Source organism: Candoia aspera, chromosome 1, assembly GCF_035149785.1.
Source record: "Candoia aspera isolate rCanAsp1 chromosome 1, rCanAsp1.hap2, whole genome shotgun sequence".
Classification (NCBI taxonomy): Eukaryota; Metazoa; Chordata; class Lepidosauria; order Squamata; family Boidae; genus Candoia; species Candoia aspera.
The window spans coordinates 276,462,004-276,522,951 of NC_086153.1; the positions used below are offsets into that span (position 1 = coordinate 276,462,004).

The 60,948-nt window shown below is 40.2% G+C and overlaps 4 protein-coding genes across 5 annotated transcripts; all 4 read right to left on the reverse strand.

Annotated features, from left to right (window-relative positions):
• Nucleotides 1-2,550: 2,550 nt before the first annotated feature.
• LOC134490378 (disintegrin and metalloproteinase domain-containing protein 20-like) lies at nt 2,551-6,084 on the reverse strand. The gene is made up of 2 exons (XM_063293377.1): nt 4,017-6,084; nt 2,551-2,573 (listed from the first exon to the last, which is right to left on the reverse strand). Exons 1-2 carry the CDS (start codon nt 6,073-6,075, stop codon nt 2,551-2,553), a joined length of 2,082 nt encoding a protein of 693 aa, XP_063149447.1. The 5' UTR covers nt 6,076-6,084.
• Nucleotides 6,085-15,208: 9,124 nt separating this feature from the next.
• On the reverse strand, nt 15,209-17,487 carry LOC134490384 (disintegrin and metalloproteinase domain-containing protein 20-like). Its single transcript, XM_063293390.1, has one exon. The coding sequence runs from the start codon at nt 17,458-17,460 to the stop codon at nt 15,277-15,279; it is 2,184 nt and encodes a 727-aa protein (XP_063149460.1). The 5' UTR covers nt 17,461-17,487; the 3' UTR covers nt 15,209-15,276.
• Nucleotides 17,488-19,481: 1,994 nt separating this feature from the next.
• On the reverse strand, nt 19,482-23,710 carry LOC134487782 (disintegrin and metalloproteinase domain-containing protein 20-like). The gene has a single exon (XM_063289834.1). It carries the CDS (start codon nt 23,681-23,683, stop codon nt 21,377-21,379), a length of 2,307 nt encoding a protein of 768 aa, XP_063145904.1. The 5' UTR covers nt 23,684-23,710; the 3' UTR covers nt 19,482-21,376.
• A 5,970-nt stretch (nt 23,711-29,680) lies between these two features.
• On the reverse strand, nt 29,681-45,443 carry MED6 (mediator complex subunit 6). 2 transcript variants are annotated; one of them, XM_063289835.1, is made up of 8 exons: nt 45,363-45,443; nt 39,192-39,351; nt 36,647-36,738; nt 35,441-35,523; nt 33,155-33,263; nt 32,268-32,383; nt 31,112-31,139; nt 29,681-30,560 (listed from the first exon to the last, which is right to left on the reverse strand). In XM_063289835.1, the coding sequence occupies exons 1-8, from the start codon at nt 45,382-45,384 to the stop codon at nt 30,430-30,432; spliced, it is 741 nt and encodes a 246-aa protein (XP_063145905.1). In that variant the 5' UTR covers nt 45,385-45,443; the 3' UTR covers nt 29,681-30,429. The 2 variants fall into 2 exon arrangements, with proteins under 2 accessions (XP_063145905.1, XP_063145907.1); XM_063289837.1 differs by lacking the exon at nt 29,681-30,560 and having other exon boundaries at nt 31,112-31,234.
• Between the last annotated feature and the right edge of the window lie 15,505 nt (nt 45,444-60,948).

The window sequence follows — 60,948 nt, forward strand, 5'->3', positions numbered from 1 at the left end:
ATCCACTCCGAGTGAACCCAACATGATAGATGAGTGAGTTCCTCCAGGCTTTCAACATGTTTTTTAAACGTGCAGAAGATCACGTTAATCTTTCTCATCCATCTGAATAATCTTCATGGATAGGATCATTTTGTATTACTAGTGCCCTAGAATAAATAAGGGGTAAAATGGGAGTGGGAAGTAGCATAGGACATCTTTTTCCTCTGGGAAAGCTCCACAACTGTCAGGGTTGCAGCCCCATCAAATTCTAGATAGTACCAATTTAAGAAAAGCAGCCATAGGATAAAACATTAAAAAAAGAAATCATCTTCTGAGTCCCTTATTGCCATTTCATTTACTTAGTGTGACATGTTTGGATGTGCCACCGTTTCTCCACAATTTTAAAATGCATCTGCAGAGCACCAGGTGGCTAAGGACTGGCAATTAAACCTAGTGGTATTGGGATCTTAATCACCAGAGAGTCATGACACGATTTTTTTAAAAAAAGAAACACCACAAGCTGAGTTACATAGCAAATGGATCAGGGATAGGAAGAGATCTTTGTGTGAGAGCATCTGCTGCATTCAGAGCTGACTCACTGATGGACTTTCTTCTTTGTTGGCAGTCCAGCTCTTTGATGAATATAAGGATGATCGGCCAGTCTTTGAAGCCAAAGGGAGGATTACCCCAAAGTCTTCCAATTCCAACTAAGCGCATGTGTGCATGCACGTGCAACAACCTCTGAAGGTCTCTGAAAAACTGCTAGTTCTTCCACTGCTGCCACCACCTCCCCTAATCTGAATTGTCTTCAGAATCAAAGCAAACCAAGAGAAATACTTTTTATATTCATATAATGTAATGATTTATCTTTTAAAAAGGCAAGGAACCCAGGAGGTTAGGCTTTTAATTTTTTGCAGTCTAAAATTTATTTCAACAGGGAACCGGGGCATTTACTTGAACAAAGTGTCATGGTTGAATCAGTTCAGAAATTATATTGGGTATTGCTGTAGATGCACACAAAAGTCAGACAAAGTTGTTCTTACCAAACATTGCACGCTGAAGGACCATGCTGATATTTGGGGTTGTGATTCTCTTTTCTTCTTCCTCCTACTCTCCATGGACCTAGAAAGTCTCTCAATACTCTCAGGAAATCCAAGAGCTGAATTCATGAATCTTTATATTGCTCAGGTGATTTCCTCACTTGCTTGGCAACTCTAGTGCATCAGTGGGCTACTTGCCTTGCTTGTTGATTAGCTCTTGAATAACCCCAGAACAAATTCCATTATCAGAGAAATTGCCATGGCACACAATGTGGACCAAACATGCTGCTTCCTATAACGGTTCGTGAGAAACTGCTGTCATCTTCCCTTTCCCTCTCAATCAGTTCTCTTGCCAAACATTGACCTTGGCAGTGTCCACTGTGATGATAGCCAAGCAATCTCAGCCATACTGAACCACTGCACAGAGGGAGTTTTGTCACTGCAGTCCCCATTGATGCACTTGTGGGAGGATACATTGTCCCATGGCTTGGGTATGGGTGTGGGAAGCAGAGGACATAGGTCAGTTGACTTGACATTGTTTGGCATGCCAGTGAACACCTTTTATCCATCATACAAGTATGTTATACTCCTGCCCCGCTCCCATTTTGTCAATGCCACATGTCTTCAAGATGCTCTTATATTTAGGACATGGACTATTTAGGACTTGTTCTTAGTATAAGATGCCACACAAACCCAATATGGAAAAAATGATGACTTAATAGTCCTGTATTTATCAGTGAATACTAAGAAGGGGTATTGTAGGATGTCACCAAGGTGGCATCAGTCTGTGGCAGACTGGCAAGCATGGTGGCAAATAGCCTGGACAATCTTGAAGATATCCCCAGTTCTCACTGCCATATGAAGTTCCCAGACTCAGATAGCAGGTCAGTCAGGCAATGTTACTGTTCACTGAAACTGTCTGCCACTGGGCAGCATCACAATATGGGTAGCATTTGGCACAGCAGCCCTACCAGGGCAGAGCCAAATATCTAGGGCTGCTTCCTAGAATGTGCGAAGCAGTGCATCTGAAACCACAATGGTCCATGCTGAATAATGCCTGATGTTATACTTTGATCTCCAGTGTTAGCCTGACTGATGACAGATATCTGTGGCCACAGGTACTTCATTGTTAACACTGGCCTACAGAGATCTCTTCACAGCCATTTTGATGCTGGTTGCCAGTCCAGGAGCAGTTACCACTGTGAAACTGTTTCTTCTATGCATCTTACATGGTAGAGGAATGCATCAAAACATTCCTTGAAAAAAAATGTCTTTTGGAAGAATACATATCATTTGTGTAGCAATTATTTCTATTGATAATTCTCTATTCTCCATGTGTTACTGGTTCCGTGGTCATCTTCCCAAGAAAAAGTCTTCAAGACTGTCAGCTGGATTTTCTTCGAACAGCAGCCTTGTGGATTTCTGTGGTAAATGTAGCAGGTGAAGATGGGGAGTGGGGGTAAGCATGTGTGCAGCTTCGTAAGACATGGCTGAGTTTTATCCATAGATGCCCTGATGAAAAGTAAACAGCTCATCCCAGTCCAGAAGCAATAACTATTATGAAATATGACAGCAGTTTCTCCTAAGTATTCTACCTTATGGAGGAAAAAATCAAAAGATACTTTGAAGGATTTATTTATGAATGTATGGGGATTTTTGGAAAGTAACTCGACGGATTAATAGGACATAAGTGCACTGGTGACATATAAGTAATGCAATCCTTTTGACTGTCAAGGAAAAAGCAGAAATGAATAGCGTTGCAGTAGGTGGGATAACTGAGGAAGTATGACATTCCAGAACAGGAACTGTGGCAACAAACATAGCTGATTTTTAGCACTGGATGTTCAACAAAAATGTAGGAATGCATGGAAGTTCACAGAGCAGAGCAGGAACACAAATAAGAAACAATCTTGGAGAGATCCACAAAGAGCTAGAAAAAGCGCAACAATGGATACAAACATCTCAAGAACACAACTTCACATATTCTTCCAACCAAGATCAGGTACTCACTGAGAGTTGATAAAAATATCTTCCTAACCCATGCGGTAGCCTTGTGTGATTTAAAGAGGCATTCATTGTCTCTGATAACACTGGAGGATGGGATGGTACTTGGCTTTACTGCAGTTCAAGAATCACATGTGCAGATTTTATGGGAAGGAGGGCATCAGTGTCCCTCATGCCATGGAGGACAGACTGACTTGAACAGTTCTGCAGCACGAGGGTTTCTTATATAAAGAAGACTCCCACCGAGGCAAATTCTCTCTTCAAAACCGGTTCTTCCATGGAGTCTCCCAGCACATGGGGCAGATTTCAGTCCTGAACTCATAGCAGTCTGCTCTGTGCATGCTTGGGCTTTTCCACTGCAGGCAGCATGCTGATTGTACAGGTGGTCCTTAATGTGCAGAAGGTGATCCTACCAAATGAGGACAAAAACGTGAAGAGGTCACAGTGCTACTAGTAATAGATGAGAGAGAGAGATCCATCATCGTGTTATGAGGAAATGTCAATGATAATTTCCTACTGAATTCCTCTAATATTGTAACTGTCAAATTGGGGAAGGCTGCCATAGGACTTGATTTCTCTCCCTAGTTTCTACTGAAAGTTTACGGATTAATTTTAGAACTTTTTACCTCTTTAGTGATACAGAAATCCAGGTAAAAGGGATACCACTTAAATACAATTGATATATATTAGAAGCCTTTTCTGTTTCGAAGAAGGGTTTTTCATAAACCAACCTGAAAGCAAAATCCCATTCAAATGGAATTTAAAAATTAAGACCCCTAACCTGGTTAGCTCATTTAGCCTTTTGTTTCATAATATCCATTACTTCAAGGCTTCGTATCGGATACATTGTGTATTATTAGTGGTTTATGATTTACTGTTGATTTTCTCCTTCTTTTGATTCTGCTGGATGAATTCTTCCCCCCAATCTTTTAAACCTGTATATTAATCTATTTCTGAAATGCACAATCAGGCCAACACAAATAGAAGCAGCACAAAGGGCATATATTAATCCTCCTACCACTCTAGTTTTTGCAAAACTTCTACCATCATAAAGTTGTGCAGGTGGTCCGCTGTCTGTGCTGCCCCCATAGCCTTGATTTTGACAGTTGGGAGGTTTCCAGCCATAATTACAGTGGCAATGTTGACGACTGTTGCACACTCCCCGATTATGGCACTTTGTGACATTACAATCATACATTAAGCTGGCTACACTGACACACTGCTGATTGATACACATCATGCCATTACCACAAGTAGTGCTGTCCTTCACTGCACCAATATCCATGATCTCCATTCCAAAGTGGTAGTCAGTACCCCAGCATTGTTTATTGCCAATGGAAGTTTGAACTATGGTACTGTGTTCCTCCAAAGAAGGCAAGTTTTCCACATTTTCACACTGGATACGGCCACATAGGATATTCTCAGCTTTACATTTCTTATAATTCTTATATTTAAGGCCGCAGTTTCCAAAACGATCACCTTTACCATTCATTTCCCTGAAGCAAACATCAGAAGCAACTGTTGCTGTGCTGCCAAAAATGGTTTTGCACTGTTTATCATGAGTATTGCAATTCCCATGATAACAGTATGCACCATCACTGCACGGGGCACCATCTTGCACATAAACGTCTTCAGGACACCTCTCGGAAAGCCCATCGCAGTATTCAGGAAGATCACAACTGCTAGTCTTCTTTCTGCAAACAGTTCCAGCTTCTTGATACTGACACTGGTCACAACATAGTCCAAACGCACAAGCGGCACCAGGACGCAACATACAATTAGATTGGCAGCACAGATCTGACCTGCACTGAGCTGCTGAACCACAATCACATTGCTCTCCATCATCCACTATCTTGTTTCCACAATATTTGATGTTGTATGTTTTATCTGGATTTGGTGGAACTAATAAACACTCTGCATTTCTCTGCTTGGAATAATCCATATAGCTGCAATTGCTGAACTTATCATAGCTTGAAAGGATTGGAGCCATAATACACTGAACTGTATCACATGTACAATATTTTGTATCATGGCTTATTCCAAGATTATGTCCTAACTCATGAACAAATATCAAAGATATAGTGAACAAGCTTGTGGTTATATATTGTTCAACAGCAGATCCATAGTCATTTCTACAAATTCCTCCTGTGTATGCTAATCCCAGCTCAGTAAAATACTTGTATGCAAATAAGTGAGCAGCATCATTCCTTAGACGTTTTTGCAGTGATAGTCTTCTCCATTCCGTGAAAGCTCTAAGAGTCCTATGTATGTTCTTAGTAAGCTTTATGAGATTCTTTTGTGACCAGATTTCCAGTCCAGCTAACGACAATTTAACAGACAGTGGTTCATATAATGAATTTGCCACATGAAGAATATTTATAACACTCATAGCAGTTAGCGTTTTATTTCTGTTAAATTTCAAATATCGTTCATAATCTATCACAAAAGCAATCTCTGCATATCTAGTTTGTGGCCACCAGTTAGAAGCACTTCTATCATGTAGGTTTTCGGTTTTTGGTATGATAGCCTTTTGATACCATTCCTCTTCTTCTGTTAGCCCACATCTCATGGAGATAGCACCTTCCTCTTCTTCCAGAGAATACACAACATGCTGAAAGATAGCAGATGCTTCAACTGGCTCAATTTCATATATCTTATTTTCTAATTGCAATATACCTCTGAGTCCTCCTGAGCAAAAGCTGAGGGTGACCAGAGAAGATGGTTTATCCTGAACAGAGCCATGGTAAAAACAGTCATCCCTGATGAAAGGTTGGTCCACCTGGAGATCCCCTTCTTCATTATAGGTGAACACAGGGAAGTGTTTAGGGACCAAACCCCACTTCTGTCTGAGATGCACCACTCGGCTACTCCCTCCAATCTGCAGTAAATAGCTTACATACTCTGGTTCATGTCCAGACTTGGGAAGCAGTTTCCTTGGAATGATTACTTCATAAGAAGTACGCCTGAAGCCTGGAAGCCATCTCTCTTCAACAGTCTCAGCCAAGCTGTTCCTCAGCAACATCACCAATAGCCATGAAATATAGTTATTCATTTCCACAAAGAAGAAGAAACCCATCAAAATAGAACTTCTGACACCTTATTCATGAAAAGGAAGACCACTATAACTTTGTTGGACTAGAGAAAAATGAGGAAGGATGTGTATGAATTAGAAGATGAAAGGATTCTGTACATAGCAACAATACATGGAATTCTTTGGAATATGGGTGGAGCTTAATAGAGTAAGAACAAAACCTGACAGGAAAGGAATGGTTTGTACAATGATAAGTTGTAAGTTTGAGGCCCCCTTATATATGAAACAATCCATAAATGGACCAATATGGCCAGACACTTTGGCCGCTTCAGCGGTACCTGAGATGGTCTCTTATTTGAAGGATCATGACAGAAGTAAAACCCATAGCATATCTCTATCGAAAGCTCAAAAATATTTTTAAAGAGGACATTTTGGGGATATTCCAAACGTTGACCAAAGGACTAGAATCTTTGATAATGCCCCATCAATAGCTTCATGTGCTTAAACATGTTTAAATGGTACCAACAGATTTGAAATTAAAGTTAATTAATCAAAAAATTCTATTTAGAGTGTATTGGACTCCCCAAAGGCTGGAAATCAAATTTTCTTTGTTGGAGGTGTAAAAAAATTGAGCCATATGATACAGTCATGTAATCATCTGGTATCTTTCTGGAATATATTTTACTGTATATAAGCAGATTTATAGGGAAATCTTTAAATGTTAAAGAAGTTTACATTATGTTGAATATAGCACCAAAGCTTTGGAATTTGACTATCAGGAATTATGGTTGCATTGAGCGGGGCGGGGGGAGGTAGCTAAAAGAATCATATTGAGAAATTGGAAAAGTGGTATTATTCCAGATGCTAAGGAATGGCTGTTGGAACCTATCTGTTTTGGAAAAGGCAATACAGGTAGTCCTTGTTTAGTGACTACAATTGGGACTGGCAACTTGGTCATTAACCGAAGAGGTCACTAAGTGAAACTGCGACTGTGCTTATGATCTTACTTCAGCTTTCCTTTGATTTACAGTCCTGCAAAGGTTGTAAATGCGAGGATTGGTTGTAAAGTTACTTTTTCATCACTGTTAAAACTGTGGTCACTAAATGAGGCAGTTGCTAAACAAGGACTACCTGTATTTTTTACTAATTAAAGGATGAAGCAATGTGTACTGCTTTGGCAGATATTTTATGATAATTTGCAATGATATTTTGAATTTATTATATTATAGTAGTCTATGGTATGTATTAGTAAACCAGTGACAATTGGTAAGTTTAGTATATAAGGCAGATTTTTTTCTTTCTCTTAGTTTTGGTTTTTTTATTCTTTACTCCTTTTGGGGGGGGTTCTATTATTTTTTCTTTAAATTCAAAAATTGATTTGTTTAATTTTTTTTAGTGTATTTAGGTGAGTTGTCAATATTTTGTATTTTGAAAAATAAAAAAAGGAAATAATCAAAATGGCTGTAAGCACTGGCAATTCAAGCATTCATTCAATGACAGTTGTGAGGCTGAGCTCTTTCTACTGTTTTAGTGAAGCGAAATGACCAGTACAAGAAGAAAGCTGCCAGTGGAGAATTCCTGCTCAAACCTACATTTAAAACTACATTCGCTTAATTACCTTTTACCCCTCTTCCCACTAGAGTATGTCACCCCCCTTCCCAATCCAGGTGGCTTCTCTGATGTATCTCCCTTCCATGGCCTTGGGGTACTAATGCCATAAATCCCTAGCCATAACAATGCAGTTCACACTCCAACCCGGCACCCCCTCACATCTGGCCACAGGAAGTCTGTTACCACTGATAAGAGACTGGTGGAAGATGCTCCGATAAGGGATTCTGTGAATCTTTTGATCGGAGGGTCTGACAATGGCATTTTTCCAACTAAAGTATTATCTATTGTTACAGTGCAAACTTATGCATATATTTCTAATATACAGCAATCTTATCTCTTCTTTATTTATTCATATCTTAGTTACAATGTAACTTAGCTATCTAATAATGCCAGTATTTAGAGCTTCCTTAAAGTTTCTTGATTTAACCACTCCTTTATCCACATAGCTGGCAAACTTAATTTCTAGTTTTGTTACGTTAATCCCTTCTCTACAGAGCTTTGCTTTCCTGCTCCTAGCCTTTTCAAAGGGAAAAAGGAGGGAGGAGCAGGGAAAAACAATTCTTTTTTCAAGCCCTCTTGGGAAGCCAGCATCTGGATCACTCTTTGCCACTCTGTAACAGCTCCTGGGCTGACATTTCCAATGTAGAGTGAAGTGGCATGAAGGCACAAGCAAGCATACAAAATTGGTCTGGAACGTCAGTTCTGTGGTCAAGCAAGGACGCAGTGGCTTGTCCCAATCCCATCCTCAGCTCTAATTTGTGAATCTCAGATTTGTAATTTCTAAAAAAGGAATTAAAGCTACAACTTGGGAGAAGCACTGTAAAAGGCTGAATAGACGAGTCTGTCTTAGTTTTTATCTTTGTGTGCTTTGTCTTTAGAAACTACAAAAAGACAAAAAACAAGCTAATTGCAATGTATGGAAGTAGTCTGTTGTTAAACAGGATCAGCAGTAATCATAATTATAATCACTAAATAAGAAAGGAAGTGTATTTAACTGTATACTGTGTTGGCTTGGTTTTCTATTTCAGGACTTAAATATACCTGTGCCATCTGCTGACATAAGATGCCCCTCCTTTGTCTGCATTGCTAGATGTGTTTCTGGAAAGTTTACAGAGGAGTTGACAGAGGTGTTCTTATGTCTATCTGTGAGTGTGTGTTGGGGGTGCTAGGATAAAAGGGAGTATTTCACACACTTGCTCCTATATGTTCTGTAGAAAAAAGGAAACAGTACTGTTGTCAGCGCAACTCCGTATTTTCCCTTTCCTCCTAGTTAGCTTGAAAGAAGGGAAAGCACTACCTTCTAGTACAAAGACAGGGACTGGCTTCCCTCTTGCCTGCCCACATGCTCACTCACCAGCCTGACATAGGAAACACTGACTAGTAAGTAGCAGGATTAATATCTGGTAGGAGAGCATATAGAAAAAGGAAGGCATACCAATGTAACTTCTAAGGTTAAATGCATTGTAAAGTCAACAAGTACAAGGCCTACGGGTTCAAATCCTGTTAAAGGTTGAACATGGATCATCTGTATGGAGCATACCTACCCCTGAACAGTCCCAAGTAGGAAGAAACTGGTTATGTAGTGCCTCCTAGTGGTCAGTAGATAATATAACATCTAAAGCTATAAAAGTAAGGGGGTAAGGGGAGGCAGCTCATGAGGCCCAGACCAGTAAATTCACAAAACTCTCCAGTGTGAGAGCATGTAGAAAAAAAGGAAGGCATACCCACATAACTTCTATAGCACTGAAAGCATAAATCCAGATTTACTAACCATATCCTCATGACTGAGGACAACTGGTCTGGGACTGGCAAAGCTGGATACCAGATGGATCCAAGATGGGGACAGTTCTGCTTTTAGTAGAAAAAACTAAAGCACAACTAACATTTGAATTAATAGTATGTTAAGAAGACTGACAAAACTCCACCCAACAAATACAGCTCTTACTTGTTTTTCTATATGAAGAAACTTCATTTCCAATTTAGTGAGCCTGCAGAACTGCCAAAATTCTTAACTACATCCATTAATTTTAGAATGGACTCCTTAGTATTTGAAGTAACTAGAGCTACATCATCATAAATTAATTTTCGTATAATTGTTTTAACCTGTATACTTTATATTTCAGGATGTTCTCATCTCTCAGCCAAGGGCTCTATAGCAAAAGCAAAAGGGAGAAAGGAGACCTTTGTTTTGGCCCCTGCTTAGTGCTAAATAAGGGAGAATCCATTTAATCTTAAATTAGCTTTTTAAATCAAAGTATAAAGAGTTTGTATAAAATTATCTCCAAAATTGCTTTATTAATAAAAATTGGTAAGACCAATTGATTTTATCAAAGGCTTTTGCAAAGTCTAAAATTATTGCAAAATGTTTTTGGAATTCTTTTCTCTAATAAATTGACTTAAAGAGTTTCCATATTATATGTGTTCTCTGCAGTGGTGTGCTGGAACCAGCTTGTACCAGCTTGCAAGAGTCAATTGTTAAATTTTTAGGAATTTTGCAAGCCAGCTGAGAGCAGAGCTGAGCTGCAATGCCTAGCACACCAGTCAGCTGCTTGGCGGCTAGTGGCATGGTGCGGCAGTGGCAACAGAGCCGGCTGTTACCTATTTATTAGCACTCCACTGATGATAGTATTGCCATATTGTATTTCCATTATTTGTCTACTTCTACTGAAAGCTGCTTAATCTTTAATATATTCAGGAGCCAGTTTTGTCAACTGATTTGCTAAAATTCTTACAAAGATTTTAAAGTCCTGATTAATTAGAGAAACAGGCCATATGAGTGCATTGCTTCTGGATTTTTGATTTGAGTAACAAAACTATTTGTGTTTCTTTCTATAATTATTATAATAATTACATTATTATGATGCAAATCCAAAGCCACAGAATTCCTTTGCGTATTAAGTGATGAAGTGCCTAGTAAGTGATGAAGTGACTTTGAAGTTGTCTTCATTATAAAAATTGAAGAACCCTGGAGAAAGCTTGAAGTCCCTGTTTTATTTTTGGAGTAGGTGCATCAAGCATTGCTCATATTTTGTCTTGATTGGATGACTACCCCAAAGCATCAATAAGGGCACCTAAGAAGGTGATACAGGAAGTTCCATTTTCATGATTCTTTTTTAATGAATACCAAATTGATGAAGTTCCTCCACTGTTGATCCCCAAACCAAGACATCATCACAATATGACACAATATTGAATTTCCCAGAAAGTAGAATCTTCATTAATTGTTGGAATTTCCAGGGGCCTCAGAGATTCCAAACAGGTTATGCTTAACTCTGAATACTCTGTGATGGGTAGTAATAGTTTGGACATTTGCTATCAGATCATTAATAACCAGTTACTGGTATGCTTCAGATCAAATTTTGCAGAAACTCTCCATGTAGCAAGAACAGCAAGCAAGGATATATTTAACTGCCTTATTTATGATGTTTCTATAGTTTCCTTACTTTCCCATTGGATTTTAATATTGGCACAGTGGGCATAGCTTGCTGCATCTCTGCTCCATACCTCCTTGTATGATATGATTTTCAAGTTCTTATTCAGTTTTTCCACATAAGGCAAAATGCACATTTCTGGATTTCATGTCAATTGGTGAAACAGATGTATTGAAATGGAATGACAGTAGTTTCCTTTTATAGTCACCCAGATCCTCAGAGAAACTAATAGATTTTCAAAATCTATTAATTGCTTTGTGTGGGTGACCTATACTGATGATATGCACCTCTTGGGTTGATTCCTTGTGATAAGAACCAGTTCCTTCCTAAAATGTTTTGTAGTTCCTATTCCGTAACCATTATTGGAAGTTCTTGGAAAGAGAAACCGCACATCTACATTGCAGCTTCCAACAACTTTCTTTTCAATGTAATCACTGATAAAACATGACGACCTCTATGTGATGACCTCAGCCATCAGCTAAGAGTATCAGCTGGCAGGAGGAGGAGAGTATTTTATGCCATGGTGCCTGCCCTTTGAAACATCATTCCCTCTGAGATTAGATTAGCCTGACCTGCTGGCCTTCCACAAGACCCTGAAAACTTGGTTTTTTGCCAGGCCTGGGGCCCCAGGTATGATAGAGCCCATCTCTTGGCTTTGTTGATAGTCATTTTATGATATGCTTGGCTGCTATGTATTTTTGTTTTTATGTATTTTATCTGTTTTATTTATTTTATTGTAAGCCACCTAGAGTCATGTATGTGAGGTAGGCAGCTATATAAATTGAATAAATTAAAAAATAAAATAAAAACTACCACAATGTGGTAAATCACTCTTTCTAGGAGGGGTAGTTCCACCTGCCTTCAAGATGGTGGTGATTCAGCTGTACTGGACAATTTTCATCCAGTCTCTGACCTTCCCTTTTTGGGGAATGTTACTGAGAATGCAGTAGGCAAGTAGGTCCAAAAGGCTCTGGAAGAAGTGGATTATCTGGACCTGTGGCAGTTGGGTTTCAGTCTAGGATATAGCACTGAGACAGCACTGATCACACTGGTGGAGATCTCTGGTGGGCCTGGGAAGGGGGTAGTGTATCCATCCTGGCCTTCCTTGATCTCTCGTCAGCTTTCAACACCATTAGTCATGGTATCCTTCTGGACTCGTTCAGAGGGTTGGGAGTGGGAGGCATGGTTCTTCAGTGGTTTTCCTCTTTCCTGCAAGGCTGGTTCCAGTCAGTGTTGGTAGGGGAGGAATGGTCCAGCCCTAGTGGGCTGCCGCAGAGCATGACTGTCTCCTCCCTCCTATTTAACATCTACATGAAACTGCAGGGTGAGGTCATCTATCAGCATGGGATTAAGTATCATCAGTATGAAGATACTCAGTTGTATATCTTAGCCTGGGCCAGCCAAGTGCTGCTGTCAAGGTGCTTTCCCTGTGCCTGGAGGCTGTGCAAATCTGGATGGGGAAGGCTTCAGTTCTACCTTGGTAAGATTGAGTGGCTGTGAGTTTTAGCCCCCTCCCCCGGATCTAGTGATTTTCCATAATTAACCCTGAATGGGGTTATATTCCTCCAGCCAGGGTGCATCATCTGGGGGTTCTCCTGGACTCACAGCTCCTGCTCAAGAAGCACGTGGCAGCCTTGGCCAGGGGAGCTTTTGCAGCGATACATCTTGTGTGACAGTTGTGCTCATTTCTAGACTGGGAGGCACTGCTCACAATCATTCATGCCTTAGTTACTTGATTGGACTATTGCCAACATGGTCTACATGGGGCTGCCCTTGAACTGCATTCAGCTGGTCCAGAATGCAGCAGCATATGCACACTAGAGCCAGTTTGGTCTAGTGGTTAAGGCAACAGGCTAGAAACCAGGAGTCTGTGAGTTCTAGTCCTGCCTTAAGCATGAAAGCCAGCTGGGTGACCTTGGGCCAGTCACTGTGTCTCAGCCCAACTCACCTCACAGTGTTGTTGTTGTGGGGAAAATCGGAGGAGGAAGGAGTAATAGGCATGTTCCCCACCTTGAGTTATTTATAAAAATAATAAAGGTGGGATAGAAAATACATACATACATACATACATACCCATGTAACAATGATGCTGTGTAAGCAGTACCAGCTCCCAGTAGGCTTTTGGGTACAGTTCAATATGGTTGTCACCTTTAAAGCCTAGGACGAGATTACTTGCAGGACTGCCTCTCCCTGGTAGTTTCTGCCCACCCTACCAGATCTGGCAAAGTAAGTATGCTCTGGGTACTACTGATAAAACAATGTCACCTGATGGGTCCCCACAAGCATGCCTTCTCTGTTATGGCACCTGGCCTATGGAACAGCATCTCCCCCAAAATATGGACAGCTCCTACTCTACTGGCCTTTCAAAAGGCCGTGAATATGTGGCTTTCCCCCCAGGCATTGGGGTCAAGCTGTTAGTAGGGGGCTGGTTGTGTGATTAGTGGTTCTGCAGTTTTAATGATTTTCTGTGTAGTTTTGTTCCTTTTGTGGGTCTTTTTTTTTTTTGGTGGGGTTTAATGGAATCTTTTGTTTTATCTTGTTTGCTGTCCAGAGTTTCTTGGATAGATGGACAGCCATATAAACTAGATTACTAAATTAATAAACAAACTTGGGAGGAGGCTCTTTTGAAAATATGCAATAGAAAGTAACCTTGTTGATTATGTTTACTGTAGTCCAGTACCAGAGTCATCTCAACTCTACTAAGCCTCAATTAATATTGTTACATCATTTTGAGGCTTCTTCTTAAACACATTCTGAACATAAAGCAGATGCTGATCTTCATTATCCTGTGAAAAGTCAAGTTCATGTGAAACTTGGTGATGTGACTTCTTAGTACAGTCTTTGGGCTCATACTAAAGAACCTTATACAGCATACTCACTCAGTATGGACCATCTTATTGAAAAACCCCTACATTCTACATCCTTGAATCTGCACATAGAATATTGATATAACCCTCTGCAGTGTGAGCTGGTATTGATATGTCTGGATCTATGTTCAGTCATTGTGCAGAAGGCATTTCTTACATTAGCTGAGCTTGTTGCCTTGCATTTCAATCTACTCAGTGTGATACCATGTACCTTAGTTTCTCTTTTTGATTTCTGTCACTTATGCAGTGCAGTTTCACTGGCTAATGTCTTTTCTTGAGCCATTGCAAATGTCAATTTCAGTTTAGGAAAAAACCTTCTATTGGGCTTCTTTATGGTGAACCCCATGTACTAGGCAATCTCTCAGTATCTCTTCTAAGAATGCCCCAGAATTGCAGGTACTCACTGAGAGTTTATAAAAACATCTTCCTGACCAATTAGGTAGTCTTGTATGATTTAAAGAGGCAGTGCCAGATTCCCCATTCATTGTCTCTGATAACACTGGAGGATGGGATGGTACTTGGCTTTATTGCAGTTCAAGAATCACATGTGCAGATTTTGAGGAAAGGAGGGCATCAGTGTCCCTCATGCCATGGAGGACAGACTGACTTGAACAATTCTGCAGCATGAGGGTTTCTTATATAAAGAAGATTCCCACCGAGGCAAATTCTCTCCTCAAAACTGGTTCTTCCATGGAGTCTCCCAGCACACGGGGCAGATTTCAGTCCTGAACTCATAGCAGTCTGCTCTGTGCATGCTTGGGCTTTTCCCACTGCAGGCAGCATGCCGATTGTACAGGTGGTCCTTAATGTGCAGATGATCCTACCAAATGAGAAGGATGATGAGAAGAGTACTAGTAGTAGTAAATGAGATATAAGTTTATACCTGTGCTATGAAAGACCATGAGTCATTTTTTTGTTGCAACATCTTCCTCCTCTTTGAGTAGTAACTGCTATGAAGTTGACTGCTAGGCTGGAAGAACCTGCTTCAGGAGGATTGTCTTCTCCTAGACACATATACTATGTTTCATTCAGAATTTTTTAAAGGCAATTTTAAATTATTTTCTTCTTCTTCTTCTGCAATTAACTAATGTAGTAAAAACCAATTCCCAGTAAAATGTTTTCAGCATTTATCGGAGAGTGGATTCCCAGTCAATAAAACAAAACTTTCACAAATGACACTGCCTGAGAGTTAAATTCAATTCTAAAAATCAGCATTATAAAGTAATACTCAAATTTGGAGGCTCAAATGCATCTTTATATAATAATATCCATTACCTCTTCTGCACATATTTGACATACTTCATTTCTGTGATTTACAGTGCATTCACTTCTGTGGTTGTTGGCTCAGGCCTTCCCCTAAATCTTCTAAATAAGTGTATAAACCCATATTTGAAATACACCCCTAGGCTAAACAGAACAAAAGCAGAAGAAAGGATATATATAATCCCTCCAATAATTCCAGCTTTTGCCATAGTGCTTAAACGTTTGCCTGGTCGAGGAGGTCCACTATCAATGCTACCACCATGGCCTTTCTTCAGGCAGTCTGGGGGCGCCCAGCCATAATCACAGTGACAATGCTTGCGATTGTTGCACATCCCCCGATTATGGCACTTGGTGGTATTACAGTCATACTTCAAGAGAGACACGCTCACACATTTTCTGTCAATGCACATCCTATCTTTGCCACAAGGACTGCCATCTGTCACTGCTCCAATATCAGCTATCTTCATTCCTCTGTGGTAGTGTGTACCCCAGCACTGCTTATTGCCAAGGGTGATCTGAATTATGGTGTTGTGTTCCTCTAAGGAAGGTAAGATTTGCACATTTTCACACTGGATACGGCCACACAGGATATTCTTGGTTTGACATTTGTGGTAAATTCCATGTTTAAGGCCACAATTGCCAAAGCGATCGCCTTTAGCATTCATTTCTCTGAAGCAATTATCTGTAGCAGTTTTTGCATTGAAGCCAAAAATTGTTTTGCACTGTGTATTTTCAGACATGCAGTTTCCATGATAACAGTATGCACCATCACTGCATGGGGCACCATCCTGCACATAAACATCTTCTGGACACCACTCAGATGTCCCATTGCAGTATTCAGGAAGATCACAATAGCTAGTCTTCTTTCTGCAAAGAGTTCCAGACTTAAGATATTGACACTTAGCACAGCATTGCCCAAAAGCACAACTGACACCAGAACGGAATGTACAATTAGACTGACAACATGGATCCAACTTGCATTGAGCTTCTGAACCACAGTCACACTGCTCTTCCTTATCTACCACTTCATTGCCACATAATTTGATTTTAAAGATTCTATCAGGGTCCGGAGGACTTAACAAGCATGGAGCGTTCATTGTGAGAAAATAGTCATTATAACTACAATTGCTAAATTTATCAGTCACTTCATGAACTGGAGCCATAATGCAGTCAACTTTACCACAACTACAGTATTGTTCATCATGCTGCATGCCAAGATTATGTCCTAATTCATGGGCAAATATGCTACTGATAATGGACAAACTGTTAGTCTTAGATGAGATAACAGCAGATCCCATCCTTTCATCACAAACCGTTCCTACATAAGCTGACCCAAGTGAAAGTTCAAAACTCTTATATGCAAATAAGTGACCAACATCACTTTTTAAATGATTAACCAAGGAGTCTCTTCTCCAGTTAGTGAAATCCTGAAGAGTGCTATCTATGAGAGGAGAAATCATTATGAAGTTCTTTTGTGACCAGATTTCCAGTCCAGCTACAGACAATTGAACAGAAAGAGGTTCATAAAAAGAATTGGCAATATGGATAATGTCGAGAACTTGTAGAGCAGTAAGAGTTTCATTTTTGGCAAACTTTAAATAACGCTCATGTTCAATCACAACAGCAATCTCTACATATCGAGTGCGTAGCCACCAGTCTCCTTTGGATGCAATTTTGAAAACTACATTCTCTATGTTTTGGAACATGGCCTCCTGATGTTTTTGCTCTTCTTGTGTTAGGCCACACCTCATTTGGATAGCACTATCTTTTTGTTCTAAATGATATATCACATGTTGAAAGGTAGTAGATCCCTGTACTGGTTCAATTTCATATGTCTTATTTTCTAATTGCAATATGCCTTTGAGTCCTCCTGAGCAAATACTGAGGGTGACCAGAGAAGACTGTTTGTCCTGCACAAAACCATGATAGTAGCAATCATCCCTGAAGAATGGATAGTCCAGCTGCAGATCCCCATCCTGACTGTAGGTGAAGATGGGCAAATGCTTAGGAACCAAGTCCCTCTTTTGTGTGAGATGCATAATGATATTCTTTCCCTCAAACTGAAGGAGATAAGTGACATTCTGCGGTTCCTGTTGTCCAAGTTTTGGAGTTAATAACCATGGGGTGGTCACCTCATAAGAAGCATAAATAAAGCCGTGAGGAAGTATCTGACTGGCAGTCACAGTTAGGACATTCATGGGGAACATCAAGAGCCATAGAAGATGGATAGTCATTTTCCATGGCAGAAGAAATCCTTTAAAGTACACGTTCTCACATTTCATTTCCAAAAGGAAGCTCTCTTAAAATAGATGACAGGGTAGAAACAAACTGGAAAGAATCCCAGATGTAAATAAGATGATGAAAAGGAAGATTCTGTATATAGCAACAGTTATGTGGCTTCCTTTGGAATGTGGGTGGAGCTTGGATGATGAAGAATGGAACAGACTGGCAGGAAGAGGGTGTTCCCCCCCTCCCATGGTTTGCTGAACAGACAAATCACATCACCTTATTTATGGTATACACTTTAACGTTTTAATTGAAGACATTTCATTGTGACACAGTAATGTAGACATGAGTACAGAAAGCACCAAAAATAAAAAAGAAATAGGTGGCCTTACTTTGGCACAGATTCTGTGGATTAATGAATCAAAAAGTGATCAGAGGAATATTCTATTAAACCAATCATGAAGCAGCAAGCCTGAACAAATTTTCTTGTTCATTTTGTTCTCCTCCATAAAAGAGACTTTGCATTTCCCAGAGAAAGCCATTTTAATTTTTATAGCTGCTGGCAGTTTCCTATTGGCATGTATGCTGAATGTAACAGCATTATGGTCACTGTTTTCAATGGCTTTATAGCAGCAATGGGAAGCAAAAAGATTATAAAGTATAAGTAAATTGCTAAATTATATGCTAAGGATTAACATTCCAGTTGTTTAACGACAGCACCATCCTTCTGTCTCTAAATTAGAATTCCTATTTGTAACGTGAATGGAAATTTGTCTTTGTACTTGTATATACTGTCATTTGATGTAGTAGTTATACATAGCTTGGCCACTGTTTGGGATTCCTTGGCCACTGTTTGGGATTTTGTTCCATTAGCAAATTCCTTTTCAACATGTCCTCCATTAATGGACAACAGATTATTTATATAAATAAATAAATATATTTATATATAAAATATATTTAATGAATAAAAAATATAAATACACACACACACACACAAATACACACGCATATGTGCACACATCTGTCCATGCCTTGGCAAAGGACCCTCAAAATTTGCCACCCATGCCTACCAAGTGCCGAACATTAAAGTTTGGAAGACAGTTTCACAATATGGGGTCATTCCTCAAAAATACGGCAACATATTGGGTGAGAAGAAAAGTAAAGCTTTCCCCCTCCCATCCCAGGACATAGCTTTCTTACTTATTTCCACTTTCTCCCAAGAGAAGTACTACTGTGCATTCTGATCTGATGAGATTAAGCAGTCTTGTGACAAGAAAATAATTATATTCATTGATTCCATGGAACCAAGGGAATCAGTTACATTGCAAGAACTGGTTTAGCACAGTGACTAAGAGGCTAAACAGAAAATAATTAAGTTTCACTTGAAATCTACATCTGTCATGAACCTCCTATGGTAGGCCAGAATGGTTTTATCCTCAGTCTCATTATTTGCAATTTGATAATAATGCAACTTTCAGTTTTTAAAGATGTTGATTATTTTCAGAAGAATGTTTAAAAGTTTTTTGCTTCCTTCATAATGAAGAACTAACTGGAATGTTCACTCAGTGGCAAAGGATTTAGGATGAAAAAAAGCTTCAGTCTAACACAAAATTAAAAACAGTGAAATCTCATGAGAGATTTTATGAACACTGAACATAATGCAATTATTATATTAAACCTCTTTTCTATTCTGCCATACTCAGTTTTAAATGCAATACGTTACCCATATAAAACGAATATTGCATTACACTGAAGAATACTAATAGAGCACAAGATATATAAATGATGTATAATGGTTTATACCTTTGGATACTATTTTCAAGTAAAAGATAAAATTAACTAAAATTTACTTATAGATAGATACTACATAGTCCAGGAGACTTGAGATGCATTCATAGCAGAGAATGAAAAAAGAAACCTCTGATTCAGTAATCTTTGAATAACATGTCATACTCAGAGAAACAACAATACATTTTTTTTAATGAGATCACCATTGATTAATAAGAATCTAGAGTGCAGCAACCTGTAGTTACTTGTAAATACAAAATATTTTATTAAATAATTTGAAATAATCCCTAAGTAATAATTCTCATGGTTATACATTAACAAAGCACATTTGAAAGTAGTTACTGTATTATACAATGTGATAAGTAATATATGATAGTTGGGTGAGAGTCTTCTTTTAAAGATACAGCAAACTGGGTCTGTTCTGAGGAAGTATTACTGTTCAGAAATACAAATTAATTCTTACAAGAAACCCAAGTGATAATGCAGTGGTCATGTATGGATTCTGAAAAGGAATTCTGAAAAGGAATAAAGTAGTGTGCAAGGCAGACTGTAAGAGACAGAAATTGTAGGTGGAGTTTTTGAAATAATGACAGCAAATCTCCTTTATTACACAATTCCAGAAATAATATTTTCGTTTCAGATGTTTGGTTGTTGAAGGAGCATTGCTGTTATTGCACATATAAATCACAAAACTCTGCTGGTTTGCACTTTTTTCCTGCAAAAATCACAGAAGAAATCTGAACAAACTAAGATTTTTTTGCCACTGCAATTTCACAATAATGTGCTTATTCTCATGCTTACCGGGCAGTTTATGAATAGGTGTAATACACTGAAGTCACTATAGAACAGCAGTGTAACAATTAACCCACAAGCAGATGCTGCAATTCCCAACACAATTACACATGATTAAATATCACTTGAAGTCAATGGGAGTGTTGGTAAGAGCACCAAACAGTTTCACCACTACCTCAAATCTTGTACTAAATATATAAAACTCTACTAGAAGAAATATGTTGTCACAGGTTAACATCACAAACTGGTCTGTCTGACAGGATCAACATATGGTAGATTATTCATGCTATGATTCTATGCAGTATTTGATCTTGTGTTCAATACCTCTGCAAATCTCTGTAATTAATTATACCTAAGCAGCTCTTGAGCAAAAGGTTCTTGTATGTACAGTTATGAGCTATTCTACCTCTTTTCTAAAGAAATGTCAAACACTAGGAGCCCAGCTATATTGCTCTTACTGTGGCTTAGAACAATGTTCATTCTGAGAAAAGGTGTCCTCTGACTTTGCTACTTCATCTTCTGGTTCTTTTCCCATTCACAGTATATAGCAATTAGCCCCAGTTGCACTTTTGCCTTTCCAAAATGGCATTTAAAATTTGCAAGACTGAACGTACATCTTTTCATAACAGGCCATTCAGGTAAATCAGTTGAAGATGCCATTGTGAAGCTGATCTGTCTAGGTACCCACCTTACTTCTCTAAGCAACTCTATAATTGCCCACTTCCAATCAAATCTTATAAGCTGCATGTACTCCAAAAAATACTTTTAAAAATTATTCTGTGGACCCAAAATATTATGCTACAAATACCTGTTCGTTAAGTACCAATATGGTTCAGCTCTAACAAGAACAAGAAATTTCAGCTCTTCCCTCCATACAGCAATTTTATAGGAAGAGCCAATTAAAATAATGGATAAGGTTTGAATTTCTTTCTTTATTTTTATCTGATGGTTTTCCTAATAGTCAGCCTGGATAACCTCCACATGGCCTGCAAGAACCACCCATTTGCATAAGGAGGGGCCTGAACTGCAACAGTGCTATTATGATATTCCCCAGTAATTGCCAAAACATTCAGCCGCCCCACGTGACATTCTGAGTGTCCTAAGGGTTCTCATAAGGCAATAAGCCTAGAAAACTACATTGATGAAGATCTAAAAACAATCTCTAGGGCCAAATTTCTTTTACAAGAAACAAAATGCATTATTTGCAGCACAATGCATTGAAGGGATATTTCTTGTATCCTCCTAGCCTCCTAAGAGTTCATAATACCAGGCTGGACACTTATAGAGCTTGTCCTCATGTCAGAACTGGAGTTATCAAGGTCTGTCATCCAACATTCAGGTTTGTTATAAGATGCCAAACCCAGCCAGAAGAGCAGCAGCAGAAAGAACTATTACAATGCCTTTAGTCCTTCTTCCACTGCCACTGTTGGGCGGAGGAGGCCCGCTGTCAATGCTGCCACCGCTGCCTGCCTTTAGGCAATATGGAGGGGCCCAACCAGAGTTACAGTGACAATGTTTATGAGAGTTGCATATTCCTCTGTTGTGGCACTTGGTTTGATTACAATCATAGTTCAGGAGGGAGACCTTGATACAATCACCGCTAATGCATATCATGCCGATGCCGCACCGTGTGCCATCTCTCACTGCTCCAATATCGGCCATACCAATTCCACTTGGAGAATCTGTACCCCAGCACAAATGGCTGCTAAGAGAAGTTTGGATTATGGTGTTCTGCTCATTCAAATTAGGCACTTCGCCAATGTTTACACACTGGACTCTGCCACACAAGACGTTATTGTTCTCACACTTCTTATACATATTACCAGGAATAATGCCACAATTGCCAAAACGATCACCTCGGGTATTTATTTCTTTGAAGCAGTCCAGTGGTGCAACCAATGCTTTCTTGCCAAAGATAACTTTGCATTGCTCATTGTGAGTAGAGCATTTTCCATGATAGCAATAGGCCCCATCAGAGCACGGAGCTCCATCCTGTACATAAACATCTTCAGGACACCACTCTGAAATTCCGGTGCAGTATTCAGGAAGATCGCACATGTTAGTCCTTTCTCTACAAACTGTTCCAGCTGGAAGAAGCTGACAATCAGCACAACATTTTCCAAAAGCACAAGTGGCTCCTGAACGCAACATACAGTTAGATTGGCAACACGCATCTGATTCACAATGGAATTTTGAACCACAGTCACACTGTTCTCCACTATCTACCACATTGTTGCCACAGTTTTTGAGGTCATACAATTTCTCATGTTCCGGTGGAATTAACAAACATTGCTTTCTACTATTATCCATTAGCTTAGAATAACTGGTGTAACTGCAGTTACTGAACTTACTTGTGTTGCTTTGTAAGGCAGCCATAATACAAGAATGCTGATTACAGGTGCAGGATTTCTCATCATGCTGCATACCAAGGTTATGGCCCAGTTGATGAGCAAAAGTTATAGTGAAAGAGAATAAACTAGAAGTAATAAATGCCTCAACAGCAGATGCCCAGTTTGGATCACACACAGATCCAACAAACGATAATCCAAACTTAATCCCAAAATGCTTATATACAAATAAGTGGCCAACATCATGCCTTAAATGCTGGACAAGTATTGTTTTCCTCCATGTATTGAAAGTGTCAAGCAATTCATCTATGCTTTTAGCTATCACAATGAGGTTCTTTTGTGACCATATTTCTAATCCAACCACCACCAGATGAATCCCAAGAGGTTTATACAGTGAATCTGCAATGTGAACAGCATCCAGGACTTGTCTAGCAGTGAAAGTTTCATTTTTGCCAAACTGGACATATCGTTCATGTTCTACTACAATTGCAATCTTCATGTATCTGGGGTATGTTTGCCATAGTCCTCCTAAAGCACTTTTGCTTATTATATTCTCTCTGTTCTGGATCATGGCCTCCTGGTGATTTTTGTCTTCTTCCATTACTCCACACCTCATCTGGACTTCATTCTCCTTCTCTTCCAATCTGTAGATCACATGCTGAAAACTAACAGATGCCTGCACAGGTTCAATTTCATAGAGCTTATTACCCATTTGCATAAAGCCTCTGAGTCCTCCTGAGCAAGTGCTGAGGGTGACTAGGGAGGATGGCTCATCATGTACAAAGCCATAGTAAAAGCAGTCATTTCTGATGAAAGGGTAGTCCACCTCAATGTCCCCATCCTCATTGTAGGTAAAAACAGGGAAGTGTTTAGGAATAAAATCCCTCTTCTGCCTGAGATGCATCACATGGCCTTTCCCTTCTATCTCCATTAGATAAGTGAGGTCTTGGGGTTCTCGGCCTCGCCGGGGTGCCATCCTTCTTGGGATGATAACTTCATAAGAGATGAAGGGAAACCCCTGAGGTGGTGCCTGACAAATGGCCTGACTCCAGAATATCCCAGAGGCAAGAACAAGACAAAGAAATCCTCTCTTGGCACTGCCCAACCCCATTTCTCCCTTCAGTGGCCAAGGGAGGGGAGGCCTTGCCTCACGTTGGAGAGTGACAATGGTGGAAGCAGCAAGGTGGAAAGTAGAGGATAAGAATGAAACTCCACCGCCACCACTGTAGTGGGAGGAGGGCAGCCATGGAGTTCCCTTTGGCTGTACAGCAAACGGCTTTTTCCTGTATCTTCTGGAGGGCATTCCAGAACCTTCAGGAAAGCCCCTCCCTCTAGTTAGCAGGCAGAGCCCAATAGGACTGATCTATTCCATCAGATAGGCTATTTTGCCATCCCAGACCACCCTAGTCTCAAGTCACTGAAACAGAGGCAATGATTAATCTTTTAAGCTCAACATTTGATAGGGGGGCAGTTTTTAAGAAACCGCTTTATCTTCAGGTATCTTGACCCACCCCCACCCCCATTCCAGTGGTCATCCCATCAGCACATCCTAGTTAGATACATCCTGGAGAACTAAATTCAAGGGCAGACATATAATAATAATAATAATAATAATAATTATTATTATTATTATTATTATTATTATTATTATTATTTTACTGGTTAAAGAAAAGGGAAGCAGTAATAAGCATTTAGGTGGTCCAGACTAAAATACTTTGCTAACAAAACCCACAAAACAAAACAGGGGCCATTAAACATGGATCATCTATTAATCATCTATAATGCTAAGAAGGCAAAGGAAAGAGGCCTCTAATCACTGGCTCATCTGATGAAAACCTTGATGTCCTTCTATGGCCTGATGCCCTGGGGCCATCCATGTAAGGAATTACTAAGATTTCTGTTTTTCCAAGATGTGATTAAGCTGATTAATTTTGGTGGTCTTGTTTCCCAAGATTCCTAAGACGTCTTGGGGCTGATTAGAATCTTAGAGGCTTTCCAGTCTAAATAGCTGTACAGGTGCTCACCTTGAGCAGGCCTGGTTGTTCACGAACTACGAAAGAAGAAAGAGGCTCAACAAAACATGAACTGACTAGTGGCAGTGGCAACCTATTTTAGATGGGTTGTACTCTCCCTGAAAGACCAAGATCATTTGGGAGTACTCCTTAATCCTAAAATTTCAGTGCATTTGTATGTAACAACTGTAGTGAGGAGCCCTTTTGTACACATATGCTTGATAGGCCAGTTACATCCGTTCCTGAGCCAGTCAGATTTGGCTAAGGTTAAGCACACCTTGATGACATCTCATCTTGATTTAGTGTAGTGCATTCTATGTGGGGCTGCTCTTGAAAAGTATCCAGAAATTGCAATTGGTACAAATTGCAGAGGTTACTGTAGGCTATCCAAACACAACCTAATGTGTGCTATCAACCTTTAAAGATCTAAACAACTTATGGCTTATTATTTCAGGAACTGTTTCTATTATGAACTATCTAGTTGCTAAATCTGCAGGAGAGGGTTTTTCTTTTAAAGACATTCCCATTATCAGAGGCTTGTTACTTTAGCACAGGGCAGAGGACCTTTCTCTTTGTTGCTCCCTGGAGGTTGTTTTGCTTAGCTCCTGCTCCCTCAGGGCTTCAAAAATCTGTAACAAGGCATATCTTTGATCCGGCTTTTAACTATTAATTGATTTTATTATTAATTTCATGTTAATTTTAATTTAATTCTGTTTTTATATTATTGATTCATTTGACCAAAATGTCAAGGTTGCCCAACTCCTTGACAACTCTGGGTGGCTTACAAATAAAAGCAGTTCACAATAAAAAAAAATACAACCGACCAGAAGAGCAGAATATCAACTATAAGTAACCCACAACAGAGCAGGGTTCAACAATCACCCGGGCCTGGGAGAACCACCAGATCTTCAACAATTTTCAAAACAACATAAGGCTGGAGCCACATGAATCTCTTGGGGGAAATCATTCCAGAGGAATGATGCAAGATGACATTGCATAATTGATGGAACCCAGAACGCACCCACCCTGCCTGGACCATACCAGGCAGGCAGGGACTGAAGATATGCGGTCCCGCAGATAGCCAGGCCCTAAGCCATGATGAGCTTTAAAGGTGATAACCAGCATCTTGAATTGTACCCAGTAGCCAACTGGTAACCAGTGCAGCTCACAAAGCAGTGGAGTCACGTGTGTACAACACAGTGCCCCATCCCTACCTGGACCAGTGCATTCTGAACCATCTGTAGCTTCCATGTGGTCTTCAAAGACAATCCCATGTAGAACATTTTACAATTGTCCGGCCATGAAATGATCAGGGTGCGGGTGACTGTCTGAAGAGCCTCTCAGTCCAGGAAAGGGTGCAACTGGTGTACTAGATGTACTTGTGCAAAGGCCCTCCTGGCCACAGCTTCAACCTGCTCTACAAGCAAGGTTTGAGAGTCTAAGAGGACCCCCAGATTGCACACAAATCTCAAATGGGGACGTGCAACCCCACTGAGAGTCAACAATGGAATATCTTTGGATCCGGGGGCCCAAACAGACGCAGCCACTCAGTCTTGACAGGATTGAACTTGAGTCTGTCCTTCCCACACAGACCCACACAGTCTCCATGCACTGGGTTAGTACTTCAACTGCATCACCTGGCCAGCCTGAAGTCAAAACATACAGCTGGATATCATCAGCATATTGATGATACCTAAACCCCAAACTCTTGGAAGTTCTTTGCCCTCTCTGGACCACACCAAACCTCCTTAGCATCATGCTGCTCCAGGGTGATTTAGCAATTTCTGGAAGAAAATTCCTCAGCTGTTTGATCAAGTCTCCTGCAATCACTTTCAGTTCAGGGAATTTACTTCTGGAAACTACTCAACTGCCAAATGGCATGGTCTAGAGGAGGTTCAGCATGGTCCAGAGAGCAAAGAGAAAGTCACAGAGTTCACCAGAGAGTTTGGTTCCTGAATCACAAATGCTGCACATGCCTACTGCTGATGGAATTGGAAAACAGGCTAACATCAGTAACTTAAAAAGAAAAGTGGCAACAATGGCCAGTGTGCTGAATTGCAGGAGGATCAAATTCTTCATTTTCCATCATCATGGCAGCATATTTCTTGCTAGTAACACCTCTTCCCGAACCCAAGCCTCAGCATCCATCCATAGATTTAATATATGTAATGTCAATTTTTTCTGACACACTGAATAATGTATTATTTTAAAACTATAACTACATATATATATATAAATTTTATTAAAAGTTTTACAAAGAACATAACACAAACTAATAAAGAGTAGGAGGGAGGGAGGGAGGGAGGAAGGAGCAATTTCTTTCGCAGCAAATATAAGTACAATTACAACATTAATTCTTATTCTATGGTTACAAAAAATAAGAAGTTCCCTTTTTTCTATTATCCAGTTTTTTTTTTCTGATCATCAAAACCACAAATCATAACTGCATTTTTTCTGTTTCATGCAAAAAGTCTATAAGGGGTTTCTAGTCAGCCATATATGTAGATACTATTTTTTTCTCTGATCAAAGAAGTTAATTTAGCCATCTCTGCAAGTTCCATCATCTTCACCAGCCATTCCTCCATTGTGGGTAGTGTCAAACCTTTCCATTTTTGAGCATATTAGTCTCAGTGTGATTACCATATATAAAAACAAAGTTCCATGGTTTTTGCTAACTGCCTGTCCATTAATCCCAAAAGAAAAGTCTCTGGTTTCAGTTGTACTTTAACCTTTAAAATCTTCTGAATTAACGTATGTATTTATATCCTTTTTTTTTTTTTGCTTTTTTTACATGTCCACCAAACATGGTAAAATATCCCTTCATGTTGTCCACATTTCCAGCAAAGATCTGAAGTACCTTTATACATTCTAGACAATTTCTCTGGTGACAAATACCAATGATACATCATTTTATAAAAATTTTCCTTAAGGTTACAACATAATGTAAATTTCAGTCCTTTCAACCTCATATTTTCGCATTGATCCATTTGTACAGTATATTATAGCCAAAGATTTTAGCCCATTTTATCATACATTCTTTCACTTGTTCTTCTTCTGTCATATTTCAGCAAAAGTTTATATTTTAGTTTATATTTATTCCATACTCGAATAGCCTGTCTAACATAATGGTTGTTAAAATCTACATTCACCTTAGCTTCATCACACCATAGATATCCATGCCATCCAAACCTCAGAACATGATCTTCTAAATCCAATAACCTTCTATTTCTTGACAAGACTTACTCTTTTATCCAAACTAAACAGCATGCAGCCAAATATAATTTCAAATACGGTAAGCCCAACCCTCCTCTCACATCTTGTAATATCTTATTTATTGAACTATTTATTTATTTATCAAATTTGTCACTGCCCATCTCCTCCGACCGGAGGGACTCTTGGCGGTTTACGATATAGAGAATAAATATACAATAAAAATTCAAATAAATATACGATAAAATTCTAATAAAATCCCATTAAAACTAAAACGATTTCTTAACTTATGTTTCACTCGTGGTTTTTTCCCTTGCCAAAACTACAACTACAGATACTGTGCTCTTGTGCAATGTAATGTCAACCAGGACAAAGTAGTCCTTTAGCCTGATTCCTTTTTCCCAACATTAGTGTTATGATTATTCTATATCAACAAAGTTCATTTTAAGGGACAACTTGGGCATTCTATTCCTTCTAAGATCAGGCAGTCACAGTGCAGAAATCAGTGGCTTTTTTTCACATCTTTTCAATTAGATGTTTGACAATGGCAGCTGTGAGAAATTAGGACATTTCTGCACTGTATTCCAAGTTTCTATGAGTTTCTGTTCTATCTTGTGTAGAGCATTCCTCTCACCTTGTCTCTAATGGACCATAATCTTATTCCTCAACATACTGTGTACACACCCCCACACCCCCACACATACACATATATCAGTGTTTTCTGGGAGTATTGCTGTTTATCTTGCATTGCAACTTAATTGTATGTATGTATTTTTGTATGTATGTATGTGTGTGTGTGTGTATTTTCAATGCTGTTTACAATAACATAGCTTTAAGCAAATTAATTATACAATGCCTTTCATTTATTCATTCATTCACTCACTCAATTTTAGCTTGCTGCAATCAATCACCTCTGAGCAGGTTACAACTGGGAATGTAGGTGGCACATAGGTTGCCTTATTTTCCAGCCTGGAAATCTGTCCTGGGAATCCTCCCTTTCTCTTGGAAGTGAGCAAGGGAGATGGAAGCAGTAGAACACGAATGAGGAGAGTGAAGAGCAGGGAAGAGGAAAAGTGGAGTAAAGGAATGCAAAGCATTTAGGAGGGAGAGATAAACATCAGAAAAGTTTGGGGAAGAGTTCTGTAGAATAAGAAAGTATCCAATCATTTAAGGACAAAGTAGGGTTGTCAAGCTCTTCTTCCTTTTTCATTAGATTTTGTGTATTTTCTTTTCAATGGTGGAAAATTTCACACTAAAACATGCAGTCCTATTTTCTCCTTCTCTACAGCTCAGCAAGTATCCAGCTCATTCTTTATTTCTGCCCTATTGTTCCAGTGGAGCTCATAAGGCGTGTCAAATTTAGACACCTGGAAATATGTATCACTGAACTATAGCTGTTACATTTGAATAGGGATTTATAAGAATGCACTATTAGTGACCTTGAACCATTGACTCCATTCCCAGATGAATCCCTCTGTCCTTTTTACTATGAGGGCAACAGTAGGAAAGGAAAAATATATGCATCTTCCTCAGCTCTTTGGAGGAATGCATTACATATATTTAAGAGTATTAAGTACTTCTGAGTATGATTAGCTCTTTATAAGGAGTAATTCAAAGGGAGGAATTGATAAGAATGTAACAATAACCTTAGAACAGTTTTCTACAATCTAGTATCCTCCAAATAACTTGTATTATACCTTCTAAAATGCCCAGCCAGCAAGGCTGTGGGTCATGGAAACTCTAATCCAGCATATCTGAAAATATCAGATTGGTGAAGGTTGCCTATTAATAAGGAAAATGAAATGTCTCTGTGAATTTGGAAATGGCATTTAAAATATTTTGTTTTGTTTTCCAGTGGGATAAAATAAAAGTAGACTGGAAAGGAAAAAACACAAATGGACAAAACTTCTTTAGAATAAAAAAGGAAAAACAAAACGAGCAATGTAAATAACCAAGGAGAAAACAATTAGAAATCCTTCAAAAAAAATATTTATTCCTGTCTGTTTCCTCTTCAAACAAATATTTACAAAAATCACAGATTATAAAATAATTTTATTGACAATTACCCTACAGGATTTTTCTCTGCAGGGAGGCACAGTAAGTAAGATGTCCCTAGTCAGTGCTACTGAAACCACCAGAGAACTACAACATAATATTCTATACAAGTAAAGTCTCATCCTGTATTTTAAGAAAATATTGCAGTGATTAACTGAGAAAAGGCAAGCCTATGGAACATACTCTTATTTACTGGCTATTGTACTTCAATATATTTCAAGAATCAATATCATGGGAATCTATTTTCATACCCATGCATAAGCTGTTCAGAGGATAAACTGAAAAAAAGGAAAAAAAATCATTAAAGGTCAGTACAATAATCAATTCATGTTAGGGACAGAAGATGATTATTTTTTGAAGTTTCTATCCCTCTTGATATTTAATTTTAAAATACATTCAGGGAGAAAATGAAATTTCAGAAAAAGGACAATCTCTGCATTGCTGTAACCAATTTGTTTGGAAAGACCTGACAGAACAATGGAGCCAAACTCTATTTATGAAAGAGAAGGACAGATGTTTCAGACCACAGGAGGACACTAATAAAAAGCACACAAATATTAGAGCTTGAAAAGGTCCTCAAAAGATTCAAAAAGCGAAATTCAATCTTGAACACTAAAATAGGTAATTCCATCCTGAAAGTTGCTGTAAGTTTGTAACATGAAAAAAAAAAATCAAATGCTGGAGTTTACCATCCCATTTTTAGATGGCTAACTTGTTTACCTCTGTTTCTTTACCAAGTCCTTACTAGTTATGAATGTCATTTTCCCTTCTGTCATTGGAGTCTCATTCGTTTCTCTGGTGGTCCTTTAGTAGCAGTACTCTGTTGTGTGGCCTTTGCAGCTTCCTTCTCCTCTTGTTTTATAGCTTCAGGTGCTGGTTCTGATTCTTTCTTAATCTGGTCCACTGGAAGACAATAAACCACATGAAGCCTTACATGTCTCATTATCAGTGCTATGAGATATTTCCTAGCTGCTAGACTTCATTGAAAGAACCACCTCAATTTTTACCAGTGAATACTAGAACCAAACTCAGTTCCATTCCCCTTTGTCTGGAACTGAAACAGTTCCACTTATCAGAGCAATGGAGAAATGATGGCCACAGGAAGATAATAGCCCTTCATTTCTTTCCAATTTTCAGGTAGCTGTCCATAACCCTAAGGCCACCACTCAATTCAAAATTGCCAGAATATCAAGATTGCTTGAATTTCTGCATGCCGATTTTTTTTTCCTGTGAGAAAATCTTAAGTTCTTGCTCTTTGGATGGTATAATAGAAAAAAAAAAGAATGAAGATTGGGAATTATTTACAATCCAAGTTATAGAAAACCTATATGCATAAAGTGATATGCATAATGACCATCTTGGACAAAGGTGATCTTCTCAAGAGGCTCAATTAAAACTAAACCTATACATTTGCTGAATTCTGTGTCATTTAAAAACATTGACTAAATTCTTACCTGGGACTGGTTTTTCTCCAGCCTTTTGCTGTAAACAAAGGGAGAAAAACTGAGTCATTAATCAGAAATGCACATCTTGGTTCTGGGGTAGGTATAAAGTTGCATTCTCTTACTGAAAATTCCCTGGATGGAGAATGAGAAATGTTGTTTGTGATATGTCTTGTTATAACTGTATTCAGGAATAACATAGTAAGTCACACAAATGGTTGTCACATAGAAAATGGATTTGTTTTCTATTGCCCCAGAGGGCAAGACCAGAACTAATGGTTTAAAATTACAAGCAAGTCAGTTCAGGGTAGATGTTAGGAGGAACTTGCTGACCATACAAGCTATAAGCCAGTGGAACCAGCTGCTACATTAAGTGGTGAGTTCTCCTTTGCTGGAAGCCTACTCAAAATATTATAATCTGGCATGAATGGCATAGCAGAAAAGTGTTTCATATTATTACAGAGTTGAAAGGAACCTTAGAGTTCATCTAACCTTCTGCTCAGTGCAGGATCCACTACAGAATCTTTGACAGGATCTAAACTGGAAAGGAGGTTACATGACCTCTAAGGTTCCTTTCAACTCTACAATTCTATGAAATACTGCTATGCCATTCATTTATAAGGTCATCCACAAATATGATCAATGTCATCTCAGTACTACATCCTGGTCTGAAACCCAACTGAAAAGGAGCCAGATAATAATTTCCTTGAGGGCCCTCTGGAGCTGCAAACTGAACACTTTCTCAACAACCTTCTCTTTTTAGGTAGGAGACAGGATGAAAATTGTCCAGAACTGTTGGGTCCAGGAATGGGTTTTTCTTTTTTCTTTTTTTGAGAAGGAACCCCACCTATTTAAGAGCTGGCAGAACCACTTCCTCCCTCAAGGATTCATTCACCATCTCATGGATCCAACCACATGTCAACTCTTGTCTACAGCCTGAGGACCACATCCAGTTCCTTGGGACCAATAGGCTCCAACTCTTTCCAGATAACCATGTTAGACCATGCATCAGTCAATCCCAAAGGACCTGCAAAGCCAGAGTCCAACTCAGAGCAGATCTTTGTGACTTTATCCAACACACACACATCTTGCGCACACACACACACCTTGAACAGTCTTCATAAAGGATCTCATTATACCAAACAATAGTTTGCAATTTGACTGATACCTGCACAAACTTAGGAGGAAATTTTTGTCTCAGATCTAGAAGTAATGCATCAACACGTTGCCTCTGGAAAATAGAACTTGGTTCTTCCTTCTTCTTTGCTTTTGGTTGGGCTTTATCTGAAAATAAAATTATGGAGATCATAGTGAAAGCACCCATTCCATTAGATTATAAACTTTTTGATATCTTAATTTGTAAACATAATGAGAAACCATGGATGTCTAATTCTAGTTATACAGAAATGAAACTCAGATGGATACTCTTGGTATTCTGCAATTCAGGTAAAATAGGCAACATATACTTGTTACAGCTACAGGAAAATAATTAATAAATGGCAGAAAATGATAATTCTTTGAGCTGTGAAGCTGAGAATACATTTTTAAAAAGTATTAATGGAAGGACCTGCCACCCTATACGGAAATATTATATTGACATGTGATATTTCTAGAGTGAGAGCCAGTGCGATGTTGTGATTAAGCCGTTGGACTAGGAGAGGGAGGCCCAGGTTCTAAACCAACCTTAAGCACAGAAGCCGGCTGGGTAAGCCTAAGCCAGTCACTTCCCTTCAGACCTAATCAGGCTCTGTGACAGCCCTGCCACAAAATGCCCCCCCTCCCAATCATGCACTGACAGTTTGCTATGTGAGCTAGGCAAACACGGTGCAAAAAACCCAGAACCTGCAACCAAGTGGGACAAATGCAGTGAAGAACAACAACATGACATTTCCTGGAATGCTTCACCCATTCTGTGTTTTATTCTTTAGAAATATAAAAAGACAGCAACATCAAGAGATATTTCACTAAAGTACACAGACCGAGACCAATCACATAATTTCTGTCTAAGAAAAAGGGAAGAATAAATTCTAAAATCTGGAGTCCTGGATATCTTACCTCGTTCCTCTTGATCTTTGAAATGCCACCAATAACCTTTGGAAGGGTGATAGCGACAATAAGACATAGCTTCCTCAAAAGCTGACTGGATTCCATGTACTGCAGTGAGCTGGACAAAATAAATTTTTAAGAAAATGTGGGATTTCTCCCTAAGTACAGTATTTCAGCCAGCCAAATGGGCCAATTCACACCATAAAATATATTTTTCACATGCAGCCCAGTATTCTAAGCTTTGTCTGGTACAATTTCCCACTATGTCATTACACACCGGGATGGAAGTTGGGCAAGTGAATATATGGAGATTAAAAGGAGCAACAAGAGCAACATGCTAGCCTTCCATTCAGTAAAGAGGAAATAACAGACATGAGATAAAGTACAAGTGGTAATCTGTCCTCAGACTAATTTTATATGATCTCTGACCTAGTTTTAAAGCCCCAATACAAGAGCTAAGTCTAGACCTCTGACAAGAGCTATCTAACCCTCCCTACAGCATGATGCTAAAGGAAGTGGGAAAAAATGGTATCAGAAAGAAAAGTGGGGAAAATGTTATCAGAAAAATAGGTTCCTATGCTCATTTCGGCTCTGATTTCACGTACCTGCAGCCTCCAGCAATTATCTCTGGAAGGATTGATAAAATAAAGGAAATCTGATCATTTATTCATTTATTTAGAAGATTTATATGGCCACCCATCTTGTAAAAAACAACTCTGGGCAGTTCACTTTCTTGCAAGAAGGGTGGCTAAACAGATATAAGCAATCATCAATCAAACCAAAAACCAGGTACCTGGTCCACAATCTCCAATCCACCCAACCATATAATCCTCAGGCTCCAACCTCACCCTATCCCAGTACCTGGGAGAAAGGCATCCCTTCAAAGCCTTCCAGAAGGCTAAAAGGCTGGGAGCCTGCTAGACGCCAGGAGGAAGGATATTCCACAGGGCAGGGATGACTACAGAAAAGGCACACTTCCTGTCGCACTACATGGTAACATTTAAGGGACAGGACCTAGAGCATGCCCATCTTGTCTAGCCTAGTGGAGCAAGCAGATACCCTCAGGGAGAGACAGTCCAGTAAATAACCTGCCTAGTCTAACCTATTCCATGTAGGATTTTAAAGGTAATAACCAGCACCTTGAATCATGTCCGGAAAGAAACTGGAAGCCACTGGAGCTCATGCAGCAGCAGTGTAACTAACTGTCATGAGTACTGATGGCGAGCAGGAAGGGGCCCCTATCCAGGGGGGAAAATGCATGCGTAGTACTGAGGAATTAAGCAGCCATTCAGAGAGACACAGATCAGACCCGCCCTAACTTTCGGGGTTTATCTGTCTGGGTTTTTCCCACGCTTCTTCTGTTTGTTAGGATTCTGTTTAATGTAGCAGTAATAAACACTAGAGGCCTACTCCTCGTCTCAGCATGATTTCTGACTGTTAGGACACTAACTGAGGGCAAACTGAGGGGTGCCCAGCACTAGGTGAGCTACTGCATTCTGGATCACTTGTAACTTCCAGGTGATCTTCAAGGGCAGTCCCATATTGAACATATTTCAGTAGTTCAACTGGGAACTGACCAAAGTGTGACCTTGAGCAAGGCCAAGTACAGATTGCAAATATTTCACACATACTGTAGATCATCTTCAGTGGTCCTTCTTGAGATGTCTCCACCTTCTGTGATACTGTAGGTGAGTAGCAACCACTGATAAAACTATCTAAGCGACAATATCCTACTTATGGGAGAAGTACCTGAGTTAAATCTTGGAGAGGGAATTTTCCATCTTATGTATTGGTATATGAAGGTGAAAAAGGTGAAAGGTCCCGTGTGCAAGCACCGAGTCATGTCTGACACTTTGGGGAGATGCTGCTTTCGCGATGTTTTCTTGGCAGACTATAGAGCAGGGTGGTTTGCATTGCCTTCCCCAGTCGTCACCTTCCCTAGCAAGCTGGGTGCTCATTTTATTGACCTTGGAAGTATGGAAGGCTGAGTCGACCTGAGCCGGCTACCTGAGACAGAATCTAGCTTCCGCTGGGATCGAACTGGGGCCGTGGGGAGAGTTTCGGTTGCAATACTGCCACCTACCACTCTCCACCACATGAGGCTCTTATGTATTAGTATATAGTCTAATATAATTCTAAACTTTCATTTTTCCACTTGTGCTTATATTTTTATAGAAAATATTTTTTTCTGAAAAATGAAACTTTCAGAAACTTAAACAAAGAAGCAGAGAGCAAACCAACATATTTTGTGAACAATTCCTTTATTATAATAAAACACGTGTCACAGAGACTTACCACTCTGGAGTTTACAACTGACCCCAAGTCGGGTGCCTGATAAATCACTCCAGCAATAATATAATAATCAGCCAATGGGATAACTTTAAAAGAAGCATAGTATTAGTCAAGCCAATCCATTCTAGATAGACAATAGGTATATTTGCTTCATTTATCATATAAAAAACAGTAATGAAATTGAAATAAAATTAGATTACAAGTTAATATTTAAGGCCATGTCTTTAAAACTACCTCGGCCTTATAAAAACAGTAATATACAAATCCCTCAAATTCTCTTTGCGCTAATCAGTGGCATAGATGCATAAATAATTGGCCTTGTACTTTAAAGGTTACCGTGAGAGACATAAAATGCAGAAAGATTAAAGAAACATGGCCAGATAAAATCTTAACTATAAGATATTGGTTTGGCCCAAAAAAGGAACAGCTTGAAGACAAAGCTCATCTTGTTATCCATATTGCCTTTTACTACAAGAGCATTCCCTTATTGCTGCAAAAAATAACTTAGCCTTGAAGACAGCTTTCAACACTATCCTCATGTCCTCCAGAGCAAATACTATTATTTCAAATTGAATTGGATAGTTGGAGATAATGGAAATCTAACACCATTTTAGGGCAACATTTAAGGAAAAAAACGCAATTCATACTCTGAGAATGAACATCGTTTCTAGTTCTATTTGTTCTTCTACTGACATAATAAGAAAGGTGAACGTCCTAGCTCAAAATAGGATATGAACCGTCCCAATATAGGCTTTGCTCAGAGATTATGTAATTTGACCAGGCACATAGGTAGGGAGGGCTGTAAGGTGAGGTGGGAGTAGGGTAAAGAACTGTTATTTCCCGCTTATACCTGCGTACACACTGGAGAAGAAAATACGTCGCTTTAGACTTACAGAATCCCAGAACTGAAAGAGGTCTTTAGGCCGTTGTAGAAGCCCACTGCTCCATGCAAAATGAAAGGGGACCCTTAGGCCATCAAGTCCCACTCTATATACAAGTATTATGTCTGCACAGGGAAAATCTCTATCTATGGCAAGCTTCCACAACCTAGATATCATCCAGATGTTTGGATTTCAGCTCCCCAAATTCTCCAGCCACCATGGGCATAGGTAAAAATTCTAGGAATTAGTCTGTCTGGAGAACATGAAGACTGGGAAAGACTGGTCATAGCTTATGCTCTAACTTCTAAATAGGAAAGGTGTCTCTTACCTTGCGTTGGATTCTGTCTTTGCTGCTTACGGATAATGAAGAGAATTGGCTCTTGTGCATGGAGAAGAATATATTCTACTCCAACCATTTGACTGAAAAGTAAAAGGACAGGGCTAAATCTAGAGACATGAAATGATTGTAGAGACTATGAACACTGAAACTATAAGATATCTTAGTGTAGAGAAAAAAGAATGGTCCCTTTTTGAAAAGAGATAATCTAGAAATCATCAAGTTGTAAGTAATTCTTTTTTTTCCCTCAGTGCCTTTTGATGAAGAGTGGGGATTTATATTGATAGCTTTAATAAATTTGCTAACTGCTGGACTCCTTTTCCCCTGCATATAAGTAGGTCAAAGAAAGTGATTTAAAAGCATATTGATTTAAATAATTGCCATGAATTGCTAATATTAGGAAACATAAACCATAATGCTATTCAAAAATCTCAACTATGAATTGAAAAAATGAAAAAAGACTCAATTAAGAGGTTTCAGAATGTACAAAAAGAAATTAGCAGCTTTAATATGAAGCAAATTAAAGAAGTAAAAATAACAGGAGCAAAAATAAAAGTACTGGGAAGGTCCCAAATAATTGCTTACTAATGAGAAAATAGTTCTCCAGGAAGCAGCCTTTCCAATGCAAAAAAGGAATAGTACATGTTATTTTAGCTTCACTGAAATGGGTTTTCTACGTAATCCCTTTGTTCATAGTTTACAGTAGAAACTTTCAGTAAGACTATGCAGCAGTCCAGGTTTCATACTGGGGCAATGACTAAAGACTCTACATTCACACAGACACAAGAAAGTCAGATAAGCAGACTTACTGCAAAGAATTAGGAAGCCATATGTATGAAGAAAACTTCCATCTGATAGCACCCTAGAATCTTGCCCAATATATAAATTAATCCCCATCTTAAATCCTGGGCCCCTTCCTCCCACTCTCTGAATAAATGGCAATTTGGCTGCATGTTTCCTGGCTTTGAAGATTTGCCCCATGTATAAAAAAGGGCTTTGGCTGCATGTTTCCTGGCTTTGAAGATTTGCCCATGTATAAAAAAGGGCTTTCTCAAACAAGAGATGCCTGCCACATCAGCTTCAAACTTCAGCAACAACAGTGGTATCAACACTGTTGGTTTTGTTTTCAGTTTTGGTTAAAAATATATTGTATTGAATCAACTTTAGTTAATGTCAAAATATAGAAGCATTTGACTTAAACACAATTTTGCAATCAGCAGAAAAATAATTTATCAAACACACACAGAAAAATCAATTACAAACAAAAACAGAAGTTTAGATTTGGCACAATATAGCTAAATTATTTGCCCTCTAATCTCTAGCCAGTAAAGTTTCAGAGGCTTGGGTTGTTCGTTTTTTGTTTAGCAGTGGAATGAATATTCTATATCCTTCATATCTGCTTTAGAGATTTAGGGTAGAGTCCCCCCAGTGGGAGGAGATGGGCAGTGACAAATTTGATAAATAAATAAGATACATTTTTTTAAAATATTGTTACTGATTTAAAAAACACATAATTTCATTTATTTGATTTCAAAACAGGTTTGTTAAATTAACTGCATTTTTAATTATAATTCATCCTATTCACTGACTCAATTGACAACCAAAACAAGCTTCACTCATCTGTTTAACCTGCATTTAAATTATGGCAAATGCACCTCTCCTTTCATTTTGATAGGAGTGCTTTAAAAACCTTCAGTTTTTTCCTTTCCTAAAAGAAAAGCAGGTAGTCCTTGGTTTACAATGGCAATTGGGATTGGAATTGCCATCGCTAAGCAATGTGGTCATAAAGCATGACATATGTGACCACATCACCAGTTGTAAGTCCCCCTCATTCAGCGCTGTCATAACTTTGAACCATCACTGAATGAATGGATGTAACCCGAGGACTACCTGTATTATGCCACACATTTCTTTCCTTTTTTTTTATCGTATGGCGTAGCATTTTGGTGTTCCTGCTGCTTTTTCTTGCTGGGAAATCCATGTGAGGTCCAGCAGCCAGATGTGTAGACTATTTAGCCATGACTATTTAGTCTTTCCTATTATTTTAGGAAAGTTGGACAATGAAAAAGTTGGATAGAAGGAAAATTGATTCGTTTGAACTATGGTGTTGGAGGAGGCTCTTGCGCATCCCTTGGACTGCAAAGATAACAAATTAAGAAGTGTTGAAGTGCATAAAACTGGTCATGTCATTAGAAGGAAAGATAACAAAACTTAGACTTAATTACTTCAGTCATGTCATGAGATCAACATCGTTGGAGAAAGATGTTATGCTTGGAATGGTCAGCAGCAAAAGACGACGAGGACACCAAGAACGCGCTGGTTGGATGTAATCAACAGCAGACACAGGCCAAAACATACAGCAACTGAAAGAAGCTGTACAAGATTGGAAATCATGGAGAGAGCTGGCTTATGGAATTGCCAAGGGTCAGATACGACTGAATGGATAATTCAATTTGATTATTTTGTATCTTAGTTGTTAGTTATGCCATCATTTTTTCATGAAAGCTGAGAAATTAATAATGCTACATCAACTTACTTCAAGTGGTCCAAGGTTAGCCTTTGCATTTTGACCATTTCATTGTTGCACGTTCGATCATAAAACGGATTACTACGCTCTGAGAAATAGTCCAACACACTCCCACTGTTTAATATTGGAATCCATGAACTATCAACCCAGGAAATTCCCAGCAGGTTATCTGTAAGAGTGGGATGAGGAGCAAGAGAGAAGCAAGGAAAGAGGAGAAAAGAGAAAAACTTAATTAGTATTCAGAAAAACCAATGACAGAGTCTCACAAAAACTTATTCAATTGCAGAAAAAAAAAGTTTTAGTTTAACCAAGCTGAGATGTCCAGTGCAAAAGGTTACAAATTAATATCTATAACACTAGACTAACAATAACAGAGTAAAATCTCTTTTTAACATAGGCTCAGGACCCATAACCATACTCTACCCACTGAAGCATCTTTAATATATTTAAAATAAAATATTTAAACTATCATTTTCAAATTTTCGTTTTAGTCTCAAAGCACACAACACAGCAAAAGTGCTGGTTAAGCACATCTGAGCACAAAGCCTGGATAAGAAGTTGTCTTGAGTTCTATAGAAATAAAAAACAAACATGCAACAAAGTGATAAATAAATAATACCAGACCAGAAACCCTTGAGCAAACAAAACAAATTCAAAGCCACACCACCACCCCATCCTCCATACCAGTAGACTTGGAATATTGTTTAACTCCAATGGTATCTATGTCCAACAGGATGTTATAGCAGGATATAAGATAAAAAACATGGCACTGGGAATTTTTAGCTTAGAAAAATGATGGAGTAGTGAATATGATAAAGGTTTATACACTTGACCATTGTTTAGACAGATTTTCTTCCTTTTCCTATAATACCTGAATTCAGAGTAACCTACCGAAATCGCCTGGATAAAAGGAAGTATTTTTTACATAATATACAGTATCTTTCTTGAATGTTGCAAACTCAATAGTTGTCACTCCATACCACACTGCTTGTTCATTTCCCAATGGAAAGGAGGCAATTAGTTTTGAAAAAAGGATGCTTGGTATTCTGTAGCAGGACCGCTCTTTGCAGAATGGTAGTTTCACCAAGTCATCTTGGAATGTAACATTACAAAGAGCAGGCAATTTGAAAAATTTGCAAGATGTTAGGCAGCATTAGTGACAGGGAAAAAAGAACCCAAGGAGGGAAGAAGTGGGGTAATGAAACATGAAAGTAGGGTGGCTGGCAGTCCTTCATATAAACTATGTCTCATGGGTCTGCAGATGATTCCAGTACGTAAATTGGGTCTCTTTCCCTCCTCCATATTTCTGTTATATTTGTTCAATTCCACCAGGCTCTTTGGAAGCTTCAGTTAAAATGGCATTCCTAAAAATAATGTTATATACAGCAGATAAAATTCAAAAGAAGGGCTGCATTATTATATTCTAGCAGTGTAACATTTATCAAGGCAATTGCAATATAAAAGCAATATTAAGGAAAAGGTGCATGATACTTAAGATACCCTAGGGTCTCAGCCATTTTAATTCTAAAAAAAAATACAACAATCTCACAAGAGTTTTAGTGAAAAAATACTCCAATACTCTATAGAAAAAGGGAATGCAGAAGTGTTCTAATTCAATATAAAAATATGTTTTAGCATTATTATTACTTTCAAACCCACAGCAATTCCCACAGCAATTATTCTATAGCAGATTCTTGACTAGGAAGTTTTGAATCAACATGAAATCCAGCCTAAGCTGTGATATATGGCTACATAAAATATGCACACTTCAGAAATTTTTTATAAAGCAGAACCCGGATGCTTGAGAAGCCATGCTTAATGCAGCATAAATAGGTCTATGAATAATATATATGCTTCTCTCTAACTCTTGCTAGAGAAGAGACAGTCATATTGTTATGTCAATGTATCTGCTCCATTGCTTTCTATAAAAACAGATTTTTCTCACTGGAGTAAATCACTTTCTTCTTAAAAACAATTAAAATAAATATTACAGAAGCATCCAAGAACCCCCGTTTAACAGAACCCTCCATTGGCATTTTTTTTAGCAACCCATATTCACAGCAGGCTGCTACCTACACCAGCTGCACAAGTGATTACAGATGCACCTCAGTACACTCATGTGACATCTCTCTTTCATGGACCACACTGGTTACTAGTTGGGTTCCTGGGAGCAGTTCAAGGTACTACTTATCGTCCATAAAGTTCTTCAAGGATCAGGACCTGGATATTTAAGGGACCTTCCTTCTTTCCTGTAAGATCTAGCAAGGTGGGCATGCTCTGGCTTCCACTATGAAACAATGCCATCTTGTGGGATCCCAGAGATGTGCCTTTTCTGTCACTGCTCTGGAGTATCATTCCCCCTGAACTCTGTTTGGTCCTGATCCTGCTGAACAGAAGACTGATTGATATCCTGAAACAGAAATTTAAGATCAAATTAACCCTATCCAATGGGTGTCAGCTGCTTTTTCTTTAAGGACTGCTTTTGATTATTACTGAACTCTACTTAAAAGTATTTACAACCACCCCAAATGACGAAAAAAAATCCTAATTTAAAACTAGTTCTAGTTTACTGTGATCTTGGAATGGGTCAGAAATATGGTTTTCATTTGTACTTCCCCAACCTAAAGGTTTGTCTGCACTGAGGCTCTATGGTTCTTGTACAGTAGCTGTTATCAGTGATCAGATCACCTGACTTTCTAGCCCTTTCCACTGCTACAAAACTGGAAGAAATTTCCCTGCTTATGTAGAGTCAATGTTTGACAGGTCCCTTGACTGTGAGCATGCCTTGATTCTCAGACTGTTCTTGTCTGATGTATCCTCTGTCCACTCCTTTTAAAACCACTTCTTCCTTTTAGTTCATGCAGAATCTCACTTGGGCATATCAAACACAATACAATGCACAGTGCATACATTCATAATTGTGGAAGGAAGCAACAAAAACAAAAGCACAAACCCTTCAGAATACAATGAATCAGCAGGAAAAACAGAATACAAAAACTGGTTTCACCTAATAATCTAAACCATGGGTTGTTTTAATCATAGTTTCAACAAGCTATAGTGGTCTGATTTGCACATATAAGGTAAAGGTAAAGGTTTCCCTTGACGTAAAGTCCAGTCGTGTCCGACTCTAGGGGGCGGTGCTCATCTCCGTTTCAAAGCCTTGGAGCCGGCGTTGTCCATAGGACACTTCCGGGTCATGTGGCCAGCATGACTCACGGAACGCCGTTACCTTCCCGCCGAAGCGGTACCAATTAATCTACTCACATTTGCATGTTTTCGAACTGCTTGGTGTGCAGGAGCTGGGACGAGCAACGGGAGCTCACCCCGCCGCGCGGTTTCGAACCGCCGACCTTCCGATCGACAGCTCAGCGGTTTAACCCGCAGCGCCACCGCGTCCCTTTTTGCACATATGTTAACCCATTAATTGTACATAAACCATGACTGGATTTAAAAACACATTTTGGCTTAGGTCTTAAGACACCATACTAAAACCAGCGATTGGTTTGATTTTTATCTTAACGTGTTACAACAACCAATTATGGCTTCATCAACAAACCACACTTTAGTGATCCAGATCACAAACCAGCTTGATCCATTCTTTTGTAAACTTCAATGATCAGACAACTGATTGATCCCTATCAATGGCAGATGTCTACTCTTCCAAGCCAAGAATGTACCAAATATTAATCCCTAACATTTGTTTGGATTAAATTAGGCAACACAGTGAAACAGCAGTTAATCTACTTGGCTTGGTATCCTACCTTTCTGCCCACAAACGGTAATCAAGGCATGAAATAAAAATAAATTTTACAATGAAATTAATTATGAAACCTATTTTAATAGCAAAATAAAAATCATAAATACAACCTTTGTGCTCCCCCTCAAATCAGTCGTAGAAACCTCTTACATTTTCAATATAAAGCTAATCAGTAGAACTGAGTTAGGCTATACATGTCTACATGGGTTCAAATTTCAGGCACATACATGGCCTAAGAATGCCATATTCAATCTGTGACTTGAGAATTAAACCAAGTATAACTTCCATACACGTGGACTTCAACTCCCAGCATTCCCTAACCAGTGTGACCACAGCTGAAAATTTTGTGAGTTGAAATCCATATATCTGGAAGTTGTCCATGTTATCTATGATTGAAGCATGAGTTATTAAGGGAGGATATGAAACAAGTGATATTTCATTTTAAAAGTGTTTATTTTTCTAATACGTGGAACTGAACTAATATAGAACTTATTTTATAAGGCCTAATTTAAATAAGTCCAAGAATATTCTCCCAAGGAAATGTATAACCTTCTTTTGATCAAAGAAAGCTGAGAAATATATGACTCCATAAATCATCCACAGAACTACAGAGTTGGAAATTACCTCAGAGGCCATCTAATCTAATCCCCCTGCTTGGTGTAGTAACTGCTAAAGCATATGTGACAGATGGCTGTTTGAAGACCCCCAGCAAAGTGGAACATTCCACATCATGAGGTAATCTATTCCACTGGTTGACAGCTCTTAAACTGTCAGAAGATTTCTCCCAACAGATAATTGAATTTACATCCCTGTAGTTTCAACCCATTCAGTCTGTTCCTCTACCCATAGGAGAATGGAGAACAAATCTACTCCCTCTTCTATAGTATATAGTAACCCTTTAGATATTTAAAGACAGCTATATTTCTCCTTGGTCTTGGTTCTCTCTTCCACAAATTAAACATATCCAGTTCCTTTAACTGTTCCTCAGAAGACCTGGTTTCTAATCCGCTCATCTTCTTAGTAGCCTTTCTATAAGCTCCCTTGAGTTGTCAATGGCCTTTTGAGACTGCAGTGCCTAGAACTGGACACAGGTCCAATAGGACCTGACAAAGGCAGTATAGGGCAAGACAATTACTTCCTGTGATCTGGGCTCCAATGCCTAATACTAGATATTGTATTTTTATTTAGATTTGTTTATATCATTGGCCATTTGAGAAAATTTGGATTCTCAAAGGCATAGTACAATAAGCTCAGCAGCAGCAGTTTTAATATGGTCATCTGACCAAAAAGCATAGAAATAACCCTCCAGAAACATGTTATATTAAAGACGCATGCACATATTAGACCTTTAATCCCTCACAGACTGACAATATATAAACTAACAATACCTAAAATCTTTGTTTTCCTAAAGTTACAACAATTCTATCCCTACCAGTTTTAATGCATCTTGGCTTGGTAAAAGTTAAACATGATATATAATAGATGCATGTGCATCCAATAAGTTAACTAAATATTATCTTAATTGGACATTACACAAAATTTGGCAACTCTAAGGAAACTTCAACCAATTGATTATTCAGGAGATATATAACCGTGTATATATAGAGATATAAATAGTATGGCAATAAAACTACTGTATACGGTCTAACAAGCTAAAAAAATCAAAACGGTTGTACAGTACCAAGTTTTGTTGTTCTGCTATAAGACTGCTAAACAGGTTATTATTTCCTTCACCTGCCCCACCTCCCCAAGTAGCTCTGAATCTGAACCCAACACCTCAAAGCATGGGCATTTAAATGATTAGCTGAACTCTACAAAGTATTATCTAGTCTGGTCTTACTCAACCTGATTCAAGTGCAATGCTAATTATATAATTTCCACAGGCTAGAAAAGTTATATACAATTTCTACATTGCAATCAACAAACAAATCAAGCTAACGTATCATTTGTTCAGAAGAAAACTAGCGAAACAGGATTTGTTTGTACAGTCTTGCTGACCAATATTAGTCAGACTGTACGTCTAATTATTATGGCTTATCCCCCTTCCCAAAAGCTAGAGATTAATTTGAAGTTTGAAGGAAATCTGAATGGATCCGCACATCTTAAGCCCTCCCGGTGCAGAAGCCACCCGGGTTCTTCGATGTTTTAAAACAGAGTGGTACGTAGAGGTATCCGATCTAGGCTGCGAATATCCGTATGACCACTGGATAGCAGCGAGGAGTTGGCATTTTGTGGCTTTCCGTGTCACAAAAACACTTCGTGCTTCTGATGAAGTGGGAAACATGCCCAGGAAAACATGCTTTAGAAAAATACTAAAATAAATAAGTAACTAAGCAAGCAAACTAGACCTCGCAGTTCCATAGGGATCCTCCCTGTTTACACTAAGTACTAGGCAGCTATAACTACTCATTACCATTCAGTACCTCGTATATCGACCGCCGCCATGATTCACTTCCACGCGTCGCATCTACTCTCTCCTGACGCGAAGCTATGACGGCAACATACCATAGAGAAATACAGCTTAGATCGATCAAAAGGGAGAACCAGCGCTTGCCTAGAGCGACGAGAGAAGAGGTTGGGGTGCTTGCATATTTGTTGGTTTACGTGTCCAGGCAACCGCGGAATACGGCACGGTTTCTATAAGGAACGCTCGCAGCGTAATCACGTATTGACTGAAAACGGATTTCAAATGCAAAACGCTATAAAAGATGTTCACAGTAAACATCGGGAAGTGCTGGGCTTTAGAGTATGGTGATAATTACTTTCATTCCAATAAAGTGACTGAGGTGTATAGATTATTGCAATCTTGGTAATTAAGCCTCACTGTCTCATCTCTATACTTTCTTAGATGGATAAGAGTTTAACTTTCATCATTCCCGACCAGCCAGCAGAACTACAAGTATTAATAGAAGGCATCTGGAAGGCATATGGTTGGGGAAGCTGCTTTAGTTAACTTATCATGATAAAAGCTTGGCATGTCATTGATCAACGAATCTAAAAGTTTTTTGTAAAATGAATTATCTTGTACAATTCATTGGTTAGGTGGATGCAAGCAGATGATTTAATGTTCTACTTGTTTTGTAAGTTGTAAAATTCCTGTGCCAAGGAAGTTTAAATAACCTGAGTATTGTGAACAGGCAGTAGATCTATAACAATGATATTCTCAAAGGCAAATGACAAGCATCCTGGGAAACAATTGTTACCAAAAATATGTGGATGTAGGGCTTCTTGATTGTCTCTCATTCCTACTTGATGCATGGTTCTCAAATATTTATTATCTGTCTTCATTGTATTTGCATAGTAGGTGTCTAAGTATGTACTGAGTTACAGGCTTAGATTCAATAATGTTGAGAAAGCAAAGGGCTAGGAACAAATGTTCCTCCTGTTCCCTATTTTATTATTGACCCTTCCAACAATCTCTGTTGTCAGAGCACAGTGCTTGACATATGACTAATTCCAGCAACTCCTCATAAATTGGGCCTCATCAGGTAGAAGCAGCTGCCCAAGTTTGTCTGGACCTAGAACCTAAGCATACTGTAATTGGCCTTGTTTTGGGAAACTACCAGGGCATACTACAGCTGTCATTTAGACTAGGAAGGCTAAAAAAATATCTGGAAAAAGGTAATGGCAAGCCATTTTTGTACTCCTGGCAAGAAGACTAAGTGAATGAATTCATGAAGTAACCAGGATTTGAGCCTGACTTAAAGAAGCTACCTCTTATATTATAAGTCAGCCTGCTACAGCCTCTACCCTGTCCTGGGGAAATCCTGGATTACAAAACAGGATTTCATAAACCAACATCATGGTGAATAAGAACAGGAGAACAATACTCTTCCGAGATTATAGTGTAATTTGTCTTACTGCTAAGGGAAATGAGATGGCCCAACATTTGAGCTGAGCTTGTATAAGGATTAGGGGCAGTCAGAGAGAAGTAAATCCCAGTGGAAATATTGATGCAAATACTACTGTAGAAGGCCATGCAATCATAATTGCAGGGCACAAATATTAGTTTTGCCTATCCAGTGGAACTTTGAACATTTCCTGAGCAACATGCCATAAAATACTATGTTCATACATCTTTAACCATGGTTTACTTAAGTGTGGTTTGCTGAATAAATTGGCACTAACTGGCTAGGAACAGACAATATACTAAACAATAAAAGGTTATTTACATCCACAATGGTTGGTTCAAACACAACAACCCAAACCAAACAAGCCACATGATTTAGTATGTTGTATAAACTCAGTAACTGTCCATAATATGTTAAATTGTGGTCTTCTAAATCAAATGGTATCACATGAACCCTATCTATTATAATGTATTCAATGAATTTTAGTTAAGAAACCAACATCAGGATCTTGTGTGAACAGAAGCATTCTGGACTATGTCAAAAGAATATGACTAGAACCTGGAAAACCTGAACTGAAAGCCATTTTGAACTAACAGTAACTAACAGCTATTGATTCTAGCATGCCTTTTAAATTTTGCTTCTGTTCTAGTTAACAGTAATTGGATCAATAGAATTACCATGAGGTAATCCTGGTCTGCACTTTGTTAAATGCTTCATTTGCTCATTTATAGTCATGTGTGTTTACATAATACATTTGACAACAAAGCATGGCTGACTTACTGCCCAGTGGTTTGGCATCAGATCCAGCAAACCAAGAATAGCCTCAGTTTGCTGGAAGCGGGGTTTCTTGGGCAGCGTACCTGCAACTGTGCAGAGTCAAGTCAACTGTTACTTCTTGCTTTTCTTTTTTTTAAGTGTTATAAATAAGTTTAAACATGCACAATGCCGTAATGATTGGAACAACTGAGGGTGGGTAGAAGGAAGCTTGGCATCTTTCTATCCCAATTTCTTGCTTACCCATGGAGGAGTTTAAAAAAAAGAATGGTATGGGTGGAAGAGCCTCACTGAAAAGGCACTCTAGCCTCTGATTTCTATGCTGGAACTTGGAAGAGGGCTAACCTTAAGTTAACCCTCTTTTCCAACTTCCGTCTAAACAATGCCCAGGTTAAGGTAAATTATCCAGTAAATATCTGACCTTAAACATGAATTTCAGAATTCACTTATATTAGCTGTGTTTATATAATATAGTCAATCACTTTAAAGAGTAAATGTGTGCTTGGCATCATCTTACCCAACTTGTTGCATGGCTTGTGAACCAGGGTCAGATGGTTATCAGAAGCTGTCGTGTACTCTATATTAGGCTTTGGTTTCAAATTCTGCTTTCTGCAATCCAACATGGCAACTGCACTGGACTTGGATGACAGAATGAGTCAGGTAAATCTTTGTATTATGAGGAATAGGATGTGGGATAAGATGCCACAGTGTGTGTGCTTATTATCCCTTTATAGAAGCTTAGTATGAGAACCAGTCTGGTCTAGTAGTTAATGTGATGCCCCAGGAGTGGAAACCTGAGCTGTAGTCCTGAAAGCCAGCTCAGTGATTTTAGACCAGTTATTCCTTCTCAGTCCTAGGAAGAGCATACTGTAATACAGTAATAAACTGCTTCTGAAAGTGCTACCGTGGATTTGTCCGTGTAGCCACCAGAAAAAAAGTCTGACTCAAATGAAAGAAAAAAATGGAGTAGCATGTCATGCAAACATTGACATTGTTCCCAGTAGAACTTTGCCACAAGCAAGTATTCTTGAAGAAACAGTTTTATGTCCTGTTGCAATGAGAGACAATCCTAAGTAAGAAACAATTATGGTAATCTTTAAGTAAAAAATTAAGTTAATTTAATGGATTGTTGAGCAGACTTTCTGATAACTTTGGCTAAACTGGAGCTTTAATTTTTAAAGTACTTTTTATTTCTTTTTTGTCAGTTGAATATAGGAGAATATAATTGGGCTGGGCAATTTATCACAAGGCTATGAAAAGCACAACCACCCAATCATTACAGTTGGATTGAGTCCAATCCCCTATTCAGTATGGGAATCCATATTAAAACAACACTGACAGATACATATCTAGTTTCTGCTTGAAAACATCCAGTAAACAAGAGCCCATCAACTCTCTGGTAACTCGTTCCACTGTCAAACTGCTCTTAATGTTATAAAGGTTTTGTTACTTTTTTAACATTCAGCTGAAATTTGCTTTCCTGTAACATCCTGAACTCTGGAACTTTAAAGAATAATCTTCACCTTTTTCTGTTTGACACTATTTCAGTTGCCATAGCCCTCTCTGCCTTCTCTTTTAAAGGCAGAACTTGCCTGGCTCTTTCAGTTCAATTGAATCTGTAGTACTGAGTTCAGTGAGTATAACATTTCAGCCTAAAAATCTCTTCACATTTAATTGTCTAAAAAATAGACAATTCTCATCTAAACATTAGATGATAATGTTTAATGTAACATAAACAATTCTCATCTAAATAGCCAGTTTGGTCTAGTGGTTAAGGTGCTGGGCTAGATACCAGGAGACAGTGAGTTCTAGTCCTGCCTTAGGCACGAAAGCCAGCTGGGTGACCTTGGGCCAGTCCCTCTCTCTCAGCCCAACTCACCTCACAGGGTGGTTGTTGTGGTTAAAATAGGTGGAGGAAGAAGTATTAGGTATGTTCCCCTCCTTGAGTTATTTATAAAAATAATGAAGGGATAGAAAATAAATATAAATAAACAAACAAACATTTCACTTTGGTTGCTGCCTTACTGATCAAGTCAATTTGCCTTCAGTTCCCCTTCAACATCTGCTATATACTTTCAACAGACTTCCTAAGGGTCTATAAATACAAGGGAAAAACCCAGAAATCTAATTTGCTTAACCATTCTTTTACTGAAAGCCTTCCTTCCCAGTGTCCTTTCCTGTTTTCTTTTCTGGTTGCCTGGTAACCCCTACCTCAATGTTTCTCTCCATTAATTTCCTTCCTAACTTCTTCTCTCCCCCCCCCCCCAATACATGATAACATTTAAACTCACTACATTTTTCTCCCTCTGTGCCTCTCTGACACTATCTCTTGAAGATTGCCAAGTGGCCAACATATGGAGCACAGCCTGTTGTTTTTCTTTTGTGACAGACCAGAAGCCATTGAATTACTTTTTCTCATTAATAGAGCAGAAATGTTATAGCTGAGGAGACAGAAAGTTTCGTTTTACACACCTGCAAGCACAATGCTAGGATAGCCTCATATTAAGCATCTTAAAGGCGTACTTGTAAGGATTGCCTACCCTAATAGACTCAGACTCACAAGCAGAAACTTAATGATATCTGATTTATTAAAGAATAGTATGCAAATACAGAGAAAGCTGAGAATGAGCAAAAGCGCGCCAAATACAAACTAAAAACCCTTGGCACAAATGTAATCCCTCCCCTCGCCCGGCCATTGCAAACTCCCCCCCCCCAGGTGCTGGTAACCGTTTCTGCTGATGTCCTGGGAAAGAAACCTTGAACACACGAGATAACCCAAACACATTCCAATCCAGCTGCCAACATAAAACAATCCCATGAGATAGAATCCTCCTCCCCTCCCAAACGAAACACGCATCAGCCAAATGACATGCAAAACGTTATGATGCAGCGGCAACATTGGAACGATGAACATGACATACCGCCCCACCCCCCAAAAAACGAAACACTAAGGAGCAGGTTTCAGAGGATAAGCCAGATGAAAGTGTCTAACTAAAACAGGGGATTGAACATCACGGGCCCACACCCACTCAGGGTGGGGGAAGTGCTTCCAATGAATGAGGTATTTCAGGGAGCCACAATGCCTGTGAGAATCAAGGACCTCCTTCACCTCAAAATGTTGCTGTCCGTCAATCATGATCGGAGCAGGAGGGGGAGGCTGCGGGTGCCAGTGATCTGAGTGGTTGACAGGCTTGAGTAAGCTGCAATGAAAAACAGGATGCAAACGTTTCAGGTTGTGAGGCAAATCCAGTTTAAACGTGACAGGGTTTACGATGCCCACAATGGGAAAAGGACCCACAAACTTAGGAGCCAACTTTTTGGAGGGCTGTGGGGACTTTATGAATTTGGTGGAAAGGTAGACCTGATCCCCAATTTGAAAATCAGGTTGAAGGGCACGCCGCTTATCGGCGTGCAGTTTATAAGTAGACTGGGCATCAGCCAAAGCCTGCTGAATTACTGGCCAAGAATCAGCTAGCTGAGCAGCCCAATCAGAAGGAGAGCAGGGCTGTGTGGGGGGTTGGGGCAACTCAGGGATGGGGACAAAATCCCGTCCAAAAATAACATGAAAAGGGGTGTGCCCTGTGCTCTGATGAACAGCGTTGTTATAAGCCACCTCAGCAAAAGGTAGCAGATCAACCCAATTATCCTGTTGATAATTGACAAATGCCCTCAAAAACTGCTCTAGGGTTGAATTGAGAACCTCCGTAGATCCGTCAGTCTCTGGATGCGACGCAGTGGACAACGCCTGCTTGGTGCCCACCAGCTTCAAAAATGACTTCCAAAATTGGGAAGTGAACTGTGTCCCGCAGTGACCAAGCGGGAGGGGCTACCGTGGATCCGGTAGATGTGGATTAGAAAAAGGCGGGCCAACTGCTGAGCAGACGGAATAGAAGCACATGGAATGAAATGGGCTTGCTTGGAAAAATAGTCCTTTACCACCCAAATTACAGTTTTTCTCTGACTGGGAGGCAAATCCACAATGAAATCCATAGAAACCTCCTCCCAAGGACGGGAGGGGCTGGCCACTGGCTGCAGCAGCCCATGCGGTTTCCCCCCTTTCCGTTTTGACATGGCACAGACAGGACAAGAAGCAACATAACTTTTTACATCACGTCTTAAGGTGGGCCACCAAAACTGGCGCCGTACCAGATGCAACGTTTTGACAAACCCAAAATGACCAGCCACCTTATCATCATGACATCTATTTAAAATTTCCCTTCGCAAATTGTCAGACACATAGAGGAAGTTTTGCTTCCAAGCTAACCCTTTGTCAAATGTAACATTGTCTCTATTCGCCCGCAACCAAGTATCAGATTTCACCTCTTGCAGAAACTGTTGTTGCAATTGAGAGGGAATTGGAGTCCTCCCCCCCAGTTGGTGAAACTGACGCAGGAGGCAGCTGCGCATGAGTTTGACTGCATGTGACAGCCTGCAAACCCAATTGGGGTTCTGTCCACACCGTACCCACAATGTCAGGTACCTGGACCGCATCCTGGGGTAGGCGGGAAAGTGCATCAGCCAGGAAGTTTTTCTTGCCTGGAATGAATTTCAATTTAAAGTCAAAGTGACTAAAAAATTGCGCCCAGCGGATCTGTTTATGACTAAGCTTCTGGGGTGCGCTGAGCGCTTCCAAATTTTTATGGTCAGTCCAAACCTCAAAAGGACATTTAGCCCCCTCTAAAAGGTGGCGCCATGCCTCCAAAGCCGCCTTGACAGCAAAAGCTTCTTTTTCCCAAACATGCCACCGACTTTCTGTCTCGGAAAATTTCTGGGATAGATACGCACACGGCTTCAGGCAGTTGTCAGCATCCGCTTGCAGCAAGAGCACTCCAATTGAAAAATCAGAAGCATCCACTTGAACCACAAAGGGTTTAGTGGGATCAGGGTGTTGAAGAATGGGTTCAGCAGTAACAGGCTTTTGAGTTTGTCAAAAGCCACCTGGCAGTCAGTTGTCCAATTTAGCAATGCCCCCGGGTTCTTTACCTTGCGTGTGTCCCCCAACCCCTTGGTACGTAACAAGTCAGTAAGAGGCAACACAATTTCTGCGAACCCCTGGATGAATTGGCAGTAATAGTTGGAAAATCCAAGGAAACTTTGGAGCTGCCTATGGGTACGCGGCCACTCCCACCCCAAAATGGCTTGAATCTTCGCAGGATCCATCTCAATGCCCTTATCAGAGATCCTGTACCCCAGGTAGTCAAGCTGAGTCTTATGAAATTCACACTTAGAAAGCTTAGCATAGAGCTCAGCCTTTCTCAGTTTGCTAAGCACCTGTTTCACCAAGCGCTCATGTTCCTCTTCCGTTTCAGTATAAATCAAAACATCATCCAAATAGATCAGTACACCCTTGAACAAATGTTCATGTAACACTTCATTGATCAATTGCATGAACACCCCTGGTGCCCCCGCCAACCCAAAAGGCAGAACTTTATACTGAAAAGAACCCAGTGGACAATTAAAAGCAGTCTTCCATTCATCCCCCTCCCGTATGCGGATGCGGAAATAGGCTTCCCGCAAATCCAGCTTACAGAAGATTTTCCCCTTAGCCAGATGTGCTAACATGTCTTTTATTAACAGCAGAGGATATTTATTTAATATCGAGACCGCATTTAATCCACGGTAATCTGTACAAAGTCTCAATGTCCCATCCTTCTTTCCCCAAAACAAGACGGGGGCGCCTACTGGCGAATTCGCTGGTTCAATAAACCCCCTGGCCAAGTTCTTGTCCACAAACTCCCTCAATGCTGCCAGTTCCTTCTGAGTCATGGCATAAATTTTTGGCTTGGGCAATTGAGCATCGGGGACCAACTCTATCGCACAGTCAGTTTTTCGATGGGGTGGGAGTTGGTCTGCTTCTTTCTCACCAAACACATCCGCAAAGCCTTGGTATTGCTCCGGCAAGCCCCCCAGTGGTGTGACAGCGAAATGTGGGGTTGCTGCCGCCGCCCTCCCCACTGCAGCCTCCAGAGCGTCTTCCTCCCCAGGGGCTTGATAGAAACCATCCCCAAAAGTCAAAGTCCTGTGCACCCAATTTATATAGGGGTTTTTTTGGACCAACCAAGGAATCCCCAGAATGACTAGGGGATGCCCCACAGGCGCCACCACAAACTGCAGCCCCTCACAGTGGCTGCCCAATTGTAACGCCACCATTCCTGTGAAATGGGTGACCGGTTTCCCTCCCGCAGTAGAACCATCCAGCTGGGTGAAAATCATGGGATGCTGCAGTGGAAATCTGGGTAACTCCAGAGCAGCCACATCAGAGTGCATCAAGCAACGCGAACACCCCGAATCGATCAGTGCCCAAACTTCAACAGTCCTTGTGCGGGAGCCTAACTTCACTTTCACGTTCAGCATGGGACAGTTGGCACTCACCGAAACATCTTCACGCCCATCCTCCACCACCTGCCCACAGGCGCTCTTTAGAGCAGGTGGCTGGCGTTTCCTGCCGGCTGGTGTAGATCAAGCTCCCCCTCGCATCTGAAGTAAGGAACCTCCTCCACTTAGGTTTCTGCCTTGGCTGCCTTCATTTTCCTGGGTAGGGAGGGTGATTTCCCTGCCGGCTTCCCCAAACGATCATCGGTCTTGCCCTTCGGGCACGCCGCCGCCCGGTGACCCTCCTTTCCACATCGGAGGCACTGGCCTTTCGCATAACGGCGCTCCGTCTCCTCCTCCCAGGCACGTTGACCGGACTTTCCAGTAGGCGCAGCAAGGCGAGAACCCTTGCTGAGCCCGGAATGTCTCATCACCTTCCTGTGAGCGAAGGTCTCATGGGCATGTTAAGCCTTCCCTGCCAACTGCATCCATTCATACAGGGTATCTGGGTTGTCCCTACCCAGCAACCACCTCAGGACCTCCGTGTTCAGACCATCCTTAAATAGCTCTATTAAGGTAGATTGGGACCAATCCTCAACCTTCCCAGCCAGAGCCTTAAATTCCAGAGCATAGTCCGCTACGGATTGTGGCCCCTGGCTAAGCTCCCTCAGTGCCCGTTTTGCCCTTTCTTTAGCTAACGGGTCTTCAAAGTGTAACTTTAATGCCCACAGGAATTCTTCGAACACGTCCAGCTCAGGAGCATCCGATTGACATAACTGCACAAACCAATCGGCAGCCCGCCCCTTCAGCTTAGTGGCAATGGCATAAATCTTGGCTCTTTCTGAATGAAAATACAGTCCCCATTCATCCATATAACTCCTTGCATTAGTAAGGAAGAATGACAACTTAGTTGGATCTCCGTCAAATTTAACTGTAAAGTCCTTAACCCCCACTCCGGGCGGTCTCTTCACCACATCTGGGCGGTCGGACTGTCTTTTCACTCCCAGGGATCTCCGCTCTTGAGGAGGGGACTTTGAAATTTGCACCCTCAGCGCCCTTGCCTCCTCTCTGTGCCGGGTCCTACTCCTTTCCTCCGAAGAAGGGGTGTGTGTGAAGAAGGGGATGAATGCCTATTACTAGACTCCCCTCTCCTCCTCTCCCGAGGACCCCAGTCCATTGATATTTTCTGAAGCATGAATTCTATTGACTCCAATTTGGCCTCCACCAGTCTTATATGGTCAGGGGTTTGGGAATCCTCCTTTCCCTCCTGCCTCACCACGGTTGGGGACATCGGGTATCGCTGCTTCCAAGACGTTTTGGACGTCCCTGGTAGGGGTCCCTGTGTTTCGTCCCAGGTGACCAGCTTGCCTGGTGACTTGCCGGTCGGTTCAGGGGCTCTTTTACCTCCAACCTCCTCTTCTCCCAGGCTGGAGCTTGACATCTCCCGAATTTCCGAGAGCTCCCGAGTAGGGACCCTCTCTGTTCTTATCACCGTGGAGTCGGGTTCCCCCTCGCTCGATTCCTTGCTTTCCGTGGTTTGGAGATTTGGTTTGCTCATCGCTAGCACTTCTCCCTCACAAAATAAATCTGGAAAGGGGCTAACGGTAAATTTTTTGGGATTCTCAGCTTTATGTAAGGATTGCCTACCCTAATAGACTCAGACTCACAAGCAGAAACTTAATGATATCTGATTTATTAAAGAATAGTATGCAAATACAGAGAAAGCTGAGAATGAGCAAAAGCACGCCAAATACAAACTAAAAACCCTCGGCACAAACGTAATCCCTCCCCTCGCCCGGCCATTGCAAACTCCCCCCCCCCCAGGTGCTGGTAACTGTTTCTGCTGATGTCCTGGGAAAGAAACCTTGAACACACGAGATAACCCAAACACATTCCAATCCAGCTGCCAACATAAAACAATCCCACGAGATGGAATCCTCCTCCCCTCCCAAACGAAACACGCATCAGCCAAATGACATGCGAAATGTTACGATGCAGCGGCAACATTGGAACGATGAACATGACAGTACTTAGGAGTCTTTGAGACTGGCTCCAGTATCTCATGACCCTCTTTGCTTCTGCATCAGTAATCCATGTATTAGCTCCTCAGTTTCCAGGGACAGAGTTCCTGAATTTTATCCTGAAGTGGGGAGATTTGATTTCCTTGTCATACTGGCTCCAGTCAGGCTCTTCAGGGACTGAACATCAGCTGTAGGCGGGGCTGCTGCTCCCTATGTGTGAAACTTACTGTTGTGGGCACTGAATGCTTATGCACAGGGAGGAGTATTGTTTCAGTAATTCTCTTATGCTACTTCTCCGATTTAAACTGCCTTGCTAATAGCTTGTGAACTTCCCAGGACCTATCCCTGTAGCCCCTGCAGCAGTTGCTAATGCTATCCATGTCATGGCTCTAAATTTAAGAACAAGAGATATTGAGTGGTCCTTGCTGTATGGGCCATGGTACTCTTTCTAAATTAGAGAGCAAAATTTCTTTGAAATTTGGTATTGAATGCTCCCAGCTAGAATAAAACCACAAAAGATATGGCCTGAATATTTGAAGGCTGGGATGGAGATACTGTCCTTTTAAACAAGTATCTTTCCACTTTTGGAACAATGTTCTGAAGACCGTAAAAAAAGAATTTGTTTCCTACATCATTTCAACCACATAACAGTGATCTGAGAATCAGCACAATCAGAAAAGGGTTGTGTGAGTTCAAGCAGACTTTTTGGATTTCTTTGCGTGGAAGGATGAGAGGCATCCGTCAAATGCAAAGTAGAAGTTGGGAAAAGGCCTCTGGGATGCCAGTGGATGCTTTTTCATCTTTCGTACAAATCAGTGAACTGCCATGTGAATTTTCTCTGCCAGGCCAGGACTAATTGCTAATATTCCCAACAGAAATAGTTTGGGTGAGGTTAATTAGGCTCCCATGTTGGAGAAAACAAATGCCTTCCAACTCTAAAACTAATCTGCTTTTCTGCAGACAACAAATCTGTGTAATTAAAACGGATAGCACCCAACTTATTGACTATTCTAAAGCCTTTGACTGTGTGGACCATAACAGATTGTGGCAAGTTCTTAGTGGTATGGGGATACCAAGTCATCTTGTATGCCTCCTGAAGAATCTGTATAACGACCAAGTAGCAACAGTAAGAACAGACCACGGAACAACGGACTGGTTTAAGATTGGGAAAGGAGTACGGCAGGGCTGTATACTCTCACCCTACCTATTCAACTTGTACGCAGAACACATCATGCGACATGCTGGGCTTGAGGAATCCAAGGCTGGAGTTAAAATTGCTGGAAGAAACATGAACAATCTCAGATATGCAGATGATACCACTTTGATGGCTGAAAGTGAAGAGGAACTGAGGAGCCTTATGATGAAGGTGAAAGAAGAAAGTGCAAAAGCTGGTTTGCAGCTAAACCTCAAAAAAACCAAGATTATGGCAACCAGCTTGATTGATAACTGGCAAATAGAGGGAGAAAATGTAGAAGCAGTGAAAGACTTTGTATTTCTAGGTGCGAAGATTACTGCGGATGCTGACTGCAGTCAGGAAATCAGAAGACGCTTAATCCTTGGGCGAAGAGCAATGACAAATCTCGATAAAATAGTTAAGAGCAGAGACATCACACTGACAACAAAGGTCCGCATAGTTAAAGCAATGGTGTTCCCCGTAGTAACATATGGCTGCGAGAGCTGGACCATAAGGAAGGCTGCGAGAAGGAAGATAGATGCTTTTGAACTGTGGTGTTGGAGGAAAATTCTGAGAGTGCCTTGGACTGCAAGAAGATCAAACCAGTCCATCCTCCAGGAAATAAAGCCAGACTGCTCACTTGAGGGAACGATATTAAAGGCAAAACTGAAATACTTTGGCCACATAATGAGAAGACAGGACACCCTGGAGAAGATGCTGATGCTAGGGAGAGTGGAGGGCAAAAGGAAGAAGGGCCGACCAAGGGCAAGATGGATGGATGATATTCTAGAGGTGACGGACTCGTCCCTGGGGGAGCTGGGGGTGTTGACGACCGACAGGAAGCTCTGGCGTGGGCTGGTCCATAAAGTCACGAAGAGTCGGAAGCGACTAAACGAATAAACAACAGCACCCAACTCTCTTTTGTCCATAGCAAATAAAAGCTTTTCTTTTCATGCACAAAGCAATCTTTCTACATCCAGAACGCATCAGCAGCATTTTTTAAGGAATGCAGTGATGTCTGAGGGCATTAGCAGATGTAGTTTCAGAGCCACTTAGGTCAAATGAGCCCCTTGCTGTTCAGTCAATACTGAATGCTTCCCCTCCCCCCAAGTCCAGTCCTGTCCGCCTGCTGCTACACTTACAAGCTTCAGGGCATGCAAGAACCTTCCATTTGCACAAAGTGAACGGACCAGCATAAGTGGCTGTGTTAGACCCCAGTGCATTACATGGGGCAGTCTCTGGTGCCCTTGCTTCACCTCCCAGCTGCTGAGTCTCAGCTAAGTGTTGATGGAGTTCACAGACCAAAAATACAGAATAATCTTTTATTCATTATTTATTAAAATGATTTATATGACTGCCATCTCAACACAGTGATTCTGAGCTGCTAACAATACCTAAAAATATGCAATAGCATAGTACAAAAGTAAAAACAATAACCTAAATACCTATAACCCAAAAAAAAAAAAAAAAAACTTAGCACACATAAACAATATAATGCAACTAAGGCTCCTAAAAATCCATTTTTAAAAAGCAAAACAAAACCTATCCAACCTTCCACACCAAATTCAATGAACATCCTGGCCCAATACCTGGGGCTAAGTCACCATCGTGGTTTGTGGGGGGAGGGGGAAGGAATTGGCTTTTTGGAACTTAACTGAATAGGCAGACAATACATTCAGTTGCAGGCCAATAGCTGAGTTCTGATTGGTTGAGATTTCTCTGTGGTCATCTGTTGGCTAGGTAGAGCACATTTTGATTGGCTGTTACTTATGCAGCATTTGATTTCCCTATTTAAATAGGGATGATGATACTGTGAAACCAGTCTGTTTTTCAGTATTCTAGAATGTCAGCTCCATGCTAGGTAAACTCCAAACATTCTGAAATCACATTCTCTTGTCTGGGTTTAAATCTGCATCATTCACAGAGAGAGATGCATGTTCTGGCTCATGGATGAAGGGAGATTAGACCCAATGCTCTCCCTTTCTGCTAGACAGAAAAAACTCTTTGTCTTTTGAAACTAAAAGGGAAGGTGGGAACTAAGGTTGGGAAGAGCAGACTCAGAAATGATATCACTAGGATTCTCAGGATTCATCTGGAGAGGGATCCAGGAATAACGGAGATGGAGGGAAAACCGTTTCAGGCAACAGTTGCCCTCAGGAAGGATTAAGTAAAAATGTGTAGCTATTCTGCAAGAGATTATTTTTTCATTTCTTTGTCCATGTAGTGTTAAGTCTGATTTATGCTCTCTGATATTTACTGTATCAGCGCAAGTTCAGTCACTGTCTGTTTGAAGCCCCTTGGGGTTTCTGAGCAGCAGATCCAGCCCACCTTATAATCTCTCCCAACAACTTACATTTCTCCTTTGATTTTTTATAGGAGGTTTTTTTAAAAGTGCAGTTTGAGATTTTAGCAGCACTGTATTTGTATTTCATCCACCATTTATTGTTTTCACTTGTGATTATCTAAAGTTAAAAAGGAATGTTTACATTTTTTTCCCTTTGGAATAACAATGATGATGGTCTTGTGATATTGATCCAACTACCCAAGGGGGGGAAGGGTTGATTTCCCAGACACTTCAAAGCTATAAGGGCCAGGAGGTGGCAACTATTCAAGATTTATGTGATTTTTTTATCCCCCTTTTCCCCTTCTATTTGCCAATAAAGCACACGGGCTGTGGGGATGCTCTCTCTCTCACGTGCTCTGGTTAAGAGGATGAACTCCAGGTAAAGGCATTCCCAGAAGACAGATGGTGGCCCCAGTAACTACCAGGCTGCCATGCCCAAAGTGGGAAGGCAGGCCAGGGTGTGTAACCCAGAGGCCTTGTAGGAAAAGAAGTTTGAGATCGCCAACTGCTCACCCAATGGATTCAGCCTGTTTCTCTAAAGCAGTGTTTCTCAGCCTTGGCAGCCTGAAGATGTGTAGACTTCAACTCCCAGAATTCCCCAGCCAGCTTGCTGTCAAATAAAATGTATAGGCAGTAAGGCAGCAAAACAGAATATGGAGCTTGTTCAGGTGTAATGCCAAACTACAACAGGTGGTACTTAGACAAGTTTTAAGGCAGGACAGCTAGCTGCTAGGGCTACTAGATCTGCACTATAAGAATTCAGAAGAGTACTTGCTAGTAGCAAACAGAGTTTTCTGTATCTCATTGCTGCCATGTAGCACAGATTTCTGCAGCTGTCAGCCTTCCCAGGTAGATCAGACAGGAAACACGACCAGATGAGCTAATTCTACTTTATTGTAAGACTACATTAAGACAATCTTGCAAGCCTGATAGTACAAATCTCCCGCCATCTCTTTTACAGCCTGAGAAGTTAGGGAGGTTCCTTTCTGAGTTTTTTTCTCAACTTGTTCTGCAGCCGTGGGCTATGTCCTCTCTTATCTGATTGTTCCCTAGGCAGCATCTCTTTCCCCTGTCTCCCAAGGTCATTCCCACATACTATTACAGCAGCCCACATCTGGTAGCCCTAACAAGCGCAGAAGTACATAGGGCCTAAAAGTGTGTATGTTTGTATATAGATATAAAAAGGATTTTGTGCAGGTATGGAGAAGATTGGATTTGTTTGTGAGGCCACCATGGGATCGGTTGGTACCTTGGACCTCCATAGGGTGGAGAGATCAGTTAAGAAGGTCCATCCCAGGTGCCTTATGGATCCAGAAGGTTTTCAGAGGTACTTGGGGAGTTTCCTAACAATCTGTGAGCAATTAAGTCAAGTGCCTAGTCAAACTCTGGAATAGAGAAGCATGAATCCAGACGCCGTGGTTTATAAACTCTGGTTTACAGCTCAGCATTCTATTCAAACACAGCTAGTTATATTAGTTCATACAGCAGCTTTGTGCATGAAGCTGGTCTGTCTCAGGAGAATGAACCATGTCT

Bases quoted from the DNA above. Each gene is read 5' to 3' on its own strand.
- LOC134487782 (XM_063289834.1), bottom strand. From the start codon at position 23,683: ATGCCCTCCAGAAGATACAGGAAAAAGCCGTTTGCTGTACAGCCAAAG.
- LOC134490384 (XM_063293390.1), bottom strand. From the start codon at position 17,460: ATGACTATCCATCTTCTATGGCTCTTGATGTTCCCCATGAATGTCCTA.
- LOC134490378 (XM_063293377.1), bottom strand. From the start codon at position 6,075: ATGAATAACTATATTTCATGGCTATTGGTGATGTTGCTGAGGAACAGC. The intron at 2,574-4,016 runs GTGCTGCTTCTA...ATTTCATAATAG, and splicing joins AGGATTAATATATGCCCTTT to TTATTGCTTCTGGACTGGGA.
- MED6 (XM_063289835.1), bottom strand. From the start codon at position 45,384: ATGGCGGCGGTCGATATACGAG. The intron at 36,739-39,191 runs GTAAGTTGATGT...TTTACTTTTCAG, and splicing joins CTAACCTTGGACCACTTGAA to TCAAATGGTTGGAGTAGAAT. The intron at 31,140-32,267 runs GTATCAGTCAAA...CTTTGTTTACAG, and splicing joins TTCCTCCTAAGTTTGTGCAG to CAAAAGGCTGGAGAAAAACC.